General features: G+C 34.1%; 6 protein-coding genes and 2 long non-coding RNA genes across 13 annotated transcripts; 6 read left to right on the forward strand and 2 right to left on the reverse strand.

The window, feature by feature from the left end:
- The first annotated feature begins 1,321 nt into the window (after nt 1–1,321).
- On the forward strand, nt 1,322–2,574 carry LOC104878923 (uncharacterized). 2 transcript variants are annotated; one of them, XM_010649868.3, is made up of 3 exons: nt 1,322–1,499; nt 1,724–1,864; nt 2,148–2,574. In XM_010649868.3, the coding sequence occupies exons 1-3, from the start codon at nt 1,397–1,399 to the stop codon at nt 2,258–2,260; spliced, it is 357 nt and encodes a 118-aa protein (XP_010648170.1). In that variant the 5' UTR covers nt 1,322–1,396; the 3' UTR covers nt 2,261–2,574. The 2 variants fall into 2 exon arrangements, with proteins under 2 accessions (XP_010648170.1, XP_010648173.1); XM_010649871.3 differs by having other exon boundaries at nt 1,727–1,864.
- A 7,939-nt stretch (nt 2,575–10,513) lies between these two features.
- LOC104878924 (uncharacterized) lies at nt 10,514–11,597 on the forward strand. 2 transcript variants are annotated; one of them, XM_010649881.2, is made up of 3 exons: nt 10,514–10,692; nt 10,806–10,952; nt 11,205–11,597. In XM_010649881.2, exons 1-3 carry the CDS (start codon nt 10,527–10,529, stop codon nt 11,345–11,347), a joined length of 456 nt encoding a protein of 151 aa, XP_010648183.1. In that variant the 5' UTR covers nt 10,514–10,526; the 3' UTR covers nt 11,348–11,597. The 2 variants fall into 2 exon arrangements, with proteins under 2 accessions (XP_010648183.1, XP_019074761.1); XM_019219216.2 differs by having other exon boundaries at nt 10,806–10,934.
- Nucleotides 11,598–22,175: 10,578 nt separating this feature from the next.
- LOC109122425 (uncharacterized) lies at nt 22,176–23,613 on the forward strand. Of its 3 annotated transcripts, none has more exons than XM_019219223.2 (3): nt 22,176–22,348; nt 22,522–22,656; nt 23,265–23,613. In XM_019219223.2, the coding sequence occupies exons 1-3, from the start codon at nt 22,246–22,248 to the stop codon at nt 23,372–23,374; spliced, it is 348 nt and encodes a 115-aa protein (XP_019074768.1). In that variant the 5' UTR covers nt 22,176–22,245; the 3' UTR covers nt 23,375–23,613. The 3 variants fall into 3 exon arrangements, with proteins under 3 accessions (XP_019074768.1, XP_019074771.1, XP_059593848.1); XM_019219226.2 differs by having other exon boundaries at nt 22,525–22,656; XM_059737865.1 differs by having other exon boundaries at nt 22,525–22,656; nt 23,274–23,613.
- Nucleotides 23,614–26,028: 2,415 nt separating this feature from the next.
- Nucleotides 26,029–27,113, forward strand: LOC100263000 (uncharacterized). 2 transcript variants are annotated; one of them, XM_002280698.4, is made up of 3 exons: nt 26,029–26,207; nt 26,321–26,467; nt 26,720–27,113. In XM_002280698.4, the coding sequence occupies exons 1-3, from the start codon at nt 26,042–26,044 to the stop codon at nt 26,860–26,862; spliced, it is 456 nt and encodes a 151-aa protein (XP_002280734.2). In that variant the 5' UTR covers nt 26,029–26,041; the 3' UTR covers nt 26,863–27,113. The 2 variants fall into 2 exon arrangements, with proteins under 2 accessions (XP_002280734.2, XP_010648165.1); XM_010649863.3 differs by having other exon boundaries at nt 26,321–26,449.
- Nucleotides 27,114–35,369: 8,256 nt separating this feature from the next.
- Nucleotides 35,370–36,495, forward strand: LOC104878916 (uncharacterized). Its single transcript, XM_010649848.3, has 3 exons — nt 35,370–35,691; nt 35,871–35,990; nt 36,115–36,495. Exons 1-3 carry the CDS (start codon nt 35,586–35,588, stop codon nt 36,228–36,230), a joined length of 342 nt encoding a protein of 113 aa, XP_010648150.1. The 5' UTR covers nt 35,370–35,585; the 3' UTR covers nt 36,231–36,495.
- A 12,716-nt stretch (nt 36,496–49,211) lies between these two features.
- LOC104878915 (uncharacterized) lies at nt 49,212–50,233 on the forward strand. Its single transcript, XR_009466005.1, has 3 exons — nt 49,212–49,303; nt 49,484–49,622; nt 49,971–50,233. It is a non-coding gene; the product is annotated as an uncharacterized LOC104878915 (long non-coding RNA).
- A 1,200-nt stretch (nt 50,234–51,433) lies between these two features.
- On the reverse strand, nt 51,434–52,166 carry LOC100257577 (uncharacterized). Its single transcript, XR_785511.3, has 2 exons — nt 51,877–52,166; nt 51,434–51,630 (listed from the first exon to the last, which is right to left on the reverse strand). It is a non-coding gene; the product is annotated as an uncharacterized LOC100257577 (long non-coding RNA).
- Nucleotides 52,167–56,204: 4,038 nt separating this feature from the next.
- LOC100255890 (ABC transporter G family member 21) lies at nt 56,205–60,194 on the reverse strand. Its single transcript, XM_010649835.3, has 5 exons — nt 59,774–60,194; nt 58,859–59,657; nt 57,504–57,698; nt 57,202–57,380; nt 56,205–57,082 (listed from the first exon to the last, which is right to left on the reverse strand). The coding sequence occupies exons 1-5, from the start codon at nt 59,978–59,980 to the stop codon at nt 56,432–56,434; spliced, it is 2,031 nt and encodes a 676-aa protein (XP_010648137.1). The 5' UTR covers nt 59,981–60,194; the 3' UTR covers nt 56,205–56,431.
- Nucleotides 60,195–65,107: the final 4,913 nt, after the last annotated feature.

The raw sequence follows: 65,107 nt of genomic DNA on the forward strand, positions 1-65,107 counted from the left end.
TATTCGCTCTTTGCTCTAGTTTGGTTTTTTGGACTCAAAAAATAACACACTATTTATAGATCGAGTATAAAGGCTGAGTAGGTAAGCTTAGCTAATTTGGTGGTTGAAATGACTTGGGTACATTCTTTATTATATGAGGTACAAGTAAATCCACAAAGAACACCATTAATTTGGTGTGATAATTAATTTGAGTACCTTATTGTTAGCTGCAAATCCAATATTACAAGCTAAGATTAAATATATAGGACTAGACTTATACTTTGTCAAAGAGACAGTAATGAAGAAAGAGACATCGGATCAACTAGTTGATGTTTTCACCAAGACAATTTCAAACGTTCAATTTAATTCAATAAGATTCAAGCTCCGAATATAAAATTTCCAACTTTGAGTTTGAGATGGAATGTTAAAACACAAGATTAGTTGATTGAAAATTTCAATTTAATCATAATTAGCTTAGCCAGGTATATAATTTATATTAGTTAAACTTGTTAGAGTGGATTACAAGTTTGTTAGAAATTTTTTGTATACTAGATTATATAGATTTTAGTTTAAAATTTAATTAATAAAATTCTAGAATCCTCCCCTAAACTTTCACTAAGGTTACCTAGAAAATTCTCTTCAAAGTTAGAATTTCATCAACTCATTAGACTATCCACTCAAGTCGTTGCGATTCTTTTGTCGTTGTTAATATTTTATATTATAATATTCTTTTGTCGCTGCAATTCTTGCACATTTGGATTTTTCCCCTATATACTTTTTATTTACTATGATGAATGATGGTTAGCTGTGGTTATTTTGATTTTAGAAATAATTTAAGAAAAATTTTAAAAATAATAATATAAAATTTAAATTTTTATTTGATAAGCTAACCACGACAATTCCTGGAAACACTGTTAAGAAATGTGCTACAATGTGATTATTTAAATGAAGGATGAATCAAAGAAAAATGATTTATTTTCTGGTCATTTAATTGAAGTCATTAAAAGATATTTTTATTAATCATGTGTTTATTTGCCATGGACCAACACTTTTATTGTCTGACCAGCTTTTATAGAGGTTTGCTATCCAGGCACTCTTCTTTTGATTATTCTTTTGTTAATGGAAAGGAAAGTTTAATTGACCTGGAGTCGAGCTTTGTCTTTTTGAATCTGCGCGTGGACTGGACACCACTTTGCATGTGAGAACACACCAAAAGTTTGCAGAAAAAGAGATAAAAAGAAGTGTGATCGCATTCTATGCGGACCTCAGCACCCATCATCGCGACTGCTAGGAACATACAGGCTGTGAAAAGGTAGAATTCTCAGTCTATATATTGACACAAAGAAGTGAACCAATTAGGCGATTAACGTAACTTAAATACAAAGGGCCCGCTCTTGCTCTCTCCACCAACAAGAATATGGAAAAGTTGTATTCTGTGTTTCTTTACGTCCTCTTGATCTCACTCCTGTTCTTCCCATTAACATCTGCAGGAAGGGTACTACTTGATAAACCTCAAAAGGGTATTTTTTACTTAAACCCCACAATATACATACATACATATATATATATATATATATATATATATATATATATATATATATATATATAGATCATTATATGTGATTAAGAATCCCTCATGTACATATATATTACTCAGCTGTGGACCTACTGGTTTTGAAAGGCTTGAAGCAATTTTGATATGATTATGAATTATGATTCAGTTGTGTTGATTCGAATGTTACAGCAGATGATGAGAGTGGAAAGCATAGCAATGGTGGGAACAAAATTGGAGTAGAGGGCAGTCATTCGAGCCCAGCGCACTCTGCCACAGGCCATTCGTCTCCCTTCCACGCAACCCCCTCCAGTGCCAATAAGCCTCTGACTGGTAATTCATTATCCCTTACCAATTTACAATTATATACCACTTCTTTGTTCCATATATATCCTAACCATGGATCACTTTCTATAGACATTGGGGTTTGGGAGCTCTAATTTCTAGATTATCTTTATATTAGTTGATGTTGCCAACTCAGTTAACTCTATAATCATGTATCCAAAGTTGAAAATAATTTTGTACATTTATCGTCGATTTTTGTTGGAATTTTGATTTCCTTGATTATCAGTGTTGAGATCTCCCAGTAAAATTTCAGTATTACTTCTTTTTACAGCTACGTCAGGTATTCCGAATAGAGTAGCATGTGGTCAAGGTGACCCGAACAGTGTTTGTGGACAACAGACTAGGCTCAATCGTTCATGCTCCCAATTTAAACGAATCTGCTAAGAAAGCTGATGAAGTTGAAGCAAAGTGAACAATCAAGGAAAAAGAAAATAATAATGAAAGTTATTGATACTTACGGATGTAACTTTGTTTACAATGTGGAAGGCTTTACCAGAAACTGGTTTTGTGCCTCATGGTGTATGCAATTTGTATATTGAATTGACTTGCAGGACTGTTGTGCTTCATTTTTTCTTCTCTCCTTGTTTGGACAATTCTTGCTATTTGCATTGCTTCGCATGGAGATGATAATAGCACTAGTTGTAATTTGGATGATCTACTTACTGTTGGAGGCTCCTCGGCCATACCCACTTCTAGTACATGTAGTTTTGGATGGCTCTTATTTTTAGCCTTTAATTTGGTGTTGGAATTCTATATTTAAAAATATTTTTATTTTTAAATTTTTTTTTCACATTTTAATTAAAAATATTTATGTTCCAGGATTGGATGGTGGAAAAGCTATTTTGTCGGCTTCCCTAATGCCTTGAGAATAGTAGGGCGTTGGAAACTTATTTCAACCCCACGTTTGGAACAAAAGGCTTTAAAATTATCATTATTGAATTGGAGCATGTAGTCCGAAATTATATCTTTTTGAAGTACAAATGATAACATCAAATTTTTGCAAACTTCATGTCCTCTTATTCTAGCAAACGCATTTGCTTCGATACATTTAGTGAAGTAGTCAATGACAACTAGCAAGATCTAGTGTTATTGGCCCTACAATTTCGACTACCTGTTACAATTGTTGGGTTTTTCCTTATGTGGAAGGTATAAATTAAGAAACCAAAATTTAAAGTCTCTTAAGCCTTTATATAAAAGGGTTAGAAAAAGAATATCTCTTCTTCTTCTTCTTCCAATTTTTTTTGCAGCCACCGGAAGTAGAAAAAAAAAAAAGTAGAAGGAGAAAAGAGAGAGAATGGGAGAACCACCATTTTTTAAGTTAGAGAGAAAAACTCAGTTTTTCTTCACTGTCCAGATTTCATCAAAGGTCCGATTCCACTTCGTTTGTAGGCTGATCAACCTAAAATTTGGAGGAAAGGTTCGTGACTCATTGATCTTCAATCTGAATGGTGGAAATCAAATTTGGAGTTCCTTACGGTCGTATTTTAGTCCGAGAATAGAGCCTCTATTTTGGTGAGTTTTCTATCCGGACAGTTTTGATCATGAGCTCCTATCAAGGTTAATCTGTGGTTCGATTGAGCTGATTTTTGGTGAGTACATTCAAAACTCATTGATCTTCATTCTAAACGGTGGAGATTAGATTTGGAGTTCAGAACAGTTATATTTTAGTCCAAGAACAGTGACTATGTTTGGTGAGATTTCTCCATTGTCTTTATGCAAAGTTGTTGAAATTGTTAAGATTAATTTGCCTTGAGATATGGTTGATGTATGTTTCTAGTTTTATCTAGAGAGAATTGTGTAACTCATTGATTATATTAGTGGGGTTTTTAAGTAGTCTAAGGGTCCCATGGTTTTTACTTCTGACGTTCTTCACGTTAAAAATTGTTGGTGTTCATATACTTGTTGATTGGGTGAATTCTTGTTACTCTATTTGATTGATTCCTATTAGGTTCTCACAAAAGGGGATAAAACCTGATTGTGTATTGTTTGTATTTATCCCATCAGCAAAAATGGTGAAGGACTCATTAAAGATTATGTCTCTCTTGTTGGTTGATGGATGGTTGGGGTGAAATGCTACCCTGCGACACATTTTCTAGCAAAACTCGTCATCTATTTGTATATAAAGCCAATAATAACCCTACTTAAATACCTTGTAAGCCAATCTTCTCCCTTGTAATGATATTGTTGGAAAGTGTCCCTCATTCCTAAATAGTATAATTTTTTTTTTTGTAAATAATATTGTTAATATACAATATTTTTTAAGTTGATATATTATTATAATATTATATTTTCATATGAAATAAGGAAAGTTAATAGAAATATTTTTATAAATATTTTAGATTAAGAAATAAAAATGAATGACCATATGAAATAGATAGAGACACTCGATGGAGTGAGGGGCTCATGATTCGAGTGTAGATACAAAGAGTGGGAAAATATGGGATGTTTTGGAAATCAATAATTATATCTAGTTTTATCTTTTATAATATTCTTTATAATATAATGAAATGATTCTCTTTTATTTGTAAATGTAGGCATGTCTAGACAAAACTACTTTAAAATTTAATAAACCTTTGTGTGTATATTTTATCTTTATGTTTTTTAACTAACATTATTTACATTAAAACTTTCATTGACCCAGTAAATTGCTATTAAAGCCTAGGTTGAAGATTTATAAATGAACCAAAAAGAATATAGCATATAAGATATAATTTGATCCAGATTGTTGGAAAGTGTCTTAAATTCCTAATTGGTGTAAATTTTTTTTTGTAAAGAATATTGTATTGAATAATTTCTAAATTGATATATTATTATAATATTAGATTTCCTAATAGGATAAGAAAAGTTATTAGGAATATGTGTATAAATATTTTATGTCATGGGAGAAAAAGTGATGAGATGAAGATGGGTTTATAAAAGACTATATAAGGTAAATAGAGATATGAGAAAGAATGAGAAACACTTGCTAAAGTGAGGGGTTCATGGTTCAAGGTGAAGAAATAAGAAGCAGAGAAATATGAGATATTTCGGAAACCTAATAGTTGTATCTAATCCTGTCATTTATAATATTCTTCATAAGATAGTGAAATGATTCTCTTATGGATGTAGGTATGTTTGTCAAACCATATTAAAACCCCATCTACCTTTGTGTGAAGGTTTTACTTTGTGTTCTAAAACAATTTTATAACAACTTTATTTGCATTAAAGTTTCCATTGACACAACGGATACTCACAAATTCATTCACTAAGTTCACTCAACAAGTTATGAGCTTCCTAGAGAGAGATGCATTTCAAATACCTAAAATGAAAGTTGGTATAAATTTTAGATTGAATATCTCGCTATCACAAATCTTAATTTTTGTGGTTTTTTAAATTTTTTTATTATTTTTTTTATTAATAAATGGGTGCCTGCAAATCTTACTTATCTATGTCGATAATTTATTACTCTATTCCAACGACCTTCACATAGCTAGGTTGATCAAGAAAATCCACATACAATTGTACATGTTGAAATTAAGTTAAATTAAGAAAGGTGGTTGGGCTAGGGCATCAACATTTGAACTTTCAGTCCTAGGGCATTGAGAAACTGTAATGTTCTAGAATTTAGACGTCAACTCTTTCACTTTCCATTGGTACCGAATCATCCTGTGATGTTTCACTTCATACTGGCCGTAATGCTTACTGTACCTTATAGAGGAGCTATATATGAATTTGCAAGTTGGCTACTTTTACCCATCTAGCCATCTCAATCCAGGCAATTAGAGCTTCTTATCCAGCTTCACTGTCAGAGGTTGGGAATGTTTTTAGGTAAAATAAGGACATTATGTGATTCTTAGAGTACTAGCTGACCAAAAAAAAAAAGATGACAAAGAAAAATTGTCTTTTTTTGTGACCTATCAAAATGAGTTTTCTTTTGTTTCCCACTCTTGTTTATTTGCAGTGGTAAACACTGATATGGCCTGCCTTTACAAATATGTTATATTACTTAATACACCCTTATTTTGAATATTGTTGTGTTCTTGTCTTAGAAATGGAAGACCTTAGTCAAACTTTGTCTTTTTGAATCTCTAGGTGTGGACACTTTACCCTGTGAGAACACAACAAAATTTCCAGGGAAAATAATAATAATAATTAAAAAAATAAAAAGAGATAAAGAAAGTTTGATGGCAATTTACGAGGAACCTAACACTCAGCTGCTTCGCAAGTGCCAAGGAGGCCTGAGAATTGTGTATATATACACTCCAAAGAAGTGAAATAATTAATGCATTTATACCTTACATGCAAGAGCTCTCTTTAAAATCTTTCTCTCTCGATCTGGTAATAAATTAATAATGATAGAAAAGACTTCTTCTGTGTTTCTTTGCGTCCTCCTGATTTCAGTCCTTTTCGTCCCATTAACAACTGCATTATTTAATAATGATAATTAATGATATGTATCAAGTCCCAAAATCTCCTTTCAAAATCAGTTCTTTCATCCTTCCTAAATTAATTAATTTTTTAACTCTCTACAAGCAATTTTGTGAGTATAAAGAAAAGAACAAATTAAAATAAAAAAACTAATTGATTTTGGCTCACTTAAACATATCATTTTTATTTGTATAAAAGATGAAATATTACAAGAGAGCGTTAATTTATTCAATGTTTAAAAAAATATAAAAGTTATTTTGAACTAATATTTTAAAATTATTTTGTGTCTATCTTTTGGCTCGCTTTAATTTATTCTTGGTTTTTTAAATGAGGAACCATGGATTGCTCCAACCTAACTTGGTTTTATATTTAGAAAATCAAAACTATTGAAATTCAATCAATTTAGGCTAGTTTGATTCGATTCGGTTAGCTTTATCAGTTCAATTGGTTTTTTATGCCCCTACCTTATAGTGTGATGAGAAATGATGAAAATTGATTAGTTATTAAGAAAAATTACTTAAATTACATCTAGACTAGGCCTTCCTATATGTTTTGTTTGTTGTAAAGTAGTGAAAATACAAAATATGGGAAGTAATTTGCTCCAAATAAAATCTCTCTCTATAAACTCTTTTTTGCTATAATTCTCTTTACCATTTTGGATTTTATCTGCACTTTTTTATTGTGATGAAAAGATTTCACATATAATTGTCATTAGTTTCTATATATATTTTATATATGAAGATAATCATTACCATATAATGTCATTATTTTCAGTACTTTATCAATACTAAAATAGGTTTTTTTTTCTTAATAAATGATTTTGCATTGTCAAAATTAGTTTTCCAAGTTACCTCTAAATAGTTAATTGTTTCTTTTTTGTATAAATGTTTCTGAAAACAAGTATTATTAGTGTATTGACTAATTATTTTAAGTTAACTATTTTATTTTATACATTTTTATATTCTACTTTGCATATTCCCCCTGTTTTACAAATTGACTTTGAAGACACAAAAGCATTGTTGATTCAGTTCATAAACTACTAAGATAAATATGATTGAATTGTTTGAAGGATAATAACAAATATAAGGTGTATTGTGAACTTTAATTTATTAAGTGTAAAAATTAAAATTTAAAAAGAAAATTTTAAATGGAATGCTTAAGCACTTGCAAAAAGAGCTCACGGCGCTCCTAGCACTCAACCACTCTTGAAGAGTGTTCAAACGCTCATGACTTTTTGAGCATAATTTCTTATTTTGATCAAATTTCAATAATTAACTCTTTTTCTTTTTTTCTTTTTTCAAAATTTGCTTGATCTATTAGGGTTATTCACCTATAAATATACATACTAATTGCTCCATTTGGTACCCCCGCATCCTAAAGCATTATCTCCATGTATTCCTAAGTCACTCAAAATTTAATTTTGCTTGAGTTTGTACATGGTGGTTGATCACATTTTCTCAAAGTCATTGAGGTGTTCACTAAGAAACATAAAGGCGTTGTGTCACAAATATGGAGACAAGTGTTGTTATTGGCCTATGTAAAACTCATGGGAGAGGTATCATCAAGGTTTGGATAAATATGTGTTCTTAATATTTCATAATTAGTGAATTTACTTTTCGATTGATTGACTTATGGTTTTTATGTCTACAAAGTTTTTGAGAGCCTTTATTAGTGATTTTCTGCATACATTACATGTTCAATGTGAGATTAATTGTTTTTTATATTTTTAATTGAATATATTTAATCACAAAACAAATAAAGACTAAAAATTTGATTTTGGTCTATAAAAGGACTATGTTTTCACCCCCTCCTCTAGGTGGTTTCATGAAATAAGACCTAAACTTTCAAATGTTACTTGCAAAAACATTGTCAACAAAAATGTTTTTATCTCATAATATGATTATTTAAAATGTATTGAAGCAATCCGATAAGAAGTCCAAGATGTTACATCTAAAACGTGACTGCAAAATATAGATGTTTGACCAAAATAAGTATCTTAGGAGAAGGTATGAATTAAAGAAATTTTTTTTTTTTCTGATTATATAATTAAAGTCACTAAGAAAGATTTTTTAAATCATTTTTATTTGCCATGGACGAACATTTTATTATTTGACCGGGCTTTATAAAAGTTGTTCATCCAGGCAACCTTCTTTTGATTATTCTTTTGATGTAAAGGAAAGTTTGATTGACCTTGGGTCAAGCTTTGCCTTTTTGAAAGCTTGGTTGATTGATTTTATCAACCCTGTCTGCGTGTGGACTGGACACCATTTTGCATGTGAGAACACACCAAAAGTTTGCAGAAAAAGAGATAAAGAAGTTTGTTTGCATTCTATGCGGGCCACAGCACCAATCATCGCAACTGCTAGGAAAGTTTATATATGCTGTGAAAAGGAAGACTGAGAATTCTATATATTGACACAAAGAAGTGAACCAATTAGGCAATTAAGGTAACTTAAATACAAAGATTATTATTAAAATTCTAGCTATGTCAATCTAAAGTATTTATCATAGAGGTGGGAGACTGGAAGGGACAGAGTGATGGTCCCTTTTTATAATTTTAAATTTAAAAGACAAGTGATAATTGTATGTAATAATATAACAAGTATATTAAAAAAAATAATTACATTTACAATAAAAAGGGTACGGATATACAATAGGTCTCAGAGACTTCAACAGTTGTAATATGACTTTTAGTCAAATTTGTGAAAAAAAAATTAAATACTAAATTTTTCCTAAAAGAGATGTGATTTTTTCAACAATAATTGAAAGTGTGTTTGCAATGGGTATAGGATTATGGATAATTTATGGTCAATAATCTTATTCCTAGCACTTTTTTATATGTGTTAATATTAAGAAATTGAGAAGTCTTTATATAGGTCATAAGCATGAAAAGTATAAGTATTAATCGATATAAGCCCCTTTGTAGCTTAATATGTATATATATATAAAGAGAGAGAGTCTTGTGTGTGTCTCTTGGATCTCTTTGGTTTGTTATCAATTTTTTAAATAAGACCATGAACTGATCTAACTTGATTTTATATTTAAAAACCTGAAATTGTTAAAAATAAATTAAACATTTAATCAGCCCGGCCGATTTAGTTCCAACGTACTTTATCAATTCAATTGGCTTTTTGCACACCCATAATCTAAAGTGTGATGAGCAAGGATGAAAGTTTTGGTAAATTTCACAAAAATTTGGACGGCTTGGAAAGGGAAAATGTGGGTGAAACCTAACAGAGGAAAATCAAAGAAAATTGATTGGTAAAAAAAAAAAACCTTCAAAATATTCAATTAATCAAGAAAAAAAATTGCTAATATGGGGCGCTCTATTTTTTTTTTTATCATAATTATCACTATAATTATTTTAAAAAAAAATCAAAGTTATTGGCAAACAACTAAAATAATAAAAATAATAAAAATAAAGATTTAATATTTTATAAAATATTAGTTTTCAATGATTTAATTTGTAATTAAAAATGTAATAAAAATGTTTCAAAGAAATTGTTTTCATTAAATGAATATAATTGAATTAACAGGAATTTAAGATAATTTGAATAGAAAGTTAGGTAAATATAAATTGATTAACATGAATTTGCATAATATGTGTTTTAAATAATGCAATTTAATAATTAAATTTTCATCCTCATACTTTTAAATTTTATATTTCTTATCAAAGCATATTATTTTATTATCCTACATCACAAATTTCACCGTACATATATTTTTTTTCTTAAAATGAATAATTTTAATATATGTATTACTGTTTATTTTATTTTATTTTTAAAGTTTTTCTTAATATTTATATAAGTTATAATCAATTTTCACATCATTATTTTTGTTTTTGGATTTTCGTTTAATATTTCTGTAAAATAAAGCAACTGATATTTTCATATTTTCCAACATTTTGATGGGCAGTGATGAGAGATTTTTATATATAATTAGTTTATACATACAAATCTGGAAACCCTGCTTTTGATTATTCTAGGCTGGAAAGCCAAGTTTGATTGACCTTTGGTCAAGCTTTGTCTGTTTGAATATTCTTCAAACAGGTTTGGCTTGCTTTACTGCTTTTATCAACCGTGTCGGCGTACCAAAAGTCTGCAGAAAAAGAGATAAAGAAGTGTCATTACATTTTATGCGGGGCCACACAGCACTCAGCATCGCAACTGCCAAGAAAACTCATGTGCAGTGAAAAGGAAGGCTGAGGAATTTTATAAATATACACGCAGAGATAAGCGCACCAATGACTCTTAACTTAATGCGAAGAGCTCTCTCTGCTCGCTTATCCCTCTCATCAATAATGATGATTGAAAGGGTTTATTCTGTGTTTCTTTGCTTCCTCTTGATCTCAGTCCTTTTCTTCCCATTAGCAGCAGCTGGAAGAGTACTACTAGGTACCCCTCAAAAGGGTATGTTTTACTCGTACTCTCAACATCATTATTTGTGATTAGAAGTTTATTTCATATACTGGTTTTGAATATATGATTATGATTCATTTGTGTCGATTCATGTTTTATGGCAGGGGATGAGGGTGGAGACCATAGCAATGGGAGGAGTAAAACTGAAGTAAAGCCCAGTCACTCGGGCCAAGCCGGCTCCGCCCTTGGCCACTCATCTCCCTCCCACGCAACTCCCTCCGGGGTACATACGGGTGCGCATGCAGTTACTTGTGAGTCATTATTATCCCTTGAAACCATCTTAAAATCCAATGTGTTCGATGGCAGACCAACCCAATATTTGTTAATATCAACTAGGAGTCTACTCAGTTTTTGATAACCAGGACTCCTCCGTATATTGGAATTTGGTAGTTTTGATAGTTCTATAGATGACTCTATCTGCAAATATTTTATAAGAATCGACTTTTATATTTATTGCTATTTTAACTTAAATATCTCTGTTTCATCTGTTATACATAAAACAGCCACAGCCAACACGGCCAACAGGGCTGCACAGGTCGCACCATGTGGTAGCAGTGCTGGGCAACCGTTCGGAGCTAATTGTGTAAAACAGCGTAAGCCGGAACGTTCATGCGGCGAAACTAATCGTGACTGCATAAGAAGCTGACGAAGTGGAAGCATAGTGGACAATTTACAAAAGAGAAAATAATAATTATTTTGTAGTATATGAGGTGATGAATGACATCAAATTGAATTTGATTAAATAAAGTAGTGAATTAAAGATGAATTACAGCCTTCCATTTACTCATCTCAAACAGGAGGATTAAATGAATTAAGGCATTTGTAAAGCATATGATATGCTTATAATACAAATCCAAGTGAAAGAAAAAAAAAAGGCTCCAGTTATTTCTTCGATAGTCTCTCGATTGTCCTTTATACATTATATTTCATTTTATTTTATTTGTTGTACACATTTGTTTCTAGTTTTATAACACATCATTGGTACTGAGCTGCTTCAAAGGTAATTTTTCGAACCTTAATTCAAGGTTGTTAATATAAAATAATTTTTTCATATTTCTATAAATATTCATTTTGATGATTTAAATTATATTATATACAATCAGAGAATATAAGGAAATTATTTTACTTTGTCAAAGGCAAAAGTTATGCATAGATCCCATTTAATATCATCATGCTAAGATACTATATACAAATTATTGTATAGTAAGATGTTATGTTTGATTTTTGAAAAGTACTAAGAAAATATAAATAATTGATAAGAAAAATAGTTTTTTTTTTATGTTTAGTTTCATAAAAAAAAAATAGTTTTTAAAAAAATAAATATAATTAAAATTAATAGAAATTTATATATTTTTAACTTATTTAATTTTTATAAAATGGAGGAAAATAAGTAGAATGAATTTAAAAATATATATATATAAAATGACTTTAAACCTAGTTTTTATTTTTCTTCGTTTTTTTCTTTTCTTCTATTTTTTTCTTTGTATTTTCTTTGAAATTTTTTGGGAACCAAACTGTTAGCCCAAGGGTTCTCTTGATCGGGTTTTGATGATAACAAACCATGGTTAAGTAATTAATTGGTTTAATGTTTAAGAATCTTAGGTATAAACTCGAAAATTCATCAAAGAACCAAATGGATACAAGATCGAGACGCTTGGAAGACTTGAGATCATAGGAAATGAATGTAAGATGAGAGCATGAGTGCACTTAGGATGTTTATACCTTTTCATGCATCTTAGAAAACTCGGTTTATTCTTTAAAACTTGATTTTCTTTAAAACCCGAGTTTTATCAAACATACCTTAGGCAAATTGATTCAAAAGTGGCATATTAACTCACCTAAAGACCTTGCCTAAGTATTGGAAAAGAAAGAAATAAAAAAGGATAGGTTTTCGGGGCCAAAAGGCTCAACCGGTCGAGGCTAAGGCCAACCGGTCAACCGGTTGAGGAACCGGTCGACCGGCTGATGTCGTTCGGTCGAGGACCAGTTGAGGAAGGTTAAAAACCTTCTCTCTCCCAGTAGCCTTCTCTTCCCGGTCGAGGTGATTCCTTTAACGGTCGAGGCAACGGTAACCTGTCATGCATTAAATGCTCCAACGGCTAGTGAACCGGTCGACCCCTAGCTCAACCGGACGAGGTTGCCTTTTGCTGTTTTTGACTCTCGAGCTTAGAAACCTATAAATTGAGAGCTCCACTTCATTCATGACTAAGAGAACAATTGCATTCAAAGCCTACCTACCTGTTCTTGATCAAAAAGCTCTCATTTCTTTCTTAGTGCATTAAACCATCACTTGCATATTCTTAGTGCACTCTTGTAAATCATCCTAGCTTTTTCTTGTACTTGAGCCATCCTTAAGCTAGGTTGAGAGTTTCATATTTGTGTAAACTTAGTGTGAAAGCCTTCAAGTGGTTCAAATCTTGAAGAAATTGTGTAAGAGCTCATTGGAGCCGGAATCCAAGTGTAAGAAGATTGAAAGCTTGATTGAAGCTTCAAGTTAGTGGAACCCTCACTCGGTTAGGAGATTGAGGAGAATGGACGTAGGCAAGGAAGTGTCGAACCACTATAAACCCGAGTTTGAATTCTCTAACTTTATCTCTTTCCTTTATTTATTTTGTGCATATATTATTGTGTGGAAAAAGATTTTGAAAAACCCAATTCACCCCCCCCCCCCTCCCCCTCTCCTCCCCCTTTTAGGTATTTTCCTTAATTATTCATAGCCTTTGTTTTATCAATTGGTATCAGAGCTAGACCTCTTGCTTAAGACTTAATCGTCTAAGAGGAAAATGGTTATTCCATTAAGCTCATCTCAAACTGAAAATTGTTCAAAACATAGAGCTCCATTCTTTACGGGAACTGACTATCCCTATTGGAAAGCTAGAATGACTTGGTACTTACAATCAACTGATTTAGATGTATGGGATGTCATTGAAGATGGCCCAACTTTACCCACTAAATTAGTTGATGGAGTTTTGGTTCCAAAACCCAAGCAAGAATGGAATGAACTTGATAGAAGAAATTTTCAATTAAATGCTAAAGTTGTTTTTACTTTGCAATGTGCTATGGATAGGAATGAATATAATAGAATATGCCAATGTAAATCTGCTAAGGAAATTTGGAGATTGCTTGAAATAACTCATGAAGGAACTAATCAAGTGAAAGAGTCAAAAATTAATATAGTACTTGTCCATAACTATGAATTGTTTTCAATGAAAGAAACTGAATCTATTGTTGAGATGATCACTAGGTTCACTGAAATTGTCAATGGCCTTGAAGCATTAGGAAGGGTCATAAATGAATCCGAAAAGGTGATGAAGATATTGAGGTCTCTCCCCTCAAAGTGGCATATAAAGGTCACCGCTATTCAAGAAGCTAAAGATTTGATCAAGCTACCTATGGAAGAACTCTTAGGGTCATTAATGACTTATGAAATCAGTTTGACAAAGCAACTACAAGAGAGTGAAGACAAAAAGAAGAAAAGCATAGCTCTCAAAGCTACAACCAAGGATGAAGAAGATGTTGAAGAAGAAAAACCAAGTGAAGAAGATGATGATTTAGCTCTCATCACAAGAAAGCTCAACAAGTACATGAGAGGTGAAAGGTTTAGAGGGAAAAAGTTTACCTCTAGAAGAAATCCCTCAAGAAGGGAATCCTCATCACATGGTGACAAGGAAAAATGGGAAGAGAAAGGAGATTTGATATGCTTCAAATGCAAAAAGTCGGGACACATTAAATATGATTGTCCTCTCTACAAAATTGAAGCCAAGAGAAGAATGAAGAAGGCAATGATGGCCACTTGGAGTGAGAGTGAAGAATCTTCCAAGGAAGAAAAGGAGAAAGAAGTGGCAAACATGTGCTTCATGGCAATAGATGATCTTGATGAGGTAAACTCTAACTCTAGTGATGAAGATATGCATGTTATTTTTGAAGAACTATATGAGGATTTTGAAAAACTTAGTTTGAAAAATAATTCTCTTAAAAAGAGAATTCAAGAACTTGAAAAAGAACTTGAGGAAGTGAAAGAAAAGTTTTCAATTGATGAAATCTCTAAAAATCATCTTGAAAAAAAGAATGAGATTTTAAGAAATGAAAATGAAATTTTGAAAAAGAAAAATGAATGGTTGACCTCCTCTCTTTCAATTTTCTCTTGTGGACAAAAGTCATTTGAAATGATCTTAGCAAGCCAAAAATGTGTTTTTGACAAACAAGGACTAGGATTCAAATCTTCAAAGAACCAAAAGTATTTTAAAAACTATTTTGTAAAAGAATCCTCAAGTAAATGTCCTTCCACTATTTGTAACTTTTGTGGAAGAGGAGGGCACATTAGTAGTACATGTCCCTTAAGAAATGGTGCTCAAAAGAATTCAAATGCTGAGGTTAAAAAGGTTTGGATTGAAAAATCCAAAGTCATTAACCCTTAAGGACCCAAAAAGACATGGGTACCTAAACCAACTTGAATTCTATTTTGTAGGGCTCAAAGGAGGATAAGTGGTTCTTGGATAGTGGGTGCTCAAGACACATGACCGGGGATGAATCCAAGTTTGCCTTCCTTACAAAGAGAAAAGGAGGATATGTCACCTTTGGAGACAATGCAAAAGGAAGAATCATTGGTCAAGGTAACATAGGTAATGGTACATCCTCCCTTATTGAAAGTGTTTTATTAGTAGATGGTTTAAAACACAATCTTTTAAGCATTAGTCAACTTTGTGACAAAGGTTTTAAAGTAATTTTTGAAGCATCTCATTGTATCATCAAGGATATTCAAAATGACAAAACCATCTTCATGGGCCATAGATGTGAAAATGTATATGCTATAAATATTTCAAAATATGATGGCCATAATAGATGTTTTTCAAGCATGCATGATCAAAGTTGGTTGTGGCATAGGAGGTTGGGACATGCTAACATGGACCTCATTTCCCAACTCAACAAAGATGAACTCGTTAGAGGCCTTCCCAAAATTAATTTTCAAAAAGACAAAGTTTGTGAAGCTTGTAAAATGGGAAAGCAAATAAAAAACTCTTTTAAAAACAAAAATTTCATTTCAACATCTAGACCTCTTGAATTGCTACACATGGATTTATTTGGTCCTTCTAGGACACCTAGTCTAGGAAGAAAATCTTATGCTTATGTCATTGTGGATGATTTCTCTAGATACACATGGGTCTTGTTTTTAAGTCAAAAGAGTGAAGCTTTTTATGAGTTTTCAAAATTTTGTAACAAGGTTCAAAATGAAAAAGGCTTTACAATCATTTGCATTAGAAGTGATCATGGAAGAGAATTTGAGAATTTTGACTTTGAGGAATATTGCAATAAGCATGGTATCAATCACAATTTTTCGGCTCCTAGAACTCCTCAACAAAATGGGGTAGTTGAAAGGAAAAATAGAACTCTTCAAGAAATGGCTAGAACCATGCTAAATGAATATAATTTGCCAAAGTATTTTTGGGCCGAAGCAGTAAACACTTCTTGCTATGTTTTAAATAGAATATTGTTGAGGCTCATTCTTAAGAAAACTCCTATGAGCTTTGGAAAAACAAGAAACCCAACATTAGCTATTTCAAAGTCTTTGGGTGCAAATGTTTTATATTAAACACCAAAGATAATCTTGGAAAATTTGATGTAAAATCCGATGTTGGAATTTTTCTTGGCTACTCAACTTCAAGTAAAGCTTTTAGAATTTTCAACAAAAGAACCATGGTTGTAGAAGAGTCCATTCATGTCATTTTTGATGAATCTAACAATTCTCTTCAAGAAAGAGAAAGTTTTGATGATGATTTAGGATTGGAGACCTCCATGGGAAAATTGCAAATTGAAGACAAAAGACAACAAGAAGAAAGTGGAGAGGATCCCAAGAAATAAGAATCACCTTTGGCATTACCTCCTCCTCAACAAGTGTAAGGTGAATCAAGCGAAGACCTTCCAAAAGATTGGAAGTTTGTTATCAACCATCCACAAGATCAAATCATTGGTAATCCATCGAGTGGGGTAAGAACTAGATCTTCCTTTAGAAATATTTGTAATAATCTTGCATTCATCTCTCAAATTGAACCTAAAAACATAAAAGATGCTATAGTTGATGAAAATTGGATGATTGCTATGCAAGAAGAATTAAATCAATTTGAAAGAAGTGAAGTATGGGAACTAGTACCAAGACCTTCAAATCAAAGTGTTATTGGAACCAAATGGGTCTTTAGAAACAAAATGGATGAAAATGGCATCATAGTAAGAAATAAGGCAAGATTGGTAGCCCAAGGATATAATCAAGAAGAAGGAATAGACTATGAAGAGACTTTTGCCCCCGTAGCTAGATTGGAAGCAATTAGAATGTTGCTTGCTTTTGCATGCTTCAAAGATTTTATTCTATATCAAATGGATGTGAAAAGTGCTTTTCTAAATGGCTTCATAAATGAGGATGTATATGTTGAACAACCACCCGGTTTTCAAAGCTTTAACTTTCCAAACCATGTTTTTAAACTTAAAAATGCACTTTATGGTTTGAAACAAGCACCTAGAGCTTGGTATGAAAGACTAAGTAAATTTCTTTTGAAAAAGGGTTTTAAAATGGGAAAAATTGACATAACTCTTTTCATAAAAACCAAAGAAAAGGATATGCTCCTAGTTCAAATATATGTTGATGATATTATTTTTGGACCTACTAATGACTCTCTTTGTGAAGATTTCTCTAAGTGTATGCATAGTGAGTTTGAAATGAGCATGATGGGAGAACTCAATTTCTTCCTTGGACTTCAAATCAAGCAACTAAAGGAAGGAACCTTCATCAATCAAGCAAAGTATATAAAGGATCTTCTCAAGAGGTTCAACATGGAAGAAGCCAAGGTGATGAAAACTCCGATGAGCTCATCCATCAAGCTTGACATAGATGAAAAAGGTAAATCTATTGACTCAACTATGTATAGAGGCATGATAGGATCCTTGCTTTATTTGATCGCTAGTAGACCCGATATTATGTATAGTGTATGCTTGTGTGCTAGATTTCAATCTTGTCCTAAAGAATCTCATTTAAGTGCCGTTAAAAGAATTTTTAGATATTTGAAAGGGACAATGAATATTGATTTGTGGTATCCTAAGGGTGATAACTTTGAATTGATTGGTTTCTCAGATGCCGATTTTGCTGGTTGTAGAGTTGAAAGAAAGAGCACTAGTGGCACTTGTCATTTCCTAGGACACTCACTTGTCTCATGGCATAGTAAGAAGCAAAATTTGGTAGCTTTGTCAACGGCGGAAACCGAATACATAGCAGCCGGTTTGTGTTGTGCACAAATCCTTTGGATGAAACAAACACTTAGTGATTTTAACTTGTCTTTTGAGCATGTTCCTATCAAATATGATAACACTAGTGCCATAAATATCTCAAAAAATCCTGTGCAACACTCTAGAACCAAGCATATAGAAATTAGACACCATTTTCTTAGAGATCATGCACAAAAGGGTGACATTACACTTGAATTTGTAAGCACAAAATATCAACTTGCCGATATTTTTACAAAACCTCTAAGTGAAGAACAATTTTCCGATATTAGAAGACAACTAGGGGTTATTTCTCTTTGATCTGATGTGTGTATAATGAATTCTTGTTGGAAATGCATTATGATTGCATAAATTTCATCTCATACGCATCATATAGCAATTCCTTAGGAAATAGGTCAATTTTTTACCAAAATTCAAAATTTCCTTGGCATTGAACATAAAAAATTGGGGATTTCAACTGAAAAAGGCAAGGGGAGGATCACGAGACAAGAAAATGCAAAAAAATTTGGAAAATCTGGCCGTTGATCGTTGATCGTTGACCAAGCAGTCGACCGGTTCGTCGGGGTTGGGAATTTAAAAGGCCCTCGCGCGTCAATTTTTTCCACTGTTCTCCACCGTTCCTTGAAGACTCTTCATCTTCCCGCCTTCAAAGACTAGTTTGGGCTATTCTTTGGACCGATTTCAGGTTTTAGAGTGATTTTGGGACAGATTTGGGCTAGGGTTTTGGTTTGAAACCCAGGGTTTCACCTCTTGAAGGCGTCTCCTCTCTGCACCGCACGTCTCAGGGCTGTTTAGCTCTATCTTCAAGGGTCTAGGGTTTCGGGTTTGTGGTTGCATCTTCATCTCTGCTTTCATTCTCTATTTGGACTCCTTCTTCACCTCTTTCGCTTCATTGATGGCACCACGGAGAGAGACGGGCACTTCCAGGGCTCAGGGCAAGCGCCCTGTTAAGCCATCTCAACCCGAGCAGACGGAGGCTTGTCGAAAGGCGAGGTTTGACATGGCACTCTTCAGTTCGAATGAGGACTATCAGCGCTACAAGCAAAAATTTGCTCAGAGGAAAGTCGTCCTAGGGAGAAGTGTCAATTTCTCCCAACTTCAGCACTTTGGCTTTGAGGGGTTGTTCGGACGGATGGGATGGCTGCCCATAGTGATGATCTCTGAGCCGATTTTCCCGACTCTGGTGCGGGCTTTCTATTCTCGGGCGACCTACGGGCTTGGAGGACCCGTATTATCCATTGTGAGATCCGTTTGAGTCCCGAGAGCATCTGCCACATTCTCGACATCCCTTCGGTTGGACTCCGTATTTATGAGGCCAAGGCGTGGCCCACTGTGCCGGGATTTGAGCCTAGAGAGGTTGTTCAGAGGTTGTGCGGACTTGCTGATCCTCAGGGGATGGGCAAACCATCGGCTCACAGCTTGACAGTGACTAGTCGAGTCCTTCACCATATGATTTGTTCTATTCTCTTGCCACATGGAGGACATCGAGACGAGGTCTCCTACCTCGAGGCTTTCATTGTTGACTCGATCCTCACCGGGAGACGGATTCATGTTGGCTACCTTATGATGATGCACATGATCTCCTGTGTTGAGAGCTCGACACGTGTACTCCCCTACGACCGCTTCCTTACCCGTTCTTTCAAGGATGCCGGGGTCGACTTGAGTAGAGAGACAGATTTTGAGGCTCCCACCACTTATGACACGTATGATGAGCAGTCTCTGGGGTGCATGAAGTTCGAGAAGGCACCCGATGGCTCCTGGGTTAGGAAAGCCGAGCGACAGGCCCGGGAACATGATCAGATGCACCCCGGAGCAGAGGAGGAGGTCAAGATCAGAGAGATGGAGGATGGGTTGGACCCTCAGAGGGACTTTGAGCAGAGAGGGCCCAAGGTTGACATTCCACCTCCACATCAGTCAGAGGGCATTCATGTTGAGGCTACCTTCTCCGAGCCTATGATGACTGAGTCGTCCTTCACAGCAGGCCCTTCATCTCAACCATCATTCACCGAGCTACCATCTCAGGCACCTCATGTTCATGATCATGCGCCTTGGATGGATTTCTCCGCGCAGATCAGCTCTCTTGGGACTCGTATGGAGGAGTTTGCCATAGTCCATGACTCCCGCTTCTACTCTATAGAAGAGCATCTCAATCAGTATCAGGTCGGCTTCACATCTCAGTTTGAGCATCTCGTATAGAGGATTGAGCATCTTGAGAGCCGCTAGGAGAGTCAGCACGAAGAGATGATGGCTTACCTCCGTTCTGTATTTCCCCCACCACCTCCTCAGCCTTGAGTTTGTTTGGGATCCCCCTTCGTTTCTTTTTTATGTTGCCAAAGGGGGAGATATTTATAGGATCTAGGATCTAGGAGTCTCTCATGCATGTCATTATTATCATTGTCATATCTATCTTATTGTACATGTGAGATTTCCATATATTTATGATATGATACTTTTATCCATTGATTTTTCGTGTTTTACATTGTTTATCGCTTGATTGATCCATGATTGGTTTGAGGGGGAGATTTCTTTCTCTCTTAGATAACCAAGGTTTGTCATCATCAAAAAGGGGGAGATTGTTAGCCTAAGGGTTCTCCTAATCAGGTTTTGATGATAACAAATCATTGTTAAGTAACTAATTAGTTTAATGTTTAAGAATCTCAGGTATAAACTCGAAAATTCATCAAAGAACCAATTGGATACAAGATCGAGACGCTTGGAAGACTTGAGATCATAGGAAATGAATGTAAGATGATAGCATGAGTGCACTTAGGATGTTCATACCTTTTCATGCATCTTAGAAAACTCGGTTTATTCTTTAAAACTTGATTTTCTTTAAAACCCGAGTTTTATCAAACATACCTTAGGCAAATTGATTCAAAAGTGGCATATTAACTCACCTAAAGACCTTGCCTAAGTATTGGAAAAGAAAGAAATAAAAAAGGATAGGTTTTCGGGGCCAAAAGGCTCAACCGGTCGAGGCTAAGGCCAACCAGTCAACCGGTTAAGGAACCGGTCGACCGGCTGATGTCGTCCGATCGAGGACCGGTCGAGGAAGGTTAAAAACCTTCTCTTTCCCAGTAGTCTTCTCTTCGCGGTCAAGGTGATTCATTTACCGGTCAAGGTCCGATCGAGGTAACGGTAACCTATCATGCATTAAATGCTCCAACGGCTAGTAAATCGGTCGACCCCTCGCTCGACCGGACGAGGTTGCCTTTTGCTGTTTTTGACTCCCGAGCTTAGAAACCTATAAATTGAGAGCTCCACTTCATTCATGACTAAGAGAACAATTGCATTCAAAGCCTACCTACCTGTTCTTGATCAAAAAGTTATCATTTCTTTCTTAGTGCATTAAACCATCACTTGCATATTCTTAGTGCACTCTTGTAAGTCATCCTAGCTTTCTCTTGTACTTGAGTCATCCTTAAGCTAGGTTGAGAGTTTCATCTTTGTGTAAACTGAGTGTGAAAGTCTTCAAGTGGTTCAAATCTTGAAGAGATTGTGTAAGAGCCCATTGGAGCCGGAATCCAAGTGTAAGAAGATTGAAAGCTTGATTGAAGCTTCAAGTTAGTGGAACCCTCACTCGGTTAGGAGATTGAGGAGAGTGGACGTAGGCAAGGAAGTGTCGAACCACTATAAACCCGAGTTTGAATTCTCTAACTTTATCTCTTTCCTTTATTTATTTTGTGCATATATTATTGTGTGGAAAAAGATTTTGAAAAACCCAATTCACCCCCCCCCCCCCCCTTTTGGGTATTTTCTTTAATTATTCATAGCCTTTGTTTTATCACAAACAATAGCTTATATGCCCAAATCGACACTACTAAGTGGTCTAAGAAAGCACAAGATAATATTTCTTTTCTTTTGTGATTAGGAGAGACATGATCAAAAATAGTAATTATAAATAATACAAGAGTAAAAGTTATAATTGGGCTTTAAAAAAAAAACCTATTTTTTTTTTTACAAAATTCAATTCAAATAGCAATTAAGTCGAGCTTTTCAAAAAATATTTTTAGTTTCTAAAAAAAGTCAATTAATAATTTTTAAGGTAATAAGAATAAAAATATTAAGAAAAAATTGATTATCTAATATAAAAAAGTACAAAGAATGATCATAGAAATAAAATTATACTAATTTCTCAAATATATTTGAAATAGTTTAAGCAATGTTCTAATATTTATAAATTAAATAATAATCCATGAAAGAAGTGAACCAATTAGGCAATTAAGGTAACTTAAATACAAAGAGCCCTCTCTTGCTCTCTCCACCAACAATAATATGGCAAAGGTATATTCTGTGTTTCTTTGCGTCCTCTTGATCTCAGTCCTGTTCTTCCCATTAACATCAGCTGGAAGAGTACTACTTGATAAACCTCAAAAGGGTATGTTTTACTTTTACTTAAACCCCAATATATATCATTATTTGTAATTAGGAATCTCTCGTATACATACACATTACTCAGCCAGTGGTGGACCTGCTGGTTTTGAAAGAGCTTGAAGCAATTTTGATATGATTATGAATTATGATTCAGTTGTGTTGATTCGAGTGTTACAGCAGATGATGTGAGTGGAAAGCATAGCAATGGTGGGAACAAAATTGGAGTAGAGGGCAGTCATTCGAGCCCAGCCCACTCTGCCAAAGGCCATGCGTCTCCCTTCCACGCAAACCCCTCCCATGTTGTTAATCCTAGTAATTCATTATCCCTTACCAATTTCCAGTTTTCCGCGCAAGTCTTTCTTGTGATTGTCAATTATATATGAATTAATTGGTTAAAATGTTGAAATAACCCTCATATGCTTAAAAAATAACATATTTTTAACATAAATACCCTTTGCTATTTCAAATATTTACATGTAGTTTTAAATAAAGGGTTATTTTTTCAAGAAAAAAGTGAGGACATTTTTGTCCAAATGAGATCAAAAAAAGATGAGGGGTTAAATTTTTAAATCTGGGTTTTTAATGACCCTATACCACTAGGAGGTATACTATCTTTTCCCTTTTGAATATTTGTTATCATAAACTAGGAGGGTTCTCAGTTTCTGTATATGCCCAATTTCGTATACCTCAACACCCTCAAGATACAAGCGTGTATCCCTTGGGATTTTATGGGAGTTTTAAAATTTTTGGATTATTTCACAAATTGATGTTACCAATTCAGTTTTATCCTTCGTTATATATCTTAAGTTAAAATATCAATTTTTATATTTATCATTCATTTTTGAAAAACAAATTAACTTCCTAGATTATGAGTGTTGACAACCGCTTGCTCGGTTTAATTTCGTTACTTTTTCTAACAGCTGTCACAGGTCCAAAAGGCACGGCGTATGCTGACAGTTTTCCTTGCGAAGGTCGCAAATGCCTAAGAACCGAAAAATGCAACCCAACCAAAGTTCGCGGATGCCGATAAATCTTCAATACACCCTGAAAGAAGTAGAGATTTATAGCTTATGCTTGTAACTTTGTTTAGAAATTGGAAGGCATTATCAGAAACTAGTATTATGCCTCGTGGTATATTTGGCTTGATGGTCTAGTTTGTAACTTTGTTTCTTTTTGGACAATTGTTGCTATTTTTGCATTGCTTGTTATGGATATGGTAATAACAACTGTGATTTGATTTGGATAATCTACATACTATTTAAGGCTCCACAAACGTAACTTTTAGGATAACATGGAGTCCACATAGTTTTTCCTTTCCAATGCAGAAGAGCATTTAGATATCCCTTATCCTTTTCATAAGATAATTAGTTTGTGCCAAAAGCTTTTCCATTTATGGTCCGAAAAAATATATAAATTGTTCCTAAAGGTCTGCTCCTCTCCAATTGGTAATGAGAATTGAAGATATCCTTTCTTCTTTCGTTAATAACATGTTTCAAGTCCCAAAATCTACTTTTCAAATCAATTCTTTCCTCTTTCCTAAATTAATTAAATTACTTTTTTTTTTAAATCTAAAAAATATAAAAATTATTTTGAACTATTTTTTTATAAGTAAACTTAAAAATGCCTTTTTTTTCCTAAAATTTATTTATTTAGTATTCATCAATGATTTAGTAAAGCTTCTTCTCAATAAAAAAAAAATGATAGATAGAATAGTAAATTTAAATGATTAACTAATTATTTTTTAAAAAATAATTGATATAAAATTGAAATTTTTAGCTTACTTTTTAAAATAAAATTCAAACTTGAAAGAACCATAATTATCTTAGAATTTCTTCACTTTATTATGAAAGTAGGATTTGTTTTTATCTTGAAATTCAATTTTTTATTCCTCAAATTGAAATGTATAATTAAGATTATTATTAAAATTCTAACTATGTCAATCTAAGGTATTTACCATAGACGTGGGAGACTAGGAGGGAACACAGTTATGGTCCCTTTTTATAATTTTAAATTTAAAAGACAAGTGATAATTGTATGTAATAATATAACAAGTATATTAAAAAAAATAATTACATTTACAATAAAATGGGTACGGATATACAATAGGTCTATTACAACTTCAACAGTTGTAATATGACTTTTAGTTAAATTTGTGAAAAAAAATTAAATACTAGATTTTTCCTAAAAGAGATGTGATTTTTTCAACAAGAATTGAAAGTGTGTTTGCAATGGGTATAGGATTATGAATAATTTATGGTCAATAATCTTATTCCTAGCACTTTTTTATATGTGTTAATATTAAGAAATTGAGAAGTCTTTATATAGGTCATAAGCATGAAAAGTATAAGTATTAATCGATATAAGCCCCTTTGTAGCTTAATATGTATATATATATAGAGAGAGAGAGTCTTGTGTGTGTCTCTTGAATCTCTTTGGTTTGTTATCAATTTTTTAAATAAGACCGTGAACCGATCTAACTTGATTTTATGTTTAAAAACCTGAAATTGTTAAAAATAAATTAAACATTTAATCAGCCCGGCCGATTTAGTTCCAACTTTATCGATTCAATTGGCTTTTTGCACACCCATAATCTAAAGTGTGATGAGCAAGGATGAAAATTTTGGTAAATTTCACAAAAAATTGGACGGCTTGGAAAGGGAAAATGTGGGTGAAACCTAACAGAGGAAAATCAAAGAAAATTGATTGGTAAAAAAAAAAAAAAAACCTTCAAAATGTTCAATTAATCAAGAAAAAAAATTGCTAATATGGGGTGCTCTATTTTTTTTATTTTTTTTAATCATAATTATCACTTTAATTATTTTTTTTTAAAAAGATCAAAGTATTGACAAACAACTAAAATATTAAAATTAATAAAAATAAAGATTTAATATTTTATAAAATATTAGTTTTCAATTATTTAATTTGTAATTAAAAATGTAATAAAAATGTTTTAAAGAAATTGTTTTCATTAAATGAATATAATTGAATTAACAGGAATTTAAGATAATTTGAATAGAAAGTTAGGTAAATATAAATTGATTAACATGAATTTGCATAATATGTTTTTAAATAATGCAATTCAATAGTTAAATTTTCATCCACGTACTTTTAAATTTTATATTTCTTATCAAAGCATATTATTTTATTATCCCACACCGTACATATTTTTTTTTCTTAAAATGAATCATTTTAATATATGTATTACTGTTTATTTTATTTTATTTTTAAAGTTTTCCTTAATATTTATATAAGTTATAATCAATTTTCACATCATTATTTTTGTTTTTGGATTTTCGTTTAATATTTCTGTAAAATAAAGCAACTGATATTTTCATATTTTCCAACATTTTGATGGGCAGTGATGAGAGATTTTTATATATAATTAGTTTATACATACAAATCTGGAAACCCTGCTTTTGATTATTCTAGGCTGGAAAGCCAAGTTTGATTGACCTTTGGTCAAGCTTTGTCTGTTTGAATATTCTTCAAACAGGATTGGCTTGCTTTACTGCTTTTATCAACCGTGTCGGCGTGTGAGAACACACCAAAAGTCTGCAGAAAAAGAGATAAAGAAGTGTCATTACATTTTATGCGGGGCCACACAGCACTCAGCATCGCAACTGCCAAGAAAACTCATGTGCAGTGAAAAGGAAGGCTGAGGAATTTTATAAATATACACGCAGAGATAAGCGCACCAATGACTCTTAACTTAATGCGAAGAGCTCTCTCTGCTCGCTTATCCCTCTCATCAATAATGATGATTGAAAGGGTTTATTCTGTGTTTCTTTGCTTCCTCTTGATCTCAGTCCTTTTCTTCCCATTAGCAGCAGCTGGAAGAGTACTACTAGGTACCCCTCAAAAGGGTATGTTTTACTCATACTCTCAACATCATTATTTGTGATTAGAAGTTTCTTTCATATACTGGTTTTGAATATATGATTATGATTCATTTGTGTCGATTCATGTTTTATGGCAGGAGATGAGGGTGGAGACCATAGCAATGGGAGGAGTAAAATTCACGTAAACCCCAGTCACTCGGGCCAAGCCGGCTCCGCCCTTGGCCACTCATCTCCCTCCCACGCAACCCCCTCCGGGGTACATACGGGTGCGCATGCAGTTACTTGTGAGTCATTATTATCCCTTGAAACCATCTTAAAATCCAATGTGTTCGATGGCAGACCAACCCAATATTTGTTAATATCAACTAGGAGTCTACTCAGTTTTTGATAACCAGGACTCCTCCGTATATTGGAATTTGGTAGTTTTGATAGTTCTATAGATGACTCTATCTGCAAATATTTTATAAGAATCGACTTTTATATTTATTGCTATTTTAACTTAAATATCTCTGTTTCATCTGTTGTACATAAAACAGCCACAGCCAACACGGCCAACAGGGCTGCACAGGTCGCACCATGTGGTAGCAGTGCTGGGCAACCGTTCGGATCTAATTGTGTAAAACAGCGTAACCCGGAACGTTCATGCGGCGAAACTAATCGCGACTGCATAAGAAGCTGACGAAGTGGAAGCATAGTGGACAATTTACAAAAGAGAAAATAATAATTATTTTGTAGTATATGAGGTGATGAATGACCATCACATTGAATTTGATTAAATAAAGTAGTGAATTAAAGATGAATTACAGCCTTCCATTTACTCATCTCAAACAGGAGGATTCAATGAATTAAGGCATTTGTAAAGCATATGATATGCTTATAATACAAATCCAAGTGAAAGAAAAAAAAAAAGCTCCAGTTATTTCTTCGATAGTCTCTCGATTGTCCTTTATACATTATATTTCATTTTATTTTATTTCTTGTACACATTTGTTTCTAGCTTTATAACACATCATTGGTACTGAGCTGCTCCAAAGGTAATTTTTCGAACCTTAATTCAAGGTTGTTAATATAAAATAATTTTTTCATATTTCTATAAATATTCATTTTGATGATTTAAATTATATTATATACAATCAGAGATTATAAGGAAATTATTTTACTTTGTCAAAGGCAAAAGTTATGCATAGATACCATTTAATATCATCATGCTAAGATACTATATACAAATTATTGTATAGTAGGATATTATGTTTGATTTTTGAAAAGTATTAAGAAAATATAAATAATTGTTAAGAAAAATAGTTTTCTTTTTATGTTTAGTTTCATCAGAAAAAAAAAAAATTTAAATAAATATAATTAAAATTAATAGAAATTTATATATGTAGACCCCATATAGGCTCGTTTTCATTTTATTTTCTAGAGCCCATTCTTTGCAGGTGTAGGGCTCTCAGCAAGCCACGTATCGCCTCCTTGGTGGCAGGTAGTGGAGTTAAGGGATCAATCAGAATGAGACACCTGTCAAGAGATATTCTAAAAGCTGCAGGTCGTTAGTGAGCGGATGAGAGAGGGTGGCGGTTGGCAGAGGTAGGGGTGCTTTTTGGCGGTTTTTGAGAGTGAAGGCAAGGAGGAGGATTGGAGAGAGGGTGGTGTGGTTTTTTTTTTTAGGAGGTTGGCTGTGATATTTTCAGGAGGAAGATTCTTTCTTGAGGGGGGTAGAAAGCTAGAGAGAAAAGGGGAGTGAGAGATTCCAGAGGTGTTCTGGGAGTGAAAGGAGGAAGTTTTTGGCTAGAAGAGAGGTCAGCGGGACAGAGCCATTTTCAGGTTATAGAGGGAAAAGGAGAGCGATTCTGGCAGCTAGAGGGAGAGAGGACGCTGTTATCAGGGAGGAGGAGATATTTTTTGTGGGAGAGAGAAAGAAAAAGCCAGAGAGGGTTTTTCTGGAGGGGACACTGAGATATTTTGGGGAGGCTAGTAACTTGAGAGGCAGGAGAGCTTAGAGGAGTAGATAACAGAGAAAGAAAGTGGCTGCAGGTGAGTTTGAAGATGAGTTTCTTGCTTATTTTGATTCATATACTTCTCATCTCTTTTCCATTTTGGTTCGCTCTACACTGCTCATCTACTTGGGTTGGATAATATGGATTACATGCTTAACTTCGTTGATTTCTGGATCATACTTATACTCTGCTGTTGTTGATCTCATTGCTATTCTTGTGGTTTGGCTTGGAGCTGGCATGACTCTGTTTTATATACACTGTGCAAATCCAGTTTAAGGAATCCCACCTGTTTTGGGGCCTCCTGAAATGAGGCCCTATACGTTTATGTGTTGCATGTTGCCCTATTTGTTCTATCCTCTGTGTTCACTATAATTTCTGCTTTTACTCTCATCCCTATATTCTTGCTGTGATTGGTGGGTTGCTTGATCTGAGGCTTGGTGGAAATGAGTGGAGCCATGCTTGTGGGTTAAGAGGATCGACGAAGAGGAGAAAGAGTCTGGTTCTAAATGGAGGTTGAAGCAGATAGACTTTGGATTTGATTCACATGACGCTGGGTCTTCTGGGTCTACATTTGAATTGAGGATACAGTCAATCCCATCTCCTTGGTGACTGCCCAAAAGAACTCCTGAAGCTACCCATAAAGTTTTCATATGCCAGTAGTAATATTGCTGCATAAGGTAGAACGGAGGAGTCATGCTCCAATATTAAAGACAGAATCAGATACAGTGTGGTCAGAAAGCAGAGGAAAATTCAGAGTTGGTGAATGAAATATAAAGTTGAGGGAGGGGGTGAAAGGTACCATGCATGCCAAGCCCACCGTCCCCTGTCTCCTCCATTATCCGTTAAACTTGATCACCATAACACCCTCACCTGCAAGTTTGTCATTACTTTGCCTAACTTGCTGCCTTCAACCCATTTCTCACTCAGGCATAGGGATCATGCATGCTTAGCCATCCTTCAATCTCCCCTATCCACCGAACTCCTCATACCCATTTTCTCTCACTAACCTACACCACCCATACCACTAACCACATGCCTGCATCCTTCAACACCTCCTATCCTTCATGCCCATTTCCTAACCTTCATACCCCCAATACCTTCATCATCATGCCAACTTGCTTACTTCCTATCAACTCACCATTACACCCATCCTTCTCACCTTTAACCACATACTGAATATATGGAAACAAGTAGACAGAGTTGACAAATTCTTGCCTGGAAGGATGGACAATGCCATAAAGAACCACTGGGACAGTTCGGTGAAGAAGAAGTTGGACTCTCATATAGCATCAGGTTTGCTTGCACAGTTCCAAGGCTTGCCTCTTGTTGGTCATCGAAACCAATCAATCCATCCATCATCTCTAAGGATATAACAGAGTAGCGGAGACGATGGTGGTGCCAAAGGTGGATAGAAGCACAGGACGTTTCGGAATGTAGTCAAGGTTCAACCGCAAATTCCCTTGTGAATTGGATTGCCCTTCCAATTACCTCGAGCCAAATTTCCCACATGAAGCTAGAATTTCTGGAAGCATGGAGCGTCAGTTTAATTCAAATGGGCAACCTGTTATTTCTTCTTTTGAACTGGAACAGGCATCGTCAGGTTTATCATCGCGTTCTAATGGTGTGCAAAGGCGATCTGTGACCATGTGAGTCTTGATGTGAAAACCGAGCTGCCACCCTACAGGTTATTATGAGCTCTGCCTCAGTTATTACATGGAGATTCGAGAAGGGAACCTCCTAAAGCACACTGTAGTGGGTTCCCTGAACGTGGATAGAAGGGTTGATCATAAGCATGGCGAAAATCCCTTACCAGAATTTTATGGGAGCGGCTGGGCATGATGATTATTCGTTGAACGAATGGATCCCAATAGATGCATGCAACATCAGAATACGGGATGTGGCTTTCCACCTTGCGGCTCTTCAAGATACAGCGCACCTGGCTGTAAGAATGACCCCGCCAATAAATGGAATAAGATATGCTGGTTGTAGTCGTTACAGTGAAGCCGATTCTAGATGTGGAGACCCTGCTGGTGCACCCTACGGAAACCCAAATATTCCACTTACATTCATGAATTTATAGTCCCACACTTCCCGCTAGTGGAGTGCATCAAACGCAAGTTCTGCATGAATCCATTGACGTTGTTGGGCAGATTATTCCATGGAATTTCCTACTTCTCACGTGTCATCCTTCTCATGAAGTCCATGGAGGATCCACACCCTGTTTTCGGTGGAGTGCCAGAACTACTTCGACTGGCAAACAGTGAGTCTCATGCATAGCTTCAAGAAGGCGCGACAACTCGGACCTATAACACGACTCCTCAGCTGTGCGAATGACGAGAAGAAGAATTACAGAGGGGTGAACCTGGCTCCCACACTGGAGGTTCCTTCTATAAGCAGACACCCCAGAACTGGAGACTGGTATCCTGCAATTAATAAACCAGCTGGAATCGTCCATTGGCTTAAACATAGTAAAGATGCAGAGAATGTTGATTGGGTTGTGATTTTAGATGCTGACATGATCATCAGAGGCCCAATTATACCTTGGGAGCTTGGTGCAGAAAAGGGCACACAAAGCACCCAAAACCTTAGCAGATGTGAACGATGGTACCCTCATTTCTTATGAAAGGAAGGTTCTGCACCTGGAAATTGCACAGGTCCCAGATGAATATGTCAATGAATTCAAGTCAATCCCTAGTATTATTGAGTTGGATAGACTCAAGGTAGCTGGTGATGTATGGTTTGGGCCTGGTGTTACTCTCAAGGGAAGGTAACTAATGAAGCTAAGGTTGGGGCGAAATTAGAAATACCCGATGGAGCTATAAAGTTGCAAGCAAGGTGATCAATGGCCCACAGGACAAAGGAAACTGTGATATGTGCAGAAGATGGATCGGAAACAAGTGAGAGCGCAGTGTTAGATACATCCCTGAGCCCCTTTCCTATTGGGCCATGCATGGCCACCTCCCCTTTCTTTGTTTAGGCACCTTTAGCATAGCCACCTTATGGCCACGTGACACATTCCCACTTCTTCATCCTTATTCTGTTTTCATAAATAATTCCCTACACTCCCATTTTCCATATAATTTCCCGGATTCTAGTTTTCTTTTTAATTTTCCAAACTCCATTTTTATCAAATAATTTATTTGTTTATTTATTTATTTATTTATTTATTTTTAATTTTCATCTTTAGGATTTTTTTAAATCACTCAAAAATCTCATTTTCAATAAAATTCGTTGTCATTTTCTTCGGCGTACATTTTTTACAACTTCCATGATTTTGAGATGTTTTAAAATAAGCAAGGATTAAATCCCGTAATTCCAAACAATGGAGTTATGGGATTAAATCCATGCAAAATAAAATGGGCTTTGGTGGGGACCCTACATCAATGAATTTTCTTTAAAATAAAAATAAATTTGAATGAAATGTCATGCGTACTATTGGTGGTTATTCCTTTTGTTTAATGATATGAGTGACATATTTTTTATTCATTACTATGCACTAACCCCCTTTTATGATAGCGCGTCGCCGTTTGCTGATCCGGTACGTATCTTTTCTCACTCTAACCATCACCCATATATGCTTTGACTTTCAATATGTGATCATATCGGTATTCATTGTTTCTTTTATCGATTGCCATGTCAGTTTCATTTTATTAATAAAGACCCGACTTTAGGGACTTAGAGGGGTACTATGATCTTTATCGTACCTTCCCGATAAGTAACCTGACCCCCGAGCCCGATCCGATTTTTCATAAACCACTTTTTCCAAAATAAGGAGTCACATTTAGGGTTTTCTTTCTTATTTTGTTTACCCTTTAAAAATAAAATAAAAATAAGTAGCGACTTCAAGTCATTTTCTAATAAATAAAACTATTTTTCAAAATAAAAATCGAGCTCGTCATCGAGTGGAAAACGCATGAATCGAAATGCGGGGTCCACAATATATTTTTAACTTATTTAATTTTTATAAAATGGAGGAAAATAAGTAGAATGAATTTGAAAAAAATAAATAAACTGACTTTAAACCTATTTTTTATTTTTCTTCGTTTTTTTTCTTTTCTTCTATTTTTTTCTTTATATTTTCTTTTAAATTTTTTGGGAACCAAACAATAGCCTATATGCCCAAATCGACACTACTCAGTGGTCTAAGAAAGCACAAGATAATATTTCTTTTCTTTTGTGATCAGGAGAGACATGATCAAAAATAGTAATTATAAAGAATACAAGAGTAAAAGTTATAATTGGGCTTTAAAAAAAAAAAAAACCTTTTTTTTTTTTACAAAATTCAATTCAAATAGCAATTAAGTCGAGCTTTTCAAAAAATATTTTTAGTTTCTAAAAAAAGTCAATTAATAATTTTTAAGGTAATAAGAATAAAAAAATATTAAGAAAATCGATTATCTAATAAAAAAAAGTACAAAGAATGATCATAGAAATAAAATTATACTAGTTTCTCAAATATATTTGAAATAGTTTAAGCAATGTTCTAATATTTATAAATTAAATAATAATCCATGTATCGTTTATAAATTTGTTGTTATGTTTTAAATTTGAATTTGAAGCATTTTTTCATTGTTTTTCTTTTTATATTATAAGATTGAAAAATAAATTAATTAATATATGTATTTTATTTTCTTTATTTTTTATTTTAGAAAATGGAAATTGAACTTAAAAACTAAAAATATTTAATAATTTAAACTTATTTTGAAAGTTTATAGATCTTAATTATGGAAAACTTAGAAGGTAAATATGTGTTCAATTATTTAACTTTTTTCTTTGAAAAACCACTCATAAAGTCTGGCAAAGATTTCATGGATGTAACCACAAAATTAGAGACCATAAAACTATAATCCACTAAATAGGAAGAAGAAATACATAGATTTACATGATAATTACTGTTCTCTAAAACTTATACCCCAAAATTTATACTTAATTTTACATTTACGGCATATTATCACCATATTCTTTAGTGGACTTCTCAATGCTTTAAAAACATGGGAATCTCTCTCATGAAGTTAGAACCTTTTGAGCATTTAGGATTCAGTGTAAAGAATAATGACTTAAAATTTAACTTATTAGATTTAAAATCAATTTAAAAATCATATTTTATCAAAAACCATTCACAAACTTAATAAGAATTTAAAAAAGATTTCATATTTTAAATTCAAAGAGATTTTGAAATATTTTTCTTTTAAAATTCTTAATTTAAATTCTTTTCTAAATTCCGTAAAGATTCGAAAAAATTATTTTTTTTTATATTTTCAATTTTAAAATTTTTCCAAATTAATTTTATTTTTTAGAAAGATTTTTCTTTTTAAATTCTCAATTTAAAATTCAATTCCAAATTATTTTTTATCATTTGAAAATATATTTCTTTTTCAATTCTCAATTTAAAATTCTTTCCAAATTAATTTTATTTCTAATTTCTATAAACGTGCCTTTAGTATCATTATTATTCGCAAATAACATAACCATTCTTACCTATTTAATTTCAAGTTGACTTTGCAACAACCTTAAATCTCAAAAGAGTGTAAATACACAAAGTTATGAACCAAGATTGAAGGACCAAAATTATCAACTTAATCTAAACAACCTAATGCACTAACATATTCAAACTCGAAATAATAAATAAATAAATAAACATAATTGGGAAAAAAGCTCATGATAAGACACCATTATTTAAGAAAGACATGATATGTTGAGAAAAATGTTTTTGTAGGCATTTAAAATAGGAATAATTGTGTTTTGAACCCAATTGGGTTCAAAAATTAAGATTTGACCCATAAAAGTTACATAATTAATGGGAAGAATATAAAATGTAGAGAGACCAATATCCCTTCAAAACTATTTTGAGTATTTTCTATCACAATGTTGGAGAAACTTTTTTATCTTAATTTTTTTAAATAATTTTTATGAAAATTTATTATTTTTAGAAAACTAATTTTAAAAAATATATATTCTAAAAATATATCATTTAAAAAAAATAATTTTGACATATTTTTTATTATTTTTTACATACATAATTTTAAAAATATATATTTTTTAAGATGTTTGATTTTTAAATAATAATAATAATAATTTATTTTTATTTTTTTTGGAAAATGGTGTATTTTTTTTTTTCCAAACCACTAAATTAAATTAAATTTTATTGAGGTTTATAAAAGGAATAAAATTTAAATTAATATTTTTCTATTTTTTTTTTCATAGTCAATAAAGGTCATTTTTTAAAAGATAAAAAATTAATATTCTTCTTCTCAATTTTCACACTTCCTCTACGTCTTGGGTTTAAATAGTAAACTTATATGGACCAAAACTTAATTTTTTTGTCCAACTAGGTCCAAAACACAATTGTTCCTTTAAAATACCATTTTATTTGTGAATAAAATTGGAAATGGTAAATAAAGAACATCATTCAAATAAGAACTTTTGTTAATCATTTCTATTTGCTCCACTTTTTTATGGATTAAGATTTTAATTATCACATGACCATTTTTGAAACATTATTTTTTGAATGGAAAGGAAACTTGATAGAGACCCAATTGACTTGGCCGGGTCAATTGCAAGCTTTTGTCTTGTAGATAGGGATTTGTCCCAATCTAGGAAATGGAGTATGAAGCTTCTCCTTTTCCCATCTCTTATGCAATTTAAATTTAAATTCAACAGCCAATATTTTCATTCAAAGAAAATAAGCACATGGTCTGACCCCAAATTTGGGCAAGAGTCAGCGGTCCTACAAACTAAGAATAACATTACTCAATGAGATTCTAATAAATATCTTTCCCATCCCTTTTGTTTTTCTTGATTAAGCTTGATTTAAGCGTTCTTCTTTTTGCATATTTGGGTAGAGTTTGAATGAAAATTAACATCCCATTTGGATATTTATTTTATTTATCCACTTGTTATTATTATTATATAATTATTTGACGTTAATTTTCATTCAAACTCTACACTTTGAACATGTTTTGCTGGAGAAGTCATACTGCATTTAATTTAGGGGAAGACTCAGAATTCTACGCAGAAAGAGAAAGGGAAGCTTAAAGAGAGAGAAGAGAAGGGATTAACTTACGTAGCTTCCAATCAAGAAGCTAACTCTCTGGTGCTTTATATTATTACAAATCATGAATGATCTTTTCCAGAGGCGGGTGAAAGACCAAGACCTTGACCACTATGAATTTAATGACAACAATGAAAAAAATGGCCCTTTATTTTTCTTCATTAACCTTGAGTCAAGCTTTCTCCTTTTGAATCTTTGAACTTGCTTGCTCAAGTAGTCACATCGCATTTTAGAGGAAGACTGAGAATTATATACATATAAATATATATAGAGAGGGAGAAAAAGGCGCAGGTATTAACGTACGTAGTTAGCTTACAATCAAGAAGCTAGATCTCCGGTGCTGTCTCCAACAATAATATGATGGAAAAGGCTTATTCCCTCTTTCTTTGCGTTCTCTTGATTTTAGTCCTCTTCTTGCCATCCACAGCAGCTGGAAGAGCACTGCTTCAGACAGCTCAAACGGGTATGTATAACTCAATACTCCAAAACCATGATTTGTGATTAAAATTTCTTGTACTTGCTAACAGCCTCAGAAGCCAGCTGTGTTTATGAGGTACTTACCCAATACCCATCCAGTGGTGGACCTCCTGGTTTTGGAATATTGGTAAAGCATTTTTTTATATGATTCATGTGTTATGGCAGAGGGTGAGGGTGGAAACCACGGCGGAAATGATGGGAGTAAAGTGGGAGTAACAGGCAGTCGCTCCAAACCTGCCCCCTCCAAAACTGGAGTTTCATCTCCCTCCAAACCGACCCCCGTCGGTAATTCATCATCCCAATTTTCCAGTTTTGTTGCCAATTCAGTTTAACTCTATCTCCAAATATGTCAAGTCAAAAACCAATATTTATATTTATTGTTATATTAACTCAATTAACTCTGACCCAGAGTCTACAAACAGCAGAAAAGCTGCTGTGTCATGCGGTCAAGGGAAACGGTACTCTGCATGTATGCCCAGATCGATTCCAGCTAAATGCACCACATATTCACGTAACTGCCACTGAAGCTTTTGAAGTTGAAGTAAAGTGGAAAATCCAGAACGAGGAAAACAATAGTGATAATTATTCATACTTACGCTCGTGACTGTAGTTCACAAAGTAGAATGCCCGCCTTACCAAGAAACTGGTTTCTTGGTGTGTGGAAATTGTATGTTTAATTGGCTAGCTGGTTCTTGTGTTATCTCTCTCTCCCTCTCTCACTCTTCCCTGGGAATTACGGCTATATGGAGACCATAATAATAATAATAGTTGTATTTTGAATTGTGCACCACTTTTGAGACTCCTTCGGATAATTACTATTAGACAATGTTATTCATATTTTTATTTACAAAATCAATACTGCAATAATAATTTTAAAAAAAATAAATAAATCAAACAAAAAAAAAAATTTGGAGAGCAAAAAATGGGAATTCCATTATAAATCACCTGTTTTCTGAAGTTCATTTAGCAAAAAATAAAATCTTTAGAAAAAAGAAAGGTCAAAGTAAGTGGCATGGTTGGGGACCAATCTCGAGTCTGCGACTCTTATTCTAAAACAGGTCACAATTTCGAGTAGACTCTTTAACCCAAGAAATGGTTGGTGTGGGCAACTGGAAGTTTATCTTATTTGTGAATAAAATTGAAAATGCTAAAAGACGTCCTCCTCTGAACTGGTAAAAGGAAAATATTTCTGCTAATCATCTTGATTTGCTTCACTTGTCTATGGACATATATTTCACATTTTTATTATGATATGGTGTGTTTAATTCATATATTTTTCTTTGTTTGGAAAGAAATACTGATCGATATGGACCCAATTGAACCCGCGTCAAGCCGTGGAATAGGTCCATTGCTTCACCGCCTACCGTGTGGACTGGAGGCGACATATCAACATCATACATGATAAGAACATATTATGAATATGTACAAATTAAGCAAGGAACGACCAATATATTAATTGTAACTTGCACTTTGATAAGTTTTAAAACCCATGATGGTAATTAATGAGAAAAAAAAATATTTAGTAAAGATTAGTAAACATGATGAAGGATTGGCCTCTTTTTGTGTTACTCATTTCATCTTTATGGTGCAAACAAAGTAAAAAATAAATGGGAGGGTACATGGTTGGTACTGTCTTGAGTTTGTTGTCTTTTTTTCCTAAAATAGGCCATAATTTGGGATTTTGATAAAAATATCTTTTTTAAAAAAAATTATTAAAATATAATAACTTTAAAAACCTATTTCAAAATCTATAACACTATTTAAGACATTAGTTCAAAGTAGGTTTTTGAAGAATATTGAATTGTTGAAGTTGTTCCGTAAAAAAGTAATTTTTAAATTTTATTGGACCCCTGCAAATGCCATATATTTGAAAATATTTCTTGAATTATGCTTCTTTTTTTTTAATTATTGTCTTTTGTTTTCAAAATTCCATGACAATCTGGGGTAGAGTACTCCTAGACGATTGTAACATCATGAAGATCGTAGGCATTTTAAAGATGATAATCATTTGTGAATAAAATTGGAAGTGTTAATCATTATGAAGTGCTTCACTTGATACGGTGTGTTTTATAAATATTCTTCTTGCTGGGAAAGGATAGCAACATGTACCCAATTGACCTTGGGTCTATGTCTTGGAACTGGTCTGCTTTATTGGAGAGGGTGGCGTAGACTGAACAACTTGTCACCGTTATACATAGTAAGCATCATGTGAAAAAGTGATGACCAATATTATAAAGAAAAAATGGCCCTTTATTTTTCTTCATTAACCTTAAGTCAAGCTTTCTCCTTTTGAATCTTTGAACTTGCTTGCTCAAGTAGTCACATTGCATTTTAGAGGAAGACTGAGAATTATATATAGAGAGAGTGAGAGACAAAGGCGCATGTATTAATGTCACGCCCCAAGACCCACTTCAAGGGCGTGACGGTCATTTCACACCTCAAACCCGAAGGCTTAAAGTATAATCTGACCCAAACAATCATATTGTAACTAGATGTTACCAATTACCAAATACCTGTTCAGAGTAGCGGAACAAAATCTAAAATCTTCAAAATTCAATTTCCAAATAACTTCCAAATATCAAAAGATCCAAATGAACATAACTAACAGTTAAACAAAATCCAACATAAAATCCTAAGTCAAATCCTAATGATGACCATTCCTCAGCCTAGCCATCAATCCTTACCCGAACTAAGAGTACCTGAAAAATTTTCAACAATTGGGAATGAGCTCACAGCCCAATAAGGAATATTAATACAATTCATGGATCAAATATTTTCATTTCAAATAGGAGATATCAAATTTTTTTTTCTCATCAAATATCAGAGTTTCAAAAATACCAATATATTCAAAATTCAACCAACTATTTTCATATCAAATTCAAACACTTTCACATAAGATTCAATCAAATCCATTCAATTTTCATTACTTTGGTTATCAAATACCAAATGCCCAGTTAGGTGAGACTTTTCAAATGGGTGGCTAGCCTCAAATTGTTCCTGGTGGACGGAACCAAACACTACTAGTACTAGTAACCTCTAACCAAACCCCTAGAGGCTGGGGTCCAAATCAATTACATTCCCACCATGAAATGTAAAGGTCAACTATTATATCCCGTTGACAAGGCCGAATAGTCAACTATTATATCCCGTTGACAAGGGCCAAATAAACCAAAGTGATGTTTTTGTTCAAGTATTCAAATTTACACAACATAATATCTCCATATTTTTGTGTCATAAATAAAACAAAATATTCCAACATAACATTTAGTGCAAAACAATTTGATCCATGCACGGTAACAAAATATCATTTTCTTTTCCACAATTCAAAATAACATATAAGATAATTTAATTTTATAAATATTACATTAACTTCCCTTACCTCAAAAGAAGTCCTTGAAAGCTTGGGAGAAGAATAATTCTGAAAAAAAAATATAATCTACTCTTCACCTAATATAACATAAGAGAAACAATTATTACTATTTATTTATAATTTAACTAATCTATTCCTTATTTAAATAAAACTAATAAATTTCCAATTTGTTTATAATAACACATTACTAATTTAATTAAATTACAATTTTATTTCATTATAAAATTCTATATATATATATATATATTTTGCTAAATCTCTCATTCTATTTAAAAAAAAATATCATTATTACTATTATCTTATTCATTAATCTAAAACTAAATATTATTATTTTAAATTAACCAATTCAAAAGCCACTAAACCATTACCTAGTTGTCTCGGGTACACCAAACCACCAAACCAAAAAGCAAGTTTTTTTTTTTTTTTTCCATTGCCATCATCATATTCATTATATATATATATATATATATTAAAGGCTTCCATTTGCTTCCAGTACACGTACGGCCCCCATTTTATTTTTTTTATTTTCTTCCTTCCAGTGCTATGCACACGCGTTCTCCCTTTTTTTTCTTTTTTTTTTCTTTTTTTTTCTTGTTTTTTTTTTTATTTAACCCTAACCTAAAATCGAAATATTCCAAGCAATTTTTTTTTTATTTTTTTATTTAATAAAACTTAAGATCTCCCAAATTCCAATACTAAAATCAAAATATTAAATTTTCACTATTTGATATTAAAACGAATTAAAAAAATAATCTAACCCTAATCTAGATTTGGGGTTTTCCAAAAAAATATATCTAATGCGTTTGAAATTAATCAATGAATCTAAAATATTAAACTAGGGGTTAGAATCTTACCTATAGAGATCTGTTCTTCAACCCTAAAATCTGACTCCAACCTTACGTTCTCTGGAATTCTGCGAACAGGAACTCTATTCAGAAAAGAAGGGAAAGAATAAAATTTCTAATTTATACCTAGGGTATTTATTCGTAAAATTACACTTTTACCCATCTTCCACTTTATTAAATTAATTAATCAATTAATTAAATTATTAATAACAATTTCATAAATTACCCTTAAAAGAAAATGTCTGGGCGTTACATCCTCCCCTCCTTAACAAAAGTTTAGTCCTCTAAACTTGACATACCTGAGTCTTGGAATAATTGAGGATGTTTTTCTCTCATCTCTTCTTCTAACTCCCAAGTGGCCTCTCGGATACTATGATTGCTCCACTGGACCTTTACCAACTTGACAACAGCATGTCGTAGTACCTTATCCATCACATCCACAATTTGAACGGGTACCTCTTCATAGGTCAAGTCCTCAAAAATTTGAATAGGCTCCAACTCCACAACATGAGAGGAATCATAAATATACTTCCTCAAGGTTGAAATATGGAAAACATTATGAACCTTAGACAGGCTTGGGGGCAAGGCTACTTTATATGCCAAAGTGCCTACTCTTTCTAATATTTCAAACGGACCCACAAAACGAGGACTAAGTTTTCCTTTTCTCCCAAATCTCATCACAGACTTCATAGGTGAAACTTTCAAGAACACATGATCACCCACCTCAAACTCCAAATCTCGCCTACGATGATCAGCATAACTCTTATATCTACTTTGAGCTGCTTTTAATCTTTCTTTGATCAAAGCAACTTTTTCAACAGTCAACTGCACAAGTTCAGGGCCCAAAAGTTTCCTTTCTCCAACATCATTCCAACAAATAGGAGATTGACATTTCCTACCATACAATGCCTCAAAAGGTGTCATCCCAATGCTAGCTTGAAAACTATTGTTATAGGCAAACTCTACTAAAGGTAAATGATCATCCCAATTACCTTGTAGGTCCAAAATACAAGCTCTCAATAAGTCTTCCAAAACCTGAATTACCCTTTCTGATTGGCCATCAGTTTGAGGATGGAAAGCAGTACTAAAACTCAACTTAGTGTCCAAAGCTTTTTGTAGACTATGCCAGAATCTAGAAGTGAAACGAGGATCTCTGTCAGACACTATAGAAACTGGTACTCCATGCATTCTCACAATCTCCTTCACATAAAGAGAAGCTAAACGATCTAAAGAAAAGTTGACTTTCATAGGCAAAAAGTGAGCAGACTTTGTCAACCGATCAACAATCACCCAAATAGCATTATTACCCCCTAAGGTTCTTGGCAATCCTATCACAAAATCCATGGTAATATGCTCCCACTTCCACTCAGGAATAGCAAGTGGCTGTAAAGACCCTACTGGTCGCTGATGTTCAGCCTTCACCTGTTGACACACTAAACGCTGAGCCACAAATTGTGCAATATCACGCTTCATACCTGACCACCAATAGTTTTGCCTCAAATCCTTGTACATCTTTGTCCCTCCTGGGTGGATTGCAAACTTAGAACAATGAGCTTCCTCTAAAAGCTCCCTCCTTAAGTCTTCATCATTTGGGACACAAAGTCTAGTCCCAAATCTCAAGATCTCATCATCTGACAAAACAAAATCAGGCTTACTGCCCCTCTTAACTTCCTCCATAACTTGCACTAATCGGGAATCATTCTTTTATAGGGTCTTAATTCTCCCAACTAAGTCTGGTTGTACTCTGAAATTTGCTACAAGTGCTCCTAAGCCCATAACTCGAAAGTGGACTTGTAAACTCCTCAACTCTTCAAGTAACTGCCTTTGACAGCCTCTAATAGCTGCTAGAGAACCAACTGACTTCCTACTCAAGGCATCAACTACAACATTCGCCTTCCCAGGATGATACTGAATAATACAATCATAGTCCTTAAGTAGTTCAATCCACCTCCTCTGTCTCATGTTCAATTCCTTTTGGGAAAATAAATACTTCAAACTCTTATGATCTGTGAATATCTCACAAGTTTCACCAAACAGAAAATGTCTCCAGATCTTAAGTGCAAAAACCACAACAGCTAACTCCAAATCATGAGTAGGGTAATTCTTTTCATAAGGCTTCAACTGTCTAGAAGTATAAGCTACAACTCTCCCATGCTGCATAAGAACACAACCTAAACCCTGATGAGAGGCATCACTATACACCACAAATCCTCCTGAACCTAAAGGGATAGTCAAAATAGGAGCTGACACTAATCTATTCTTCAACTCTTGGAAGCTACATTCACAATCATCAGACCACTCAAACTTAACTCCCTTCTGTGTCAACTTAGTTAAAGGTAGGGCAATCTTAGAGAACACACAAGCACCTTGTAGCTGATCAAACAAATCATCAATCCGAGGAAGGGGATACTTGTTCCTCACTGTCACCTTATTCAACTCCCTATAGTCAATGCAAAGTCTCATTGAGCCATCTTTCTTTTTCACAAATAGAACAGGAGCTCCCCAAGGTGAAACACTAGGCCTAATAAAACCCTTGTCTAATAACTCCTGAAGCTGAACTTTCAACTCCTTAAGCTCCACAGGTGCCATCCTGTATGGGGCCTTAGACATAGGACCCGTTCCTGGTACCAGATCGATGGTGAACTCCACCTCTCTCTCTGGTGGCAAGCCAGGCAAATCCTCTGGAAAGACATCAGGATACTCCCTTACTATGGGTATGTCTTCCAACTTCAAATCACTTTCATTACTCATCACACTTGCCAAAAATCCTTGGCAACCCTTCTTGAGCAAGCTACTAGCTCGCAAGACTGAGATCATACGCAGTGGTCTGTCCACATGCTTCCCTTCAAAGCTAAACTTAGGCTGACCAGGAATACTAAATGTCATTCTTTTCTCAAAACAGTCAACAGAGGCATGGTAGGAAGCTAACCAATCCATCCCCAAAATCACATCAAAATCCTGAAGGTCAAGGAGTACTAAGTCAACTGGCATTTCCCTATAACCAATCATCACAATACAATTTCTAAGCATTCTACTGGCCACAACAGAATCTCCCACAGGAGTAGCAACAATCAAATCAAAGTCCATGCTAGCAACAGGCAAACCCAACAAACCAGCAAAAAATACTGAAACAAAAGAGTGTGTTGATCCAGGATCAATCAAGACTCTAGCAAATAAGGTGTGGATTCGGAGAGTACCTGTCACCACATCAGAAGTGGCCTGAGTATCTCAATGAGTCATAGCAAACACCCGTCCTTGGGCTTTGGGTTTCTGTTTATCCTCCTTATTTTCCTCTTTAGGCTTCCCAATGATGAACTTCCTATTCTCTGGACAATCTCTGATCAAATGTCCTTGCTTCCCACAACCAAAGCAAGCTCCAGTCTCTCTATAGCATGGCCTATCCCCATGCTTCTTACCACAAGTAGGACAAGCCCCATCTAAATTCTGCGCTGCCTTCCCTTTATTCTGATTTTTTCCTGATGTGGACCTTCGCTGTGCTTGATTACCATGAGCACCATCACTCCTATTTCGCTCCCTTTGCTGTTCTCTATACTGATGAAGCTCCTCATTATCTTTCTCTACTATAAGGGCTCTATCAACAACCTCTGAATAGACACCAAGCTTCAGAATAGATATCTTGTTCTTCAAATAAGGCTTCAATCCATCCTGAAACTTTAATGCCTTTTCCTCCTCTGTAGCAATCAACTGTGGAGAAAAACGTGATAACTCTGTAAATTTGGCCTCATACTGAGCCACAGTCATATCCCCCTGTTCCAAACGAATAAACTCTCCCACCTTCTGCCGCCTAACACTGTCAGGGAAATACTTCTTGTAGAAAGCCTCCCTAAATTGTCTCCATGTTATGGGTCCCTGATCCTCCAAAAGTCTCCTAGTCATACGCCACCAATGATCTGCCTCTTTATCTAACATAAAAGCTGCATAAGAGGCTTTTTGCTCCTCAGAGCAATCTATGACACCAAAAAATTTCTCCATCTTAAGGATCCAAGCCTCTGCCTCTGTGGGATCTGTAGCACCAGAAAAGTAAGGAGGACCCAATTTCTTGAAGTCATCAAAAGAGCTACCCCTAAAAGATGAAGACTATCCCTGAACATTAGTCCCAACAGCTCGAGCTTGGCGTTCAACTAAACCAGCTAGTGTCCCAAGATACCTATAGATCCCTTCTGCACTCACAGGAGACAAACCCTCAACTGGAGGTACATCGTCATTAGCCTGACTGTTTTGTGAAGAAGCTGCTCTTCTTGGTGGCATGATGTCCTAAAATAATAAGGCATAACTAAATTAGTCACTAAAGAACCAATTAGAAAATTTTCCAAATAAAAAAAGAATTGGAATTTATACTAAATGAAACTAAAACTTAAACAAATGCGTCACTCATCTATCCCTAATCTAAACCAATTCAAATTCCCATCAAGATCAAAACCTAGTGCTCTGATACCACTCTGTCACGCCCCAAGACCCACTCCAAGGGCGTGACGGTCATTTCACACCTCAAACCCGAAGGCTTAAAGTATAATCTGACCCAAACAATCATATTGTAACTAGATGTTACCAATTACCAAATACCTGTTCAGAGTAGCGGAACAAAATCTAAAATCCTCAAAATTCAATTTCCAAATAACTTCCAAATATCAAAAGATCCAAATGAACATAACTAACAGTTAAAAAAATCCAACATAAAATCCTAAGTCAAATCCTAATGATGACCATTCCTCAACTTAGCCATCACTCCTCACCCGAACTAAGAGTACCTGAAAAATTTTCAACAATTGGGAATAAGCTCACAGCCCAATAAGGAATATTAATGCAATTCATGGATCAAATATTTTCATTTCAAATAGGAGATATCAAATTTTTTTTTCTCATCAAATATCAGAGTTTCAAAAATACCAATATATTCAAAATTCAACCAACCATTTTCATATCAAATTCAAACACTTTCACATAAGATTCAATCAAATCCATTCAACTTTCATTACTTTGGTTATCAAATATCAAATGCCCAGTTAGGTGGGACTTTTCAAATGGGTGGCTAGCCTCAAATTGTTCCTGGTGGACGGAACCAAACACTACTAGTACTAGTAACCTCTAACCAAACCCCTAGAGGCTGGGGTCCAAATCAATTACATTCCCACCATGAAATGTAAAGGTCAACTATTATATCCCGTTGACAGAGCCGAATAGTCAACTATTATATCCCGTTGACAAGGGCCAAATAAACCAGAGTGATGTTTTTGTTCAAGTATTCAAATTTACACAACATAATATCTCCATATTTTTGTGTCATAAATAAAACAAAATATTCCAACATAACATTTAGTGCAAAACAATTTGATCCATGCACAGTAACAAAATATCATTTTCTTTTCCACAATTCAAAATAACATATAAGATAATTTAATTTTATAAATATTACATTAACTTCCCTTACCTCAAAAGAAGTCCTTGAAAGCTTGAGAGAAGAATAATTCTAAAAAAAAAATATAATCTACTCTTCACCTAATATAACATAAGAGAAACAATTATTACTATTTATTTATAATTTAACTAATCTATTCCTTATTTAAATAAAACTAATAAATTTCCAATTTGTTTCTAATAACACATTACTAATTTAATTAAATTACAATTTTATTTCATTATAAAATTCTATATATATATATATATATATATATATATATATTGCTAAATCTCTCGTTCTATTTAAAAAAAATACCATTATTACTATTATCTTATTCATTAATCTAAAACTAAATATTATTATTTTAAATTAACCAATTCAAAAGCCACTAAACCATTACCTAGTTGTCTCGGGTACACCAAACCACCAAACCAAAAAGCAAGTTTTTTTTTTTCCATTGCCATCATCATATTCATTATATATATATATATATATATATATATATATATTAAAGGCTTCCATTTGCTTTCAGTACACGTACGCCCCCCATTTTATTTTATTTATTTATTTTTTTTTCTTCCTTCCTTCCTTCCAGTGCTGTGCACATGCGTTCTCCTTTTTTTTCTTTTTTTTTTTTCTTTTTTTTTCTTGTTTTTTTTTTTTATTTAACCCTAACCTAAAATCGAAATATTCCAAGCAATTTTTTTTTATTTTTTTATTTAATAAAACTTAAGATCTCCCAAATTCCAATACTAAAATCAAAATATTAAATTTTCACTATTTGATATTAAAACGAATTAAAAAAATAATCTAACCCTAATCTAGATTTGGGGTTTTCCAAAAAAATATATCTAATGCGTTTGAAATTACTCAATGAATCTAAAATATTAAACTAGGGGTTAGAATCTTACCTATAGAGATCTGTTCTTCAACCCTGAAATCATCTTACCTATAGAGATCTGTTCTTCAACCCTGAAATCTGACTCCAACCTTACGTTCTCTGGAATTCTGCGAACAGGAACTCTATTCAGAAAAGAAGGGAAAGAATAAAATTTCTAATTTATACCTAGGGTATTTATTCGTAAAATTACATTTTTACCCCTCTTCCACTTTATTAAATTAATTAATCAATTAATTAAATTATTAATAACAATTTCCTAAATTACCCTTAAAAGAAAATGTCTGGGGTTACAATTAACGTACGTAGTTAGCTTACAATCAAGAAGCTAGATCTCCGGTGCTGTCTCCAACAATAATATGATGGAAAAGGCTTATCCCGTCTTTCTCTGTGTTCTCTTGATTTCAGTCCTCTTCTTGCCATCCACAGCAGCTGGAAGAGCACTGCTTCAGACAGCTCAAACGGGTATGTATAACTCAATAACTCCAAAACCATGATTTGTGATTAAAATTTCTTGTACTCGCCCATCCAGTGATGGACCTGCCGGTTTTGGAATGTTGGTAAAGCACTTTTTATATGATTCATGTGTTATGGCAGAGGGAGAGAGTGGAAACCACGGCGGAAATGATGGGAGTAAAATGGGAGTACCACCCAGTCACTCCAGCACTGCCCCCTCCAGAACTGGAGTTTCATCTCCTTCCAAACCCACCCCCGGCAGGATTTCTTATGGTGAGTAATTCATCATCCCAATTTTCCAGTTTTGTTGCCAATTCAGTTTAACTCTATCAGCAAATATATGTCAAGTCAAAAACCAATATTTATATTTATTATTATATTAACTCAAATACCTCTGACCTACTATATACAGCCGCACTACAAAGAAAACCGTACGCACGTCCATGCAAGTATTATAATAGATGCAAACGTGGTAACTGAAGAAGTCCAAGCAAACTGGTGAATCCAGAAAAGGAAATCTCTAGACAGTTATCACTTAAGCTTGCTGGTTTCTTGCTGTTTGAAAATTGTTGCTATGTTTCATAGCTCCCTCTGGGACGATGATAATATATAGTTGCATTTTAGATCATCCATCCACTTTTTGAGACTCATTCACCTTACCTACTGTTACAAAATTATGCATGTAAGTTATGATTAAATTACAATGAAGTGGTGGAGAGAGGGGAAAGGATGAGTATCATGAATCATGATTTAGTAAAACCCCCAGTCTTCTAATATTCGTTTAGCAAAAAATGATCATTTTGTCTCAAAAACAAAAGAGACGAGGCCCAAAAACGGTGGGCGCGTATGGTCGGGAGTTGGGACCACCTTGACTCCTGACTGCTACTCTGAGCCAGCCCACAATTTGGGCAAAATGGGTCGTAATAGCGATGGACAAATTAATTAAACTGTCTCCTCTTCCATGCATTTAAAAATATGAAAAATCATTTAAAAAATTTTGACATCATACATAACTGCAGAGTATATCTTAAGAAAAAAATAAAACGAAGAAATTATTTTCCATATTTTAATTTCAAACAAAATTGTTCCCGAAATTAATTAAAACTTGTTTCTCAAAAACAGTTTTGAAAGAAATATTTTTGAAAATATTTCCAAAAAGTACCTTAGATTTACTTCATTTTCTAATGTATTGGCATTTTTATGGTCTGGGATGTCTTACGGGTATATCATCGTTGGTTGGAAATTAAGGCTGGTGATATTGACCCAATTGACCTGGTGTCAAGTCTTGGAACAGGTTTGCTCCACTGCATAGCGTGTGGACCGGAAAACTTTATTTCTTAATTAAAAAATTATAATGAATATATTAAATAAGATAAAAGAGAAATCTTGCTATTACAATTTTTTTTTTTTTTATAAGATTCGAACGTTGACTTCCTTATATTTCAGTTCAAATAATTGTTACATTTTTCAAAAATTTTACTTTTTAGTTTTTTAAAATCTTTTTTTAAAAGAAAATTTTTAAAAATTTTCTATCTTTGAATACTTTTTAAAGAAATATGCAAGTTAGTGTTCATAATTGTATAAAGTTTATTTGGAAATCTTTAATTTTGTTTTTCAAATTTTTACTCATTCATTGATAAAAAGTATGGGGATTATCATTTGAAATTAGTATAAAAATGAAAATAATATTAAATTTGATTAAAAGTTTATTATTTAATTTAATTCGTATAAGAGACAAGAAAAGTCTTTTTAAAAGTAGTGATAAGACGAAGAGTGATGATTTTGAGTCATTATTATTAGAGGGGCAAAATACTTCCCCGATAGGTTTTGAGATAAGTGTGAAGGTGTATCATATTTCTAGACATACAAACTTATCCTCATGTCTTAAAATATGAGTGTATTTTGCCACTAATAATTTATTTTCACCACAAATATTAATCATCTTTAAAAGATGGTTTTAGTAATAAAAAAAATTCATTGATAAAATTAATTAATTACGAACTTGTTGCAAAAAAAATTTCATGGCAAATATGTAGTATATTTATTGTACTATTTTATGCTTAAATCATAATGAAGGACTTCTCTAAATTCATGTAAGTCTTATTTTTTAATTATAAAAATGAAGTTTTTAAAACTTTTTCAAAGTTTTGCAAAAAGATTTAAAATGAAAAAAAAAAACTTTATCATTACTTTATAAGAAGTAATCATAAGAGAGAATTTAAAAATTATGATGTTAAAACCTTTTGCAATGCGCATGTGGTATGGAAACTTGCGAGAAAATTCCCGAATCACCATAGTAAAAGTCTTGGAAAAGATCGGAGAGATGTGGTGTACTGTTTTTCCATTTTTAAACCTAAAAAGGTCAAACCAAACCACACGTAATTTTTTTTAAACACCCTCCTTTAATTTTCATTAACCTTGAACATGCGTCTTGAAGAGATCACATTGCTCTATATATGGCTAACAAATTACAATCAAGAAGCTAGATCTGTGGTTCTTTCTCCTACAAGAATATGATGGAAAAGGCTTCGGCGTTCTCTTGATTTCAGTCCTCTTCTTGCCATCAACAGCAGCTGAAAGAGCACTGCCTCGCTCAGACAGCTCAAACGGGTATGTATTACTCATACTCCAGAACCATGATTTGTGATTAAAATCTCTTGTACTTGCTAAGAGCCTCAGAAGCTAGCAGTGGTGTTTATGAGGTACTTACTAAATACCCATCCGGTGGTGGACCTGCTGGTTTTGGAATGGTAAAGCATTTTTGATATAATATTTCATGTGTTATGGCAGAGGACGAGGGTGGACACCATGGCAAAAATGATGGGAATAAAATTGGAATAATAGGTAGTCACTCGAACACTGCCCCCTCCAGAACTGGCGTATCATATCCTTCGGAACCCCATCCCCATCCGAAAACGTGTAGATTATAGTGAGTAACTCATTATCTCAAACTTCCTGTTTTGTGTGCAACCTATCCTTATATTAAACACTAACTCATTATCGTATCTCAAAGATGAATTTTGGTTTGTACCAGTATTGGGAAACCTTGTGAGGAAATGGAAACCATCCCTGGGAAGCACCTTGAAATCCAGTGTCGTCCAATATCTGTTTCCATCAACTACAAGTCTTCTCAGTTTAATCCTCGATATTTCTAGATTATTTTGTAGATTTATGTCACCCACTCAATTAAATCTTATCTGAAAATATTTCAAGTCAAAAATCAATTTTTTTTTTTTTAATTATTTCAACTCAAATATCTCTGTTTGATCTACCACAGATGCCATGCCATGCTACAGTTACCAGGAATGCAAAGCAAACTGAAGAAGTTGAAGCAAAGTGAAGAATCCAGAAGAGGAACTCTGAGTATAAACGCTTGTGACTTATGTTTGTAGGCTGTAATTTTGTTTACAAAGTGGAAGTAAATGTTCACAAATAAGTTTAAAAAAAAAAACTATAAAAACACCATGTTTCCTGTTTTGTTGTTGTAACACATATTTTCCCCTTTTTTTTAATAATAGAAAAAATGTATTAAAAAACTTTTTTTTTTATATGAAAATTTAAATAGTAAATAGAAAAAAATTTTAAGATAACAGCAAAAACATAAATTTATATATTTTTCTTTAAAAAACAAAAAATATATATATGATATAATATAATTTAATATTTTTCTTTAAAATATAAAAAATAAATATTATTATATAAAATAATATGTATTATAAATATTATATAAAAAATGTAAATCAGGTTTGAGTTAGGTTCAAATTGTTTGAACCTTGGCCTGAGTCCACCTCAAATTGAACTTAGGTTGAAAAAACCTAACCCAAGTCTAATTCAAGTATTGAAAACGTTAGTCCAAGCCTATCCAAGCATCCAGTTGGACTCAGGTTGAATCAGGTCAACCCACCCAAGTTGTAACCCCAAGTGGATAGTTTTTACCTAAATTTAGGAAATCTGATATTAAAATGGTTCGCCAAGGAAGAAAAGTGACATTTGAGCTACTAAAAGGAAATTTATTATTTTTAAAAATAATTAACAACGGTTGTGTGAACAAGCTCTAGTACTTCGTCATCCACAAGTGATTGCAATAATTTAGAAATAAAAAACCATCCATACTCAAAAAGTACACAAAATTTTAACACAATTCTAACAATCATACTTAGACTAATGGATGAAAAAAAATCATTTACTATATAATAAAGAATTTTCAAAAAATAAAAAATATATTAACTATTAAACCCTAAAACATATAAAGTTTTTCTATTTTGTATTTACAATTTAAATCATGAGTCTTTACTCCATGGAATATCCCTTACTCCACTGAACATTCTATTTTTCTTCATATTTTACATAAAACACAGTAGCTTTTATACAAAAAGTATAAAACTACTTTATCCTTAAAAATTCTTATTTAAGGTTGTAAAAATGCTTAAATATTTATTTTTTAAAACAATTCTTAAAAATTATTATCTTTTTAATATAAATATCTAATAGTTGTTATATTTTGTATATAAATTATTACTATTAAAAAAAAAAAGTGAATCCAAATGATACTTAAATGTACAGCTTGCTAAACCAATGAACTTTTAGGAGTGTACAGGATAAAGACCATTGAATTAATGGAAGGTCTTAATCCATTAAAGTACTTAAAATTTTAGAATCCTGTCCTCTAAGCCACGGCTCTGCATGAACAATTAAACTAAACATTAACAATCAATCGAAACCATGCATGCAAGCACAAACTTGTTGACAAATATTTATGTTTTATTTCATTAGGCCAACCCTAGTAATTAGTAAGCGCAGTGTTACATTGACAACACCTAAAAAAGCATCCAACCACAAACTAATATTTCATGGCTTCATATAGTTGAGCCCCTCACACCACCCTTATATGCCTTCACCAACTGTCAGTGCTTCGCTGCTGATTTCCCACCTTTTGCCTATATAATCATACATTACAATGATAGTGATTAGACCATTTATTTCAACCCTCAGTATTAATTTATTTTCCTACTTACATGGGACATTGAGATCATAACCCATATCAATTTGAAAAATTCCATACCTATGTATCGATTTTGCTATATGTACAGAAAGGATAATCCTTTTAAGATGTGAATCAATAGTATAAGATCAAATTTAGTTAAAAACCTAGAGCATGCCATATGTGGGTGCGACATATTTACCTTCTTTTTGGGCTCCTGAGACTTCTGGGCGGGCTTCTTTGGACCTGACTTGGAGGTTGGAGCTTTGGCTGGGCCATCACCAGCCTTGGCAGGCTCCTTCTTCACGGGGCCGAAGAGTTGACTGCCAGCAGGTTTCTCAGCCTTCAACGATGCCATTCTCCCCAAGAAGTTAGAGAAATGCTAGCTTATCTCACTTGCTGGACTCAACTGTAATCTCCTCCCAGACGTAGCACCATATATATAGCTGAGTTCCAAGACTGTGGAGAGGAATTTGCATCACAATTATGTTTAAAAGATTTGAAGGGAATGGTGCCATTTAATCTCAAGGGAATAGGAATAACTCCCTGCCACAAGCACAAGCACCAGCACCAGCACCAGCACTTTGTATCAGATGCTCTACTTACCCATATTCTTCACTCATCTTATTGGCCAATCTTGAAGCATAGCATCTTTCAATCTCTATGACCATTTCCTTCATTATTCGATCGGTTTTATCCCAATTGGATGATTTTATGACGTGGGAAATTTTCCTTTTCACCATTTTTTTTACTGCTAAAAATTTGAAAAATATATGAACAAAAATTAGCACCCTTTTGAAATTATTGCAAGTATCTTTCACTAATTTATGATCCTCGCTTTCAGAATCTATATCTATCTAGCTTTGATAAATTCCTTTTTCTTGTTGAAGGCTGTAAAATCAACTTTTAAAAACAACCAACTGGCAGGGATCTAAATGGAGATGCTTGCAGGTCCATTATGGTTGGGCCAGTGGGAAGCATCAAACGAATCTCTTGATCTTTCTTCCCTTGGTGTTATTATTAATTATCTGTATATGATGCAAGAACGTATTCCCATTATCACACAATTCTTCAATATGATTTTAACCTTTTTTTTTTTTTTTAAGCCCTTTAGGAATAACTTTTTGCTTTGATTTTATTCATAAGGTGAAGAACAAGCTAAAATCTTATATTTTTTAAGGACGATATTCGTAATGAGATAGAGGATGGTAAAATATAAAATAGATTTGCGTAGAGATTAAAATAAAGTTTTTAACTAAAGCAAAAAAAGTCTGTTCAATAACATTTTTTAAGATAATTTTTAATTATTTTTATGAATTTTTTTTTTTAAGAATTCAATTATAAAAAAATAATTTTCTTGATTTATTTATCATGAAAATATTGTACACTTACGTATAATGTAAAAAATTTTAAATATTCTTCGTATTTTTAATTATTGATCAAAATATTATATAAAATTCTCCAAAAAATATTGTTTTGTATTAAAATTTATAAATGTTTAACCTATAAAATTGCTTTTAAAAACAATTTTCAAATAAACTCTAATAGTTTCTATCTTCTAAATTCCTTTTTAAATTATAATTTCTTTTAGCAAAATTATTAAAATATGTGGAAAACTTTTATGGAAAAAAAGTCACTTCTCTAAAGTGACTCCAAATATGACCTAAGTGCTTTTCTCCTTCACAAAGGCTGCTTGGCTGGTGAAACAAAAGAGGCCATAATGGACCAAACGAGCATGAGAACAATAATGGATCAAACATGTCTTTAGCAGCTCTTATGGGCCTGCAAAACCTGGCACAATTGAAATTGCGCCCTTTCGGCCCAACTCTACTTGGATTGAGAAGTCAATTATTTAAGGCTTATTTGGTAATGATTTTGGAAAGTATTTCTATCTAGACTTGAAAACAACTTTTTTTATATAGAAAAATTCTTTTTAAAATTACTATCAAATAAATTCTCAGTTATATTAAAAAGAATCACCGGGAAAAGCACACATTCGTGTAAATAAAGTGGAAGTTAAGAGGCCCTTGAAAGAAGTTAAAAAGGTTTCTTATCCCCTCAAAGCTTTTATATATGTATTAATTAAGGTTCTATTTGGTAATTATTTATATATATATATTTTTTAAAATAAAAAATAGTTTTTTAATCTTAAAAATAGAAAATAGAGTGCTTTCAAATAACGCGTTTTAGTTGTTTTCACTTATTTTATAAAGACTATTTAAAAAATAATTAAAAATAAAACACTACATATAATAAAATTTATTTTAAAAACAAGAAAATAGATTAAAAACATTTTACATTCTCAAATAGACTTTTGTTTTCAAAAAATAGTTTTCAAAAATTATTTTTTAAAACTATTTTTAAAAACAATTTGTAAATAGAACCTAAATATTTAATAAATTTAAAATATATATTTTTAAATTTTAGAGAATTGCTTGAAATGATTTTTAGATAATCATTAGTTCATAATTTTTGCAAAATTTACCCTTTTTTTTATTATAATACATTATAGAAAACACAAGGGATTATCTTTAAAAGCATTTCTAATAAAAGTGAAGCTAATAAAAACACCATGGTAAAAGGATTTTAACCAAAAACACTCTCAAACAGCTAGGCTCAAAGGAATGAGATCTAGCCATTCAATTTTACTTCTTGTCTTTCTTCAAATATTTTCTCAGTGCCCAAACAATTTTGTCAAAGCCAAAGGATTAAAACGATCAAAACAAACATATTTGCTAGCAAATATGTCGTTACTTGAAGGATGGTTTTTGTGAGATTGATCCCATATTCAATATTCCCATAATTTTTCTTGTCATCAACGTCCAATTGGCAATTAGGAGGAGATCATTAAGGTCCATGGCTTGCAAGTTGCAATTAATTTGATGTCCAAAAGAAATTCTCCCTCAACCATCTTACAGACTTTCCCTCAAACCAAACAACAATTGTAAATGACAAGCTCAACTTTAATATAAGATTTTTATTTCATTAGAACAAGCCAGAAAAGAGATACATAGATATAGGTGCCAAGCCTGTGCTTTCTACTATTTAATAGAAGTAACTACCACGGATCTAACAGCATAATGGACTTTCGTAAATCACACTAGTGCTGCCATTTTTAGTTCTTCACTGGTGCAGGCTTGCTAGCCGGTGCCTGTCACAAAAACAATGAGGAAAATATCAATTGAGCTTCATAATGTGAAGCATTACAATGTAAGAGCTATATATATATATATAGATATATATACTAGTACCTTCTTGGGCTCCCGGGGTTTGTGCTCGGCCTTCTTGGGGCCAGGCTTGGAGGCCGGGGTGGGAGGGTTGGGGGGGTTGCCACTAGGCTTGGCAGGCTCCTTCTTGACCTGCCCAGCGGGTTGGGTAGTGAGAGGTTTCTGAGCCTTGAGTGATGCCATTCTTCACACTGTCCTCTTCACAAAGAGAAAATTGAAATTAAGCTACGTTCCTGGCCTCGAGTGTTTAGCTCCTAACAAAGACATCCATTTATAGTTGAGTTTGGAAAACTCAACGTGGAATTAGAATCACTGAACAAGGAAAAAGTATTGCAGAGATGATGGCATATGGCATGTGGGAATGAAATAATTGAAATGGTGGCCTCTTGAAAGATGCTGTATCAGATGCTGTGGCCAGGCATATTATCTTGTGGATATTATTGAAGCCCTCAGGCCTATTCTAAAGCATGCACGCATGGATGATGTTGAGACACGACTGGTGAAAAGTATAGGCACTTTGGGCTTAAATTTGATGCTATATATGGAGATTTTTTAGGGCCTTCTGTGAATACCCTCTTGTGTTTTCCCTGTATAATCTGAATAATCTAATATTCCAATTCCAACCTTCTTCATTTATGGGGCAAATTAAAAACACCATTTCACTGAGTTTTATCCGGGTAAGGGTGAATTTTGAGGGAGCTCATCAATACAACAAACTGTAGGGCAACCCAGAAGAGTGCCCATTTTTTATTGCTTATTTCTCCATCTTGGTTAAATTTTTACATGAACTAAGGGCAGATCCCATGGAAGGTGTCCCTTGAACTTGAAGTGGAGAATTGTGTGTTTAGTAAGTAAGAGTGAGACTTAGTTCTTATGAGTGAGTTTTTTATTGATCATGTGCTCATTTTACTTGTACAACCAAACACAATAATAAATGAAAACAGAATGAATTTCATATTCCCATGCCCCATTCTAACATTCAAACATGCCCTATAATTGAAGTGTCCAATTGCATAAAATAATGCACAAGGGTTGGTGGGAGATAGATTCAATCCATCAAACTTTAGGACTCTCCCATCGTCACTGGTTTGAAACAAATAGATACATTAATGAACTTGATGTAAGTATAGCAATAACCTGGCCCGGATGAGGTTGATCTTGTTAAGGAATCATCCAGAATGCAAGAATCCCTTTTAATTAATTGTTGGATATTCCTACTTCCATAAAAAAACAGGGGCTAGGAACACCTTGAGTTTTCTTTCTCTGTCATAGTTCAGTTTCTTGTTTATGATAGACAGGAAAATTTCTTTGGGAATAATTGATAGATTGATCAAGTTGAAAATTCAATGTTACTGAATGACATAATTTCAGACGATTAGAATCCAATTTCATTAATCTGAATTGGCTAACAAGGTACTAAAATCACACTTCTGGTCATCAATTCATGACTACTTGATCACATTAGAGAACATCTTGATAAGTTTCTTTAGCTTCAGTAAACTTCAGTCACCAGTCTGGGATTGTTAACTGTCAGTGATGTTGCCCCATCCTCAATGCCGCATAAGCCAAAGCCCTATATCCCACAAACATTACAGTCAAGGCAGCCACATCCCAAGCCCAATGATCAATACCCAGATACTTTATAGCAGGAAATTCCCACACCTTGCAATGCATCCTCAACCCACACTCATAAACCTCATTTTCTGCGTACTGCACTCCCACTAGAAGCTTATAACAGTAGTGACTAAAGGAGATGTACTTCAACCAAGCAATGAAAGGTGGGATGTGCTGAATGTAGTATCCTCCTGCTAAAAGAAACACAAGCATGGTCACAGAAGCTAAGGCCGTGCCCTGTTTCACGTCCATTATAATGGCACCAAGGGCTAGTCCTAGCCCTTGAGAGACTAGCACATTGTATAGGATGACCAAGAGGGTTAGCACAAATGTAAGCAGGGAAGGCTTGAGACCACCCATCCAATATGCGATGGTTACGAAGATAGTTGGGAGCACAAGTTCCATAGGCAAGTCACCAGCCATTCTAGCAAAGTAATATGAGGAGAGACGGTACATGCCCGATGAGCGTTCTCTTATTAGCATTGGCCGCTCCTGAGGGAATGTGAATATGGCATTGAATAGAGGAAAGAAGCCCCAGAATATGGAGAAGAAAAAGAGAAGTCCCACCTGTCCATAGTCCATCACCACCACCACAAGAAGAGGAATATAAGAGACTAACTGAGATATTCATCCTTATTTGAAGGTTAAATACTGCTATTATGAAAGATGGGCCAGGGTCACAATACCTGATCTTGTATGTGGGAAGTATCAGAATGCCACCACAAAAGCCCCGAAAGAATTGAAACAGACATGACTTGAAAAATTCTCAAACCAGAGTAAGATTCATGTTTCCTCTCTTGCAAACCCCTTCTTAGCAACACCTTGAATTGCTCCCACCAGCTGGAGGTCCATTGATTCTCACAACCTGCAACGCCCTTACTGATCAATACAAACTTCTATGAATCCGCTCAATGCATTCTTGGACAGCCCATGAACTTGGTAACATTCAATGGGATGCAGAAAGAGAGAGAGAAGAAATTTCAGTTACCTCTAGATGACAATGGTCCCGATGCAGACCCATCTGAACCATGAGAATTACGATGGATCTCAGCCCTCATGATATGATATAGGCTCTTCTTGTAAGATGATATCAGGGCCTGTTTGATGGAATTTTGATCATCATGATGGTCTGGTCTACCATGAAAGTCCTGTTGATCATCCTTTCTCACATCAGGGGCTACACCTGCAATTTTGAGTATGAGGATGACGTTTGTTCAATAGGCGAAGGCCCACCACTAAAAATCAATCCAACTCCAACAATTACTTTTTCTAGCCAAGAACAGCTGAATTGAAAATTTGAGACATGCATATAAATGATTTAGCAGAAACTCATTGGATTTGCACGGATTAAACAGTTCTGAGATCTCCAGGATCCAACTAATAATTAAGTGGGCAAGGACCCAAGAAAGTAAAGTGAAACAGTCCAAAAAAATGTTCACTGTGACACTACAGTTATTAATATCGACAAAAAATACAAAAGATTTACTTGAAATCATTGGCCTCATCCAATCTGATCACCTTTTTTCACCATATCTGGCAGAATCATCCAAAGTTCAATGTATGAATTGATAGGCAAAAGAATTGGAATTGTTTTTAGAGAAATGGAAGTAGTTCAGGATTCTCCACTTTTCTTTTCTTTTTTCTTTTATTTTTTTCTTTTTCTTTTGTACTATTTCAAACACATATGGAAGGTTCACCCTCTGCAGCACACGTTTCCTATAAGATCAAAGAAGCTTCAAGTGACTTGCCATTCAAAAAAGATTACTCTTAAATGAATAAAGCGTAAAAAGTTTTTCCAACCACTTAAAAGCCACCAGATTTGTGGGAACAGTGAATCATGTCAAATCAATTTGACAACAAAGGAAAAGATTAGTGATATTGTTGAAGTCATTAGATACATTGTTGGTATTTCTGCATTATTTCCTTAAGTGATAACAGTATTAAATAAAAGTAAATCCTTAGATATCAAAAAAACTAAGAAAATTTTTCTTTTCAAATATATATTAAGAGTTACAAATGTAACTAAAAGGATTAGGTATTAAACCGACAAGCCCATGTGCAATAACCATAGTGTTTAAGACTAGATCTTCCTATTAGCCCATATGTCTAATCTTATCCCTAGACTTGACTTGACTTAGAAGTACCATTTTTTATGATAGACAGCCATGGAAATCAGAAAATGGTTAGCCACTCAATTGTTTATCGAAATAAAAGGAGAACAACGCATTCCAGCGGCATTGATCAATAAAAACCATACATTTTTCACTTTGCTTCTTCAGAACAATTTATACCAATCTATGATGAAAAATCAAAGAGTAAAGATTAGCAGAAAGAATTACTCACCATTAGCGAGATCAAGTAGAAAATCAGCAGGGTTCAATAAGCTAAATCCAGGCAGGTAACCAATTGTGCCGAAGTACTCCAGAACATTAGCAGCATTTCCACTGTAAATAGGACACCCTTCTGAGAGCACCACCAGTTTATCAAACGTCCTATACAGCCTGCTTGAAGGCTGATGAATGGTTGTAATCACCGTCCGCCCGCCTTGTGCCAGTCCCCGAAGAGTGGCCACTATGCGGTGAGCGGTGGTTGAGTCGAGCCCTGAAGTGGGCTCGTCCAGCAACAATAGGCTGGGGTTCACTAGCATCTCCTGCCCAATACTCACCCTTTTGCGCTCACCACCCGATATCCCCCGGAGGAGAGGACCCCCTATGACACTGTTCCTGCATCTTGTTAAGCCAAGCTCCACGATGATCAGCTCAGCTTGTTCGATTTTTTCCTCTCTAGTGAGCTTTTTCGGGAGCCTTAACAAGGCCGCATATGTTAAGGTCTCGAGGACGGTCAGGTGAGGGTAGAGTACATCATCTTGTGTGACAAACCCCGTCTTCCGCTTCATGGAGCTTGAAAATGGCTGCCCGTTATAGGTTATGTTACCTGAGACTTTCCCCGGTAATCGGCCAGCCAGAGCCGTGAGGAGAGTGGTTTTTCCACTGCCTGATGGACCCAACATTGCCAGCAGTTCACCTGGTCGAGCTATTCCGCTCACCCCATTGAGCACAGTGCGACTTTGCTTGGGCTCAGGTGACCCAAAGCAGCTGCCTTCGGTGCTTCTCAACTTGATAACATAAACCACATCCTCAAACTGTGACACAAGTACATAATATACATAGATATTAATCGCATGGTTAAAATTGAGTAAATTATATTCTAATACATGTATAGTTGTCTGATCATATAATTGCATGCTGGAATTAATACCTTGAGTGTCACAGGACGTAATGATTCACGTAGAATCGAAAATTGAGGTCTGGTTGTTTGCTGTCCGTCAGGTGTTTGATCCTCTAAACACGGGCTCACATTACTCGCTGGCTCTGCAGCATGAATTGTGACATTCTCGATCCGGTTCGCCCCCAGAACATTAGCTGGGTCACCGGTGATCCTGGTCTCCTGCTCAGGTGGCATCATTTGAAGAACTTAATCCAACAAGAGAGAAGCAATAAAGGAACAGGGAGATGAAGATGGAGAAGAGAGGAGAAAAGATGTTAGCAAGGAAGGAGAAGCATTAATAGCAGGAAAAATAGAGAAGATTTGAGGGTCACATGCAGAGAGAGGCAATATGAGCTTTAAAGTGAAGAAGGCACGAGAAGCAGACTTGGGTGTGAGTCATGATATAGGGGTTGGGTCTGGGCCTCCTGGGGGTCTAAGGGAGATGTATGGATGTGCTACAATGTCTCTTTCTACCTCTCGTGTACGCGTGTTTTGGACATCACTTACGGTCCTTCCTGTATTTTCGGACCCACTTAGTGGATGCTGCTTAGTATTTCCAGGACATTGCTCCATTATCTTAACCATTTCATCTATATGTACACCATCTTCAAAATTAATTAAGCTTCAAACAATATTAAATACTAAAAGTTCAATTTTAGTACATTATTAACAGAATCAATGGATATTTATCTTTCTGCTTTTCTCAGTGCTAACATATATATATATATATATATATATAGATAGATAGATAGATAGATAAATATATAATTTGATTTGACGAGAATTGAAGGCAATTATATAAGCAGAATTCAGAGAATTCATGTTCAATGGTGCGCATATTGCCAACCTGCAAAAATCTCTATTGAAATATATTATATACACAACTGGGCATCCTCATGCTGGACCCAATAGTACTTACTATAATTGGCTTTGCTATATTCCTAACATATGTATTTTATGGTTATAAGTTTGGAAAGAAAATATACACTAGTTCAAGGTGCCATGTTCTTCCAGAGACAAAGTAATTCAAAAGAATACGAATAATTTCTAGTTGGAATTGATATATATATATATATATATATTTTTACTCATTCCCAATCTCAGATCTGGCAGATAGCATATGGGCAGTAATTTGATTGTATAAATTCATCAATTTATTATATCTCCGATGAGGAATATTCACTTCTACTTGTGGGTATGGTAATCCATGAATCACCCTAATCTCTCATTAAAATATATGCATTAGCCTTGTTTTTTAAGAGATTTTTTGTTACACGAGTCTCTGATTCTTGAGCGCAGCCGTGCAGACCATCCAAGAGGAGTGCTACTGGGGCCAGATTTGACAAGAGGAGAACACGCACAAAGAACAATGTCATATGTGCTTGATAGGCCCAAAATACAGTACTGCGCATCCTAGATTTAAAAATTTTAGAGAGAAATGTTTTGGTATAAGAGGAGATGATCATATGGGCAACAATAATGAAATGAAGTGAAGGTTATTATCATCATCGTCATCCACTTAGTTGTGGACTGAAATAAAACTCCAACCAACCCCATATATTTTCTCCCATCCTCTCTTTATTTCTTGAAGAGGAGGAAGAGTATCTGCTTTTTTGGGGCCTAAGGGAAAAGTGAAGTGCTGGTTCTTCATGCCTTTTCTATGTGTCAAGCGCCCATTCAAAGCGAAGAGATAGTGGCTGAGATTGTGTTTTGTTTCCTATAAAGGGCTTGGGTGGAGGTGGTGTCACCATCATTGAAAGGTCGCGAGATGCTTTTGTGTGGAATCAACAGACAGCTGTTGCCCGGGTGCTGTAATTATATACATATATTAATTCCTCTAACCCAATGCGTGTTAGCCAAAACTATTTTATTGGATCATATTTAATGGGTTTGGAAATTATGGAATACACGGAGACGAATCATTCTTAATAGCTTGCTGCATCTTCTTGCTCAATTTATATTCTATTTTGATATTTTCTACTATATCTTTCTCCCAAACCAAACAAATCTGTACGTAGCTTCAAATGGAGAAAAACTATGGGTTTTATAAATTGTTTCATCTGCATTATCAAGTATTAAATACTAGCTCGAATGCCTTGAAATAAATCTACATATTGAGATGAAGACAGCAGCAGCATGATGTTGAGCTGAGGAATCGAATCATGGGTTGGTCAGGTGATGGGTTCTCTAGGTGAAATGTGTGTAGCCTTTAGCATTTGATTACGATATATAAACCAGCCAACACTTTCATGAAAGATGTCATCAATAAATCGCATTATCCCCTAATTCCCTCAACTTTCCTTAATGAATTTGTGTTCATTTCTTACACGAACTCTTACGATTTACTGTACTCAATGGATAGATTCTCAGCCTTATATTCTCCAAGTGTCTATCCTTTGTTTGAAGGTAAGTTCAAAGACATTTCCTTTTTTTCCACCTCGCCATCACTCAAAGGTATGTAAGCTTTTTCACGTTGCTTCTGACCCCGTGATAGTGCCTTTTTTTTTTTTAATAACATTCTTTTTTTCTTTTTGAAAAAATTAATACATCTTTATCATACGCAAGCTTAATGTGATTGGCTCAACAGGATCCGTTTTCTAACTTTAAATGAGATTTCTTTTCAAATTAATTGATGAGATGTTACTATCGAGCTTATGTCATCATAATTATTTACCCAGAAAACGAAATTAAAGATCATGTTTACTATAAGCTTAAAGATTGTTAGGCCCCAGAACAGCAGTGCTACCACTGCTTTTTGTTTCATATCTATATGTTTAATTTTCATTATTTTATGTAGTAATAATTAATGACCCGCAAAATAATGGTTACTTGGCTAAAAATATTAAACTTTCATTGAATTCAAACCAAGGAGTGGAACCCCATGATCATTTTGTAAAGCAAAAGTTTCTTTCTCTGTGCATAAGCAAGATTTTTTTATATATATATATAAACCGAAGAATATTAAACTACTGTTTTGCAAACCATATGATATTCTAGTCTATCACAACAAGTGATGAGAAAACCATTGAAAGAAAAGTGTAGGGATAAACATGTACGGATCAACTTTAATCTTTGGAACACCACTAAGAAGAGATTGGTCCATGCCCATTTCATTCAATTGTGATTTGGTACCCCATGGCCATTTATCATTGTTAGGATATGCATGATTCTTCCCAAATAAAACATGGAAATTTAAAATGGTATTAAAAAGGTTTCTGCATGGCTAAAAATTATGTGGAAAGGGACCAATTGAACCATGTGATAAAAGTTTCTATATTAGCACCTAAATATTTAAAGTTGGCATGTGAAATTCAAGCATCTGCTCTTATCCTAATGGATATGTATTTCGACATGACAAACATATGATCTGTTAACCATTTTCTATGTCACCTGCTAAGGAATAAAGAGCCAACCCAATGTTCGCAATATATGGTCAGTGATGGGTTCTTTTTTGGGTGAAGGAGAAGTTTGAAGAGAAGAGAGAGTTAGAATCAAGGTTAAGGAAACGTACACGAAACCATATGTGGAACATGGAAGGAAACATGTGGGGAATGACCGAGAAAATGTTTTGAATTTCTGGGAAAATGCCTTTGCATTGGCCTGCCAGCCACTAGCATTCAGTCCCAATCCCATTTGTTCCGCTCTTGTCCTCGTCATTACCATCTTTTAATGATGTTTCCCAATGTTCCCTTGATGTTCCTTGCTACTTTCTTCTTTCTATCCTTTCTTTAAAATCAATTTTAGTGGCCATTTGGATTCAAACATCCTTTTTTGGTTATGGTGTTGCAATCCACCATTTTGATTAGGACTTGAAAACACTAGCAAAAATCCCCGAATAAATTAACAATCTGAGAAATGCGTATCCGACATGCCAATTTATAAAAGATCGTTGACAATTCATTTGATTATGTGTAAGCACAAACATTAACGTACGTAAAATGACATGGCTTTCTTAGAATTCTAAATGGTCATAAAACCTTGATTAAAAATTAATTTGAGACACGCCATTAGTCAAAGCTAGTCTTAAAAAAAGGTTAGAGAAAAGTCCCTAGAGTGAGACCCTCTGAGAAGATAAGAAAAGTGGCACACACCAAAGTTTGAAGGTACACATAAAATTAAAGGGCTGGGCAGGATGGTCGACCAATGCCCTTGGCATCTTATGCTCCATGGCCTCCACTGAACTCCCTAGCAAAGAGGGAGCACTCTACATGCCCAAAAACTAGTTAATCTTTGTTGTACTAAAGTGAAGCATCCACTCATCTCATGTTATCGGATATGCGATTCACCATATCTTAGTGCATTTTAGCTTCATATATTCCATTTCTCCCTGCACCAACAAGTTAGATGGTCATGCATGACTTTCCTTTTTATCTCATCATAGTTACCATAATTAAATAAAGCGACCTCTCATACTGAAACCTCGACACGTGCAGCCGACCCCCACTCATGACTAGAACTCTGTGGCAGCCATTTCAACACTCTCCACGACCCACAATGTGACTAGTAGAATGCCTAGTCCGAAAGCAATGAGGAGGCGTAGGAACATGATCAATTATTCATGGTTGTGTGTTGATGCATGATTCGTTATCGTCTGTAGAGAATTATGTGCATTATAAGGCTGTTGCATGCAGCCAGCTCAAGTCTTATGTTAACATTGAAAAAGACTACTTATGATGACTTAGATTTGGTCGAGAGTCTACTTGAATAATTAAGATTTTCACCAAGTGTTAGGCTGTTGGAGAGTTTGGTATAGTGCAGCATGCTTTCATACCCTCATTATCCCCAAAGAAATTTTCCAGCCATCCAAATTTTCAACACCCACCAAAAGGGAGTCGTAAAAATTGAAAATGGATGGCACACAACATCCAATCTTCAATTGAACTATCTTTTAGTGTGGTCCATTCCGGGACCGGTTACACTCGGCACCACTAAATGTTCATATAGGACATTGCTTGAAAATCCCATCATCTTTCTTGTGACGTTTATATTACATGAATTAATGAATTACTGTGTTCTGATTCAAAGTTTTGAAAGAAATCACTAGCCTAGGTGATAACTTTGATTTTATATAGGTTGACATATGAAGGAGACTCGAAGGTGATCCATTTCCACTTACTTAAAAAGCATAGAGAAGTTGTCGAAGAAATTTTCTAAGTCGTTGCAGAAATTTGGCTAACTTACAACCCCTTCATTTACTTTATTATGTATATTAAAAAGGGTCATCCTCAAAGTAAGTAATACGTGTTATATAGTTAAGAAAAATTTGTTTCATAGTCATTATAATCTCTTGGGACAATAATTATGAACTGTAGCTTTGAAAATGGA

This window comes from Vitis vinifera, chromosome 1 (assembly GCF_030704535.1).
Source record: "Vitis vinifera cultivar Pinot Noir 40024 chromosome 1, ASM3070453v1".
Taxonomy (NCBI): domain Eukaryota; kingdom Viridiplantae; phylum Streptophyta; class Magnoliopsida; order Vitales; family Vitaceae; genus Vitis; species Vitis vinifera.

Coding starts and splice junctions, on each gene's coding strand:
- LOC104878923 (XM_010649868.3), top strand. CDS start 1,397: ATGGAAAAGTTGTATTCTGTGTTTCTTTACGTCCTCTTGATCTCACTC. Junction 1,500..1,723: donor ACTTGATAAACCTCAAAAGG/GTATTTTTTACT, acceptor CGAATGTTACAG/CAGATGATGAGAGTGGAAAG. Junction 1,865..2,147: donor TGCCAATAAGCCTCTGACTG/GTAATTCATTAT, acceptor TTCTTTTTACAG/CTACGTCAGGTATTCCGAAT.
- LOC104878924 (XM_010649881.2), top strand. CDS start 10,527: ATGACTCTTAACTTAATGCGAAGAGCTCTCTCTGCTCGCTTATCCCTC. Junction 10,693..10,805: donor ACTAGGTACCCCTCAAAAGG/GTATGTTTTACT, acceptor GTTTTATGGCAG/GGGATGAGGGTGGAGACCAT. Junction 10,953..11,204: donor GGGTGCGCATGCAGTTACTT/GTGAGTCATTAT, acceptor TACATAAAACAG/CCACAGCCAACACGGCCAAC.
- LOC109122425 (XM_019219223.2), top strand. CDS start 22,246: ATGGCAAAGGTATATTCTGTGTTTCTTTGCGTCCTCTTGATCTCAGTC. Junction 22,349..22,521: donor ACTTGATAAACCTCAAAAGG/GTATGTTTTACT, acceptor CGAGTGTTACAG/CAGATGATGTGAGTGGAAAG. Junction 22,657..23,264: donor CTCCCATGTTGTTAATCCTA/GTAATTCATTAT, acceptor TTTTTCTAACAG/CTGTCACAGGTCCAAAAGGC.
- LOC100263000 (XM_002280698.4), top strand. CDS start 26,042: ATGACTCTTAACTTAATGCGAAGAGCTCTCTCTGCTCGCTTATCCCTC. Junction 26,208..26,320: donor ACTAGGTACCCCTCAAAAGG/GTATGTTTTACT, acceptor GTTTTATGGCAG/GAGATGAGGGTGGAGACCAT. Junction 26,468..26,719: donor GGGTGCGCATGCAGTTACTT/GTGAGTCATTAT, acceptor TACATAAAACAG/CCACAGCCAACACGGCCAAC.
- LOC104878916 (XM_010649848.3), top strand. CDS start 35,586: ATGATGGAAAAGGCTTATTCCCTCTTTCTTTGCGTTCTCTTGATTTTA. Junction 35,692..35,870: donor GCTTCAGACAGCTCAAACGG/GTATGTATAACT, acceptor GTGTTATGGCAG/AGGGTGAGGGTGGAAACCAC. Junction 35,991..36,114: donor CTCCAAACCGACCCCCGTCG/GTAATTCATCAT, acceptor ACTCTGACCCAG/AGTCTACAAACAGCAGAAAA.
- LOC100255890 (XM_010649835.3), bottom strand. CDS start 59,980: ATGATGCCACCTGAGCAGGAGACCAGGATCACCGGTGACCCAGCTAAT. Junction 59,658..59,773: donor TACGTCCTGTGACACTCAAG/GTATTAATTCCA, acceptor CTTGTGTCACAG/TTTGAGGATGTGGTTTATGT. Junction 57,083..57,201: donor CTTCCCACATACAAGATCAG/GTATTGTGACCC, acceptor GACTATGGACAG/GTGGGACTTCTCTTTTTCTT.